This window comes from Ornithodoros turicata, chromosome 2, assembly GCF_037126465.1.
Source record: "Ornithodoros turicata isolate Travis chromosome 2, ASM3712646v1, whole genome shotgun sequence".
Classification (NCBI taxonomy): domain Eukaryota; kingdom Metazoa; phylum Arthropoda; class Arachnida; order Ixodida; family Argasidae; genus Ornithodoros; species Ornithodoros turicata.
This window is the reverse complement of record NC_088202.1, coordinates 14,345,047-14,407,025: the sequence shown is the minus strand read 5'-3', so window position 1 is coordinate 14,407,025 and position 61,979 is coordinate 14,345,047. Positions and strand designations below refer to the sequence as shown.

General features: G+C 45.5%; 1 protein-coding gene and 1 long non-coding RNA gene across 2 annotated transcripts; both read left to right on the top strand.

The window, feature by feature from the left end:
• Nucleotides 1-14,452: 14,452 nt before the first annotated feature.
• LOC135383132 (uncharacterized) lies at nucleotides 14,453-61,688 on the top strand. Its single transcript, XM_064612737.1, has 4 exons — nucleotides 14,453-14,708; nucleotides 44,323-44,433; nucleotides 56,596-56,780; nucleotides 61,525-61,688. The coding sequence occupies exons 1-4, from the start codon at nucleotides 14,600-14,602 to the stop codon at nucleotides 61,624-61,626; spliced, it is 507 nt and encodes a 168-aa protein (XP_064468807.1). The 5' UTR covers nucleotides 14,453-14,599; the 3' UTR covers nucleotides 61,627-61,688.
• On the top strand, nucleotides 30,911-32,877 carry LOC135383131 (uncharacterized). The gene is made up of 4 exons (XR_010419682.1): nucleotides 30,911-30,938; nucleotides 31,069-31,164; nucleotides 31,288-31,406; nucleotides 32,390-32,877. It is a non-coding gene; the product is annotated as an uncharacterized LOC135383131 (long non-coding RNA).
• Nucleotides 61,689-61,979: the final 291 nt, after the last annotated feature.

Below are 61,979 nucleotides of genomic sequence, written 5' to 3'. Positions count from 1 at the left end.
AGAACAAATGCCATTGACCGCATGACTCTAGGTGGTGTAGTTTTTTATTATAATTCAATGACACGTTTTCTGGGACACCCTGTATACAATGTGTCCCAGCTAACTGCGAACAGTTTTAGAAATACATATGTATATATCACTTTTTTTCGAGATTAAATCAATTGCAATATAGCATGTGCTGAAGGTTACTCCTTAGAAGTGCACCGGCAAACTCCCAAGGTAATGTTCCAGTTAACTTTTCATAATTATCTTTTTAAATGTAAACGCTACGAAGTTGTCCCAATGAGAACATCTGGTCCCTTTGGTCACCTGATACCATAGCCGTTTTCAGAAGAATAATCCGTTGTAAAGATCGACCGAAAAAAATCGTGAAGGAACACAATTTTTTCTTTATTTTGTTTATTGGGCATTTCCAGAGACGCGTCTTCCATTCACTCGCACTGTGAGAGGGTGAAGGCGCACAGTGCCGCTTCATGCGCCGAAGATCAGCTTTAACTGGCGGAAACAAAACTAAAACAAATGTATCGGGTAACGCTATCGGAACTGTCCCTATCTCGAGTTGCATTTTTGTTTTTTATATCTTTTTTCCAGCACGCAAGAGGCGACAGTGTGCTTTTTCACCCTGCCACATCGGGGGTGAAGGAAAGACGCGTCCCCGAAGATGAGTAATGAACAAAACAAGGAAAAAAAAGGTGCTCTTTCACGAATTTTTCGCGGATGATCTATCGAATCGATTTTTGTTCTGAAAACCGCAGCGTTATCAGGGGACCGAAGGGACCAAATGTTCTCATTGGGACAACCTTGTAGCTTTTATAATTAAAAAGTTAATTAATGAAAGTTCGTTAGGACATTGCTTAGGAGTTTGCTTCAGGGCCCTTCTATAGTTGCTGTCCTGTAGTTGTGCCCTTCTGCCCTTTGCTTCAGTGCTTCAGTGCCCTTGGTTAGGAGTGCCCTACGCTCGGACCGGCCGCTTCTCTCCTTCGTCGTGAGTTTTCCCGCTTCTCGGTCAGTTGTCGTTGCCGCGTCCCTTCCTCTTCTTCCGGCGTCCGCACGATCCTTGGGCGACCCATCTTCTGGTGCAAAGCGACGGGCACCGGCAGCGATTATTAAATGCAATTGCATTTCTTGAACGCGCTTTTGGGGCGTCGGTGCGCGTATCGCATCGCGCTGCTGACTCTCGTTTGTTTACTTTTCGCGGCTCCGGTTCAGTAGGGAGGTTTAGAAGTTCGGGATGATTACAAGAGATTGAGCAGATTGGAAGACCTTTGCGATAACGGTTCCAAAAATATGGTACGACAACTAAACACGTCATTCCTTTAAAGTCGGCGCCATCACGTTGCTGATGTTAGATTCGAAAGCTTTCTTTTTCGTTTTTGTTTTGTTTCTGTCGTCGACGTGCGAAAACTCCCTAATATGTGATTTCTTTTAGTTCCGTGTTATCGCCTCGAAGCAACCGTACAGACGTTGACAGATGACGAGGAGTAAAGCAGGAAGGCGTGGGGGACAGCGGGTTTGGTGTGCGTCCTGGGCTGACTTCAGGTGGGACTGTGCCGTCTTTCGTCTGGGAGGGATTAGAAGGAATACAAGACTGGATTACAAACAGATTGGAACGTCTTTACGATAAGAGTTCAGTAAACAAGGTACGTCAAGCACCGGATTGCTTTACAGTGGCTGACATCACGTTGCTGGTCTTGGCTTTAAAAGCTTTTTGTTTTGCCTCCGTGCAACGCTTCCGATGTGTTCAAACTACCTAATCTGTGCTTCCTTTTGATTACCCCTTGGCCACTTGCTCTTTCCACACCTGCGCGCGCACTTGTCACATTGTTTTCCCAGAGCGCAGAGGCGAAGAGGATTTTGGCACCCAGACACGACGATTCCTGGAACCTTCTCGTTAACAGGTGCCGCTGTAAGAGAAATTGTTGCTAGCATATGAGTTTCCTTCGCACGTACAAAATGAGCATATATCTAATATTCTCCACGAAACGCTGCCCGTAGAGGCTGAACTCTTTGTTATTGAGGGGGGGGGGGGTAATGGCAGGATCGGCTCGTCGTTGTTGGTCACACAGAAGTGGGACGACGCACAGAAGCTTTGAGGGTACCACTAGCCCATCGCGCGGGACGCGTGGTCGTAACCGACCTGTAGGCCGATGTTTCTTTCGCGTGGCACCACGCCTGCGGAATGCAGAACATCACCAGGATGCCATGGTGGACATCCAAGGAAATATATTGCTGTGTTTTTGGGTGTGTCAATAACGAATGAAATTCCCGCAAGCTGTTCCACGTTTTCACTTCCGTTCGCTTGTGAAAATAGTGCACTCTTTAGTCATAGGTCGTAATGATTATTCTCAGATGTCATGATAGGAACCTCTGAACACCCACACAGTGCGCAACGTCCGCTTCCAGAAAAGGTGTGGTAGGGGAATGGGGGTTTTAACTCTTGCCCCCCCCCCCCCTGAAAGTGCTTTGCCCCGCTTGGAAAAAATTCTGGGAACGCCCATAATATACACTGTATTATGAGTCGGTCTACCGTATGGATTGAGCCTGTTGGACGTATCGCATTAAAAATCTGCCTACACAGCTGACACGGCCCCCGCGACATCACGACACGCCTTCGAAAGCTCATGAAGAAGTACACTGCTTGGGTGTGAACTTCGGAATGCCAGCAGAGATTTCATTCGCAGAGTGCACGACACAGGGGTGATCTCGTACTCAAGTTCTACGATCCCAGCAAGCCAGTGATACTGTAGATACAAGCAAGCATGGAGTCGGCAGGGTTGTCCTACAATGGGGACACACTGTGGCCTCCTTGCTAGACCATTAACACCAACACAATTACACGTTCCACGACTACATGCTTCCACGACTACATGTTTGTACAACCGCAAGTGGTTGTTTATTTCGACCATCCTCCTTTAGATGCTATTTTCAAGAAACATCAGCATCAGTGTCTAATACGCCTCCAACCCATGCGGCTGATATTGCAAAAATACGCGTTGGATGTCCTATATAAGCCGGGAACCTAGTCGCACATAGCGGACGCTCTGTCGCGCTCCCTGAACAAGGCCCAGTTAGAAGAGACATGTGAAGTGAACACATTGCAAAGCCTACCAAAAGTGTGACACGACTTCAGAGGTTCCAGAATGCAACTCCGGAAGACCAGGAGCTCAAACACATCAGACGGCATGCATAAAAAAACGGGTTAAGAATTGGGCGATTTGGTGCTTCATACAACGATAAAACCTCCAGGGACCCAGAAGCCCTACAGATAGAAAAATCTGGGGATCGCTGCATTAGCGCACTGCCGGTGGCGTTGTCCGAAAAAATAGAGCGGTTCTCGGAAAAAAGAGGTCAAAAGAAGTCAACATGGTATCGCACCTGCAGTCCTTGCAATTTTTGGAAGCAAGTACACGTTTCACGTGGCCTTGGCTGATAGGCACCATTGTAGAGGGCATTGTTCGGAGGCATCTATTTATTTTGGCAGGAAAGCCAGAAAGGGTGGCTTGCTATTCCTTGCTAAATAGTTCCTTTGTGGGTAGTTAAGTTCCTGGGGTAGTTCGTGTCGGGCGATGTGGAGTTAGAGGGCAGAGGTCTTCCGCCGTCGCATAATTGACGTCACAGGCTGCTGAGGAGACTGGTACCCCGCAGGCAGCGGAGAGGCGTTGTGGTTGCACCACCGCTGCGTGTGCCAAGTAATGTTGCAAGAGAGATGTTAAAGTATCCAAGGCTGGTCAAGCAACATTTGAGCGTGTCGCCGAAGGTCTTGAAACGTCTGCAGTTGAGAAGAAGGTGTCAAATGTCTGCCTCAACGTTGTAGTAGGACATAGGGGTGTGGCTTCAAGGTTCATTTTGAACAGCAGTGACAGAGTGCAGGCCACGTTGAGGCGGAGCCGAAGAATGACAACAGATTCTTCGCTCCAGGCGTCGTTTGGCCTCTACAGGGTGTTTCACAAAAATCCCTCGGTTGAGCGCATGGTTTTCCGCCGCTTGAACTGGTACCTGGAAAGCACGCGCTTTTTTCCTGAGGTGATGGCAGGCTTTCGTCAGGGACGTTCAGCAATTGACAACGTACTCGATCTCGTCGCTGAAGTCCAACAAGCAAAGGCTGAAGGCAACCTCACCGGTGCAGTTTTTCTCGACGTAGAGAAAGCTTATGACACCGTGTTGCACAGCACCATCGTCGCGATGCTACAAGAGGCGGAAATAGGAGGTTGCGCCGCCTCATGGATCCAGGACATTCTAGCTGACCGACGCATCTTCGTGCGCACAATTTTATTTTATTTATTTATTTATTTATAAAATACTACAAACCCTGAAAGGGTCCAAGTAGGAGGGGCACAGAAAGTCCAAAATAATTTCCAACAAGACACATATGTCACATCATGTAACTGCGTTTAAGCCTTTCACAAATGCCGTGACAGAGCGGTGTGAGACCTGAGCAGATGACAGAGAATTCCATTCTTCGACGGTTCGAGGAAAAAACGAATATTTAAAGCAGTCAGTCCTGCACTGGAATGGTTTGAGTGTGCGCTGATGGCTTAGCCGTGTTGATCTGGGTGCGTGTGGAGTGATATAGTCCTGATGATTGATTCGAAATTGACCATTGAGTAAATGAAAAAGAAACTGGAGCCTATGAGTCTTTCTACGCTCTTCCAGCGGTATTAAGCCACTCCGTGCATAAAGAGGAGTAACTGAGGTGAGACGATGGTACGACTTAAAAATAAAACGTAACGCTCTCCTTTGTACGGATTCAAGAAGTCGAATATTCGCAATGGTGTACGGGTCCCAAACAATATCGCTATATTCCAGAATAGGACGGACTAATGTTTTGAATGGCGTTAACTTAGTATGAGCTGTGCATTCACGGAAATGACGTTTTAAGAACCATAATTTCTTGTTAGCCTTCTTTGTTATGTACTGGATGTGCTTATTCCAGCGCAGGTCTGATGTAAGAAAAACGCCCAGGTATTTGTATTCGGAGACCCTTGAGAGATTCACTGAGTTAATACAATAATTGAAGGTGAGCGGTTTCCTTTTCCGAGTGACACTCATGACCACACACTTATTTATGTTAAGAGGTAACTGCCATGTCTCACACCAGTCAGCCATTTTCTGCAAACAATTATTTAAACATGCATAGTCATCACCGCCATTGATCTCCTTATGCAATACACAGTCATCGGCAAAAAAGTTCATTTTAACATCGATACCCATACCAACATCATTTATAAAAATTAAAAACAACAAAGGACCCAAGACCGAGCCCTGGGGAACACCGGATGTAACTGGTACGAAGGACGAGTCGGCGTTATTCGCATGGACAAATTGTTTTCTATTGTCAAGGTAGTTGGAAAGCCAGGTAAAGAGTTCATCGTTTACAATTTCCTTCAATTTTAATAATAATTTACTGTGAGAGACTCTGTCGAATGCTTTAGCGAAATCCAGAAAAATGGAAGGTGACACCGCTTTCTATCCAGTCCGTCGTGGTGTCCCACAGGGAAGTGTATTGAGCCCTCTCCTCTTTAATGTTATAATGGCTTCGCTTCCCGCCCAGCTTCGTGATCATACGGGCATCACTTTGTACGCAGACGACATCTGCATATGGACCTCTGCCACCCGTCGAGACACCGTCCAACGCCGGTTACAATGCGCCTTGGATTCTATTGTAGAATACTTTGCCGACCGAGGCTTATCGGTCTCTCCTGCCAAGACCGTTGCCATGGCTTTCACCCGACGGTCATTCCAAAGGTATCCATTGTTCGTCAGTGGGACACCGCTGGACTTTGTGCCTCATTGCAAGTACCTTGGCGTGACATTAGACAGAGGCATGACGTGGTCCCGGCACGTGAAAACAATAGCCGCCAAGACCAGTGGTTTCGTAAATGCTCTACGTTGCATTGCTGGATCGTCGTGGGGCCCTTCATGCGCTGACCTCCGTCACGTGCACACAGCGTTGATTCTGGGCACATTGCGGTACAGCCTGCCTATTCTACACGGCCTCAGCATATCCGGAGAGCGTGAGCTTCTCAATATACAGGCCCGAAGCCTCCGCGTCTGTTTGGGAGTTCCTAGAACGACAGAGACCTATTCTGTCCTGGCAGAGGCCCGCGAAACAACAGCAGGCGTCCTACGAGACGTGGAAACACTCCGGATATATGCGCGGTACCTCACACAGCATCCTTACCATCATCTTCGGCTCATTGATATTGACTGTCCGGACTCCAGCATTGGTATTGCTGTTGACCGCCTGAAAGTGCACCTCCCCACCACGCCATCAGTGCTTTCCTATGCCCCGCCGATGTGGACTCTTCGCAGGCCTCCTGTATGTGATCACATTCCTGGTCTTCTGAAGAAAAACTCTGTACCTCCCGTTGTTGCTCACCAACTTACACTGGAGCACCTTAACTCAGCGTACTCTCAACGACTCCCTGTGTACACTGACGGATCAGTGTCTCAAGGCGGATCTACTGCAGCCTTTTATATGCCAAATGAAAATCTTGAAGTGGCGCACAAGCTCCCCTACGAAACGTCATCTACAGAGTCCGAGCTCTTCGCCATACTGACCGCGTTGAACCACATAGCGGTATCACCGCCTGGCGCTTGGGTTGTGTTCACGGACAGTAAGGTGGCGCTAGAAGTTCTAGCAAATTATTGTTCCAGAACAATCGGCGGCCTAGACACCATGATAGTCGCAATATACAACCGACCTCTATCCTTTGGTCATAGCCTGTGTTTCCAATGGGTACCCAGTCACACCGGCCTGCACGGAAACACCCGCGCAGACGCCTTAGCGCGTCGGGCACATGGGGACGGACCTCCAATAACTGTCTCCTACCACTTTCAGCCTCATCGTGTCGGTTACAGACACAGCGATTCCGTCATAACGGCACTCGGCAGTTTCAAGAGAACGCTGTGCGACTGAACGACCATCTCCGGTCTATCGACCCGTCGATGGATTTCGTTGCCACACACCACTGCTCGCGTCAAGAAACGTCCATTCTACACCGACTACGCCTTAAAGGGACGGTCTCGTACACCCTGGCCCATCCACAAAGCGTACCACTCGATTCCTCATTGCTGAAAACGTAATACTGTGAATTCGCTCGTCCAGAATCGTCACGGTTATTAAATAAACGAATTAAGTTGATAAGAACAGAGCCAGCACATTGCGATTTCTGTTGGCAACAGCGATATCCGCTACGATGGCAGACCGCTTATTGGATGAAAAAATCGTCTGCTCTCGCGCCTTTTTGCAGCGGTGAGAGCAGACGACTTCCAAAAGGTGCTCGAAGATCACGGCGACGGCAATAAATTTGCTGCATGTGGTCTGGCCAAACGAAAGACGCGTATTGTAAAATGTGGCCGAACAACAATGTCAATACGTCTCGCATCTTCATTTCGAGCGGGAGTTTACGTGGATGACTCCACCTAATAAAGGCAGTTGACGCTTTGTCTCGTATCGTTCGGTATTTTGAGCACTTCTAGTTCGTCTTACCTGCGAAAAGAACATTCCGTATGGAAGTGGTGGAAACGTAACCCGGGTGTATAACAACTCTTTTGTAAACGACAATGTGATGAAAGTGGATATCGAAAAGCACCTGTTGGGAGTCACATATACTCGAAGCATCTTCAACGAAAGGTCTGATTGTCACACGCGTGCGCGTACTCCGCACGTTTCGTTCACGATGCATATGAGGTAAGAGACGTTCTGCGAGCACGATATTTATGGGACGGCGCCGGACGCAGCTCAAACTAAAAGATGTCGACCGTCACGCAGTCAACTGTTAGCGGCAACGGTGTCCAAAGAACTGGATACGCGCAGTATTGAAATGTAGGTATTACTCTGTTGATAATAGCCAAAAGTGATGTGTACAGAAATTGTCGGCACCGCACGAAACGGCAGTCCCGCGTACCTTGGTAGTATTGCGAGAAGGAAGTGCTTGATCCAGCAGGCTACATCAGTTTGTTTTGCATATAGCCTCTCTAAGGTATTATCCCTACCGGAGCAGCATATCGCCAAACTATGCTCAATAATGTTGTCTTGTATCCCTTCAGTAGCTGACACTAACTGATGAGAGTGGCACTCCTTCCTGTGCCAGAATCAACACCTATTAATGGGTCACAAATATAACAACTCCAATTCGCAGGCTTCACAGCTCTATTTAATTTTTCCCTGCACATTGCTGATGTGAGAAAAGTATTGCATAATATAAATATGTAAGTTATATCCACAAATCAGTGTTGGGATCATTTGATGTTCATCCAGCAAAAGACAAGACAACGTTGTTGAAAGGACAGGACGACAGGTTGCTCAGAGCTTGCTGCTTGAACATCATTATGACTACCCGATACCAACAACCCAATTTTAACACAATTGGTCAGTGCTGTGGACGTACATTACAATAAGGGACAATAAAACATGACTACATAAACACTCAACTTCCACAACCTTTACATTCAACGTGCTGGACATGTTAGTCTGCAACCCCTGATATCGAATCAAAATGTGAGCCAGTATGGGCTCATGAACACACCGGTGTAACATGAGCAATAATAAGCCAGACGACATGTAAACATGTTGCAAACCGCTGTTCCATCTTACAAATTTGTCATGGACGTCTAGGTATTTTTGATATTTTTGAAAGCTTTAAACATTTCCACATCTTTTATATTCAACGTGCTGGACATCTATCTTAGTGTGGAACCTCTGGCACAATCAAAATCTGAGCCAGTATGGGCTCATGAACACGCCGGTGTAGCACGAGCAAAAATAAGACTGACGACATGTAAACATGTTGCAAACCGCTGTTCCATCTTACAAATTTGTCATCGACATCTAGGTATTTTTGATATTTTTGAAAGTTTTCAACATTTCCACATCTTTTATATTCAACGTGCCGGACATCTTAGTGTGCAACCCCTGACACAATCAAAATCTGAGCCAGAATGGGCTCATGAACACACCGGTGTAGCATGAGCAAAAATAAGACTGACGACATGTAAACATGTTGCAAACCGCTGATCCATCTTACAAATTTGTCACGCACGTCTAGGTATTTTTGATATTTTTGAAAGTTTTAAACATTTGCACATCTTTTATATTCAACGTGCTGGACATCTTAGTGTGCAACCCCTGACACAATCAAAATCTGAGCCAGTATAGGCTCATGAACACACCGGTGTAGCATGAGCAAAAATAAGACTGACGACATGTAAACATGTTGCAAACCGCTGTTCCATCTTACAAATTTGTCATGGACATCTAGGTATTTTTGATATTTTTGAAAGTTTTAAACATTTCCACATCTTTTATATTCAACGTGCTGGACATCTTAGTGTGCAACCCCTGACACAATCAAAATCTGAGCCAGTATAGGCTCATGAACACACCAGTGTAGCATGAGCAAAAATAAGACTGACGACAGGTAAACATGTTGCAAACCGCTGTTCCATCTTACAAATTTGTCATGGACATCTAGGTATTTTTGATATTTTTGAAAGTTTTAAACATTTCCACATCTTTTATATTCAACGTGCTGGACATCTTAGTGTGCAACCCCTGACACAATCAAAATCTGAGCCAGTATGGGCTCATGAACACACCGGTGTAGCATGAGCAAAAATAAGACTGACGACATGTAAACATGTTGCAAACCGCTGTTCCATCTTACAAATTTGTCATGGACATCTAGGTATTTTTGATATTTTTGAAAGTTTTAAACATTTCCACATCTTTTATATTCAACGTGCTGGACATCTTAGTGTGCAACCCCTGACACAATCAAAATCTGAGCCAGTATAGGCTCATGAACACACCAGTGTAGCATGAGCAAAAATAAGACTGACGACAAGTAAACATGTTGCAAACCGCTGTTCCATCTTACAAATTTGTCATGGACATCTAGGTATTTTTGATATTTTTGAAAGTTTTAAACATTTCCACATCTTTTATATTCAACGTGCTGGACATCTTAGTGTGCAACCCCTGACACAATCAAAATCTGAGCCAGTATGGGCTCATGAACACACTGCCATAACATTAGCAAAAATACGGCTGTTCCATCTTGCACATTCGTAATGCACGTCTAGGTATTTTTGCTATGAAATATTATAATCATCAATGATGATAAGGGCTTATTGGATGCAAAAGCATGGTCTTTGATGCAGATATGTTGGATGGTCCTGAAAAGGGCTTTTTTTTCATAGGCCAGGGGCAATTGAAGACGTTGACGTAGATCAGCTTATCCTTGATTTTGTCATTTGCTCCAGGTGTAATGACATGAATGGAAAGCCTTCACTTATCACGTTGACAACCTCCTGCCGCTTGCGGGAATGGATAGAGAGAGCAGCTTTCTTCAGCAGTCTATCCAAGTTCGGATACATGACGAAATGCCCAAATCTGAAATTTTGCATAACGTACCATGAAACACACATTTTTATATGCAAATAAAAAGCTGCGCAACAAAAACAAACCTTACAACACCTTTCAGGAGAATACAACACTATGTGTACGTGACGGATCGAAACAGGTTCCGGATTGTGCGCATAACACATGCTGGTATTGGCGAGCAGTGGCTACACATACACCTGCAATGTTTGTACAATTTAGAATGGTGTCACGATCAGGCGGAACATATATACGCAAAAAAGTGCGCTTTTATGGATGAGTCTTACCGCTCAATCGATTCCGGATCATCCACTACTTTCACTGGCTAACCACGTTGTTGTGGCAAAGGGTCAGTAGCTAAAGGTTCATCGACATCCCCGGTTCTTCAATCGATCGGCGCCGATGAACTCATCTTCACCGCTTAGTGACAGGGACCCGTCACTATCGCTAAATTTGCTATCAGACATTACGACGTCGCGCGTGACAACTTCCAAGCGCAAAGCGCATACACCCCCGACTGTATTGTGCATTGCGCTTCGGTCACCCAATGGGCGACCTGCCACCATAAATACCATAACCACGTCACATGTGACGTTGCATGAGAGGGAGTTGAATCCAGCTGCGACTTCCGTCGTCTGCTGTCACGGCATATTCCTTCAAATTTCTCGAAAACCACTTCGTTGTTCTGGTTGAAACTTCGCGACTGTGTTTCTGTAGCACTCTTGAATATAATTTCAGCTAAGTTTCGGAATCACTCGATCTGTACGAGACCGTCCCTTTAATGCCGCCAGGACACCTCTACTTCTCTGTAAAATGGGTCTTCTCCAGTCGCCCCAACGCCCCACTTGCGCTGTTCAAGCTGATGTGCCACACCTTCTCCTCGACTGTCACAGATTCGACATCCCTCGAGCCACGCTGAGACGAAGCCTACTCGAGCTGCGGTGCACGGACTTTTCTCTGGCCACTCTGCTCGGCCCAGTACGAGATCACACACAGCGGTCTGTAACCAAAGCAGTTCTGACTTTCTTGAGAGATTCAGGTCTGATGAACAGCCTGTGAACTCAGACGTGCAATCTTATTCTTCTGTGCCCCACTCTCACCCTCAACGCATTAACCTTATGCTTTCCTTTTAAAGTCATCTTCTGTGATTCATCTCATCATTCTTTCACCGTTTGTTAGTCATCTTTTTTTTGCCATCTTTGTCTTTAATCTACCTCATCCTTCTTTCATCATTTGTTAGTTTTTCGGTATTTCCTAATTCTTTTTCTTTATTTCTTAATTTTCTTGATTTATTTATTTCTTATTCCTTCCTATTTCTTTCTTTCTTTAATTCTTATCTTTTCTTTTTATTTATTTATTATTATTTCTTATTTCTGGAATAGCAAGCCGACGTCCCGTTTGGCTGACCTTTCCCCGGTTTTTTTCCTTTCGTCTAATAAATATGTCCCCCCCCCCCCTCGGCTGAATAATCCGTGAACAGGTGGCGCCATCGAAGAAATTTCTGTTTGGTAAATATCCTTGGGACATCGGCCATGAACTGAGTAGTGAGCGTCTCATTTGCACCCGCTCACTAGTTAAATAAACATGGTATCTTTTAAATGCTACTTCGTGGGCGTACAAACCCTCTGTTTTACGCATCCGGACATTCAGCGTGAAATATTCAATGAAAAAAAAAACGCATCGACACTTAATGCTTTTTCCGAGTAAAAAATTGGTTTCGGTTTACATTTTTTTTTGCGCGGAGCAGTGCACCAATGCACTCTTTGCATCAGCTATCCGGCTGTAAATTCCGTTTTCATCCGCTAGTTGACACACGGAGGTGACGGAAGATAAGGAGCAGCAGTAAGACCGCAGGAGACGCTTTGGTGTTCCTTCTCCTTCTCTATACTCATAAAAATGAACTTCACCACATAGCACGATCCTAGCCAACCATAATCCCGAAGGACACCGTTATCTTCGTGGATTTGTTGAAAATGGGAGGCGTACGCCTTTTTAGTACCAATTATGCCAAACATAAGGACAAAAAAAAAGAAAAGAAAAATGAAAATGATCTTCCTCCCGTTTTCAACAAATCAGGCGGGAACGTTGTCATTCGGGATGATGGTTGGCTACACTCTTAAAAATGAACTTCACCACATAGCACTCTCCTAGCCAACCATCATCCCGAATGACAACGTTCTCGCCCCTGATTTGTTGAAAACGGGAGGAGGAGCCAATTTGGTGCCGTGCATAATGGCACAAAATAGGCTCCTCCTCCCGTTTTCAGCAAATCAGGGGCGAGAACTTTGTCATTCGGGATGATGGTTGGCTAGGAGCGTGCTATGTGGTGAAGTTCATTTCTAAGAGTGTAGGTGCGTGCCGTGTGGTGTAGTTATTTTTTAAGAGTGTACCTCCCCTAGTTCACAGCGCTCGCGGCGCATTCGTCATCATCCATGATAAGAGCACGCTCTCTCACCTATGGAACGACAGAACCGCCTGCGCTGTTTACCAGTCGCCTGAGAAGAAATACGAAAGGGTCTTTTGCGGCTGTTCGTAATCTTCCGTCGCCCACGTGCGTGAACCAGGCGGTTGAGCACGAAATTGACAGCCGGATAGCTGGTCCAAAGAGAGCATTGGTGCACTGCTTCTCGCAACAAATATGTAAACCGAAACCACTTAATTACTCGGAAAAATCACTAAGTGTCGACGCGTTTATTTTTCTTGACTCTTCTTATTTTTCTTTCTTCTTCGCTGAAGGTCCCAATGCGTAAAACAGCACTCTTAAAAATGAACTTCACCACATAGCACGCTCCTAGCCAACCATAATCTCGAATGATATCGTTATCTGCCCTGATTTGTTGAAAACAAGAGGCGTACGCCTTTTTTTGTGACAATTATGACGTACGCCTCCCGTTTTCAGCAAATCAGGGCAGATAACGATATCATTCGAGATTATGGTTGGCTAGGAGCGTGCTATGCGGTGAAATTCATTTCTAAGAGTGAGAGGTTCCGTAAGCGTGCGAAGTAAAATTTAAAAGATACCATGTTTATTTAATTAGTGAGCGTATGCAAATGAGTCACTCACTAATCAGTTCATGGCCGATGTCCCAAGGATCTTTACCAAAAAGAAATTTCTTCGACGGCGCCATCTGCTCACGAATTATTCAGCCGGGGAATTTTTGTGAAACACCCTGTATATAAAGACAACAGTATCGTGAAATAAAATTTGTCAGTCAGTCAATGGAATGTGTCGTGCAGTCCTTCACCCTCCCCGGCACTGAGGACTTTATCGTTTTTAAGTATGTATACAATCATGGTGAGAAGACGTCGGACGCAGAAAAGAGACGTCGAACCGTCAGCAGTTCCTTATTGACATTACCGGGACGAAATGCAGAAAAGACAGGTTAGTACGGCGACCGAACAGACTAATAGTCTCAAAGACACTTCGCCGAGATATTCTGCGACTTCCACGTGCTTCTCACTGTGGTATAAAGAAGATGCAGCTGGGGACCCCAGACGCTGTTTACTGGATTCTCTGGTGATGTTTCCAGCCATCTCCTCAATGAGGCCTCGTTTATGCCGTTTAGCGCCATGTCGGCTGAGTTGCGAATTTTCTCCTTGTTCGTTCCCGCTATGCGGAGGCAGATGTCGTCAGCATATATTGTCAGTTGTTGAGCATATGGTGTAAGCCGTATTCGTTTATCGAATCCAGCCACGATAAAGCTGAACAGCGTAGGGGAAAAGTACACTGCTCACGGTGGAAATACTTTTTGTAACTAATGTGGCCGTAACGAACACGTCGAACGTTCTGTCAGACAGAAAGTCGAAAAGGTTACGGAGGAGACGCCCAGTGATCCTGGCTTCAATTGGCGCCGCTAAACAGGCCGAGTGCTTTACATACATATTGTATTTTATGTATCAGTACATATTGCGAATTCAAGCACCTTATAAGACTGACCTTCCTTCGGGTTTTAATTACATTGACTCAGTTAGCAATTATATAAAATTCTCCCTGAAAACCGAAGCTGGAAATGTCAACACCTGCGCATGGATAATTGTTTCATTGTTCGAAGAACATATGCCGCAGAAGTGGACATAACAGCAAGTAGAGTTGTTCATATTCTCGAACGCAGGGTTATCATTTCGAAATCGCATTTAGGACGCTCGTAGCCAAGTTTCGGACTGCAATTTTCGAACCTGCAGGCAAGCGAAAGTTCTGACGTACACTCACTCGAAATGTGGAAAATTTTGTTCGGCATGTACGTGTTGCTCTCAGCACATGAAGCCTTTTCTGTGAGGACTAGGAACCCGCATCCTACGCAGGTAGTTTCGTTGAACAAATGCGGTAAGGTTGAATTTCCATGTCCTAATACACGAAAGTGTTCGCTCCGATTGTGTGTTTTATAGGCCCGACAATCTTTTTGACAGTCTGTCGTAGAAATTGCACAAACACCAGTGTTGTATCCGCTACCAAAACGGAGCAACGTAATCCCGCTACTCCACACAAAGGTAGCGCAATGCTAATGTTGCTACGGAAAAGTACACGGCACCCGCTACCAAATACAAGTAACGCAGATACTATGTTGTAACTTTTCCGCTACCGCACTCTTCTGTACTCTCTTAAAAATGAACTTCACCGCATAGAACGCTCCTAGCCAACCGTCATCTCGAACGATATCGTTATCTGGCCTGATGTGTTGAAAACGGGAGGCGTACGCCTTTTTTGTGACACTTATGCTGTTCACGATTGTCAAAAAAAAGCGTACACCTCCCGTTTTCAACAAATCAGGGGGCTTAATCACTTCCATCGTTCGCGAGCCAACGAGGGGCGAAGCTCTCGTTAACACGGACACGTGACACGTTTCACGGGACGCGCTTTTTTCGTTAACGGGACAAAGGCGTAATCTCTTGCTCGCGTAATGATTGACGGTGTCGTCTGCCTAACGAATGTGTTCACGTGCTCACAGGCTTCATCGCCTACATGGCTCATGATCTAACGAGGCGCGAGGCACTCGGGAGCTCGAGCACGTGGTGTATGACGCGCTCTTTTCGTTAAAGTGACAGGGGCTAATCTCTTGGTCCAGTTACGACCAAATTAGATCGTTTGCCTAACGAGTGGGTCTACCCACTCGTTAGAATGTGAAACATCTTCATTTGGAGATTTGCAGAAACCGAATTTCTGCAGAAACGAACATGTATTACTCCACGACTGTGTACAAAATGACATGCTCCCCCTTTCATCGTATTTACACCGGTGGTTACATGAGGGCTGTGAGATATTCTCGAGAAGATGCAGATGAAGACGAGAAAGAAGACGAAGAAGTGACAACGACAAGCCATAGACAAACCATAGACAAACCATGCGAGCTATCCAAACAAAATTAAACAACCCCATTGGTCGACAAGATTACAGCCTCGTTGGCAGCTGTAGTTTGTTCAGGGCGGTGACATCACAACACGTAACTGCTCGTTACGAGCACGATAGCCTCAACGAAGAAGCTAAACGAGGAGCAGGGATTGTGCCACAGCAGGGCGTCGATAAGTTTCTTCGTTTCGTTATTCGTAACGACACGCTGACGTTGAAACTGCCCAAGAAAGGTGGCGGAGTGATTCTTCGCTCGGGCGATCACACAAGCAGCTAACTGTGCCCCATGGACGTGATGGCGTCAGGATGCCTTTCAACTGGACGAGACGGATTCTGTAAAGTTCTTCCGTCCGCCAAGAAACGCTCTCCGCATCGTTTGTGATGACTTGTGACCGTGTACTTCACTCCGTCTTGATAGCTACGGATGTTGCGATGAACAACAAAGGCGAAATGGATGCATATAGTAGTGTTCGAATTGTTCTCTTTAATAGTACATTGCGGACATAGTGTTGATGTAGCAATGAAAGGAAGAGCAAAGGATTCTGTGGATTTTCTGAGGTCGATTGTCTTGAATAGCTTCATAACATTCTCTTGCTTTGCGCTGCTAAGATTGAATTAAAACAGTTCACTGACGTTCTGTTCAAGCTCACTAGAAAACTGTTGTACTGCAAATTTATTTTATTTTAGGCGTCAGGATGCCTTTCAACTGGACCAGATAGATTTTGTGAAGTTGTTCCGTCCGGGAAGAAATGCTGTTCGCACTGTTTATGAAGCCTGACTGTAAGGCTGCGCGTTGTACTTCCATGCTTGAAGACAAAGTTACGTAAATCTAATGAAATAAGTGTACACGTTGAGGAGAACGGGCAGCCTCCTCCTGTTTCTTCTTTTGATACTTCTGATACCACTACGTCTTTCCTTTCTTGTCTCGGACTCCCACGTGAACTAGAACTCAGCACACACTAGTTCTCGTATCATACTTAAAGGACGATAGAAATAAAATTTGCCAATTGCGGAAAGGCATTGAAACTATATCTATAACATAACCCTAAGTCCAGAACCACCATTATTTTATTCGTACACCGTACGGATTGGTATATTTTGAGCGATTACGAACCCATCCTACAGCGCGCACGAAAAGCTCGCCCGCCGAGCGAGCGGGCAGTCGTAAAGCATCTCGGGATCAGCTGAGCCACCCATGACGTAATTTGTCTCCGACGCTGGCGGTCAGGAGGAAGGAATCCTGTTTGATTTGGTCGTTCGGTCGGAAATCGCGCTGGAAATGTCAGACACGAACAGTTCGTCATCATCATGGGAATCTGAGAACGAATTATCAGGTGATCTAGGCGTTCGCCCATACGTTTTTGATCCACGGCTGGATTCGGACGACGAATCTCCGGCCGAGGATGACTACGCCAATGCACCCGATGCACGCCGCGCAGAGGAATTTGACTGGTAAGTTTGCATATCTAAATGCTTTGAAATGTGCGGCTCCTGTGATTTTCAATATATCGCTATTATAATTTTGTGACTCTTTAGGTTTACATGTACGTACGCGTTATACCATGTGGGGATGGACGCTTCGTAGCGAGATGGCTCAGAATTGTGACCTGTACATGTATTTCTTACGTCACATACAGGAGCGATGTTTGTGCGTCATAACTGCAATGAAGACTTGTGAATACAGACACCGCTAACTCTCTGCGCAATCGCTTCATCCATATAATTATTTGTTTCGACGATATTGTTTTATTCTTGCATCAAGAATAGCGAATTCAAATTACTGGAATACTGTAACTTTCGCCTTTCGTTGTCCTTTCGTTGACAGGTGTTCCTGTGGCAATTGCAGGCTAATGGAGACTGCAATATCCTGCGTCTGCTGCAAAAAGCAATGTAGGGCTGATGACATAATGCAAGAAGCTGGTTTGCAAAATTGGAATGCATCACAGAACACAGACTTTTCCGAAAGCACTGCCTCGACATAGACACGCTGAACTTGGAAGAAATTAAGCTCCGGAACACAGACCGTGGCTGCCTCTAAAACTGTAGAGGAAATAAGTAAGCAAATGACAGCTAGAACGTGCATATGGAAACAATCTCTGTTTCATTCATTCATTTACAGCGTGAAGAGGCACATTGCATACAGACAGTTCATCTTCTGGGTGTATCACAGGCTTGGAAAGGGAAACAGGGCTGTAGTTCCTAGCTGCGCAGTACTAAAAATTCGACAAGCATTCCCATCAGAGGATGGTGTGTACACTGGCTTCAGGCATGCGCAGTAATGCAAGAAGGAAAAGGGATAGCTTGTACAGTATGTTACTTTATGAGGGTGTCTACCAACCTGGAAAACAGGGAACTGTGAGGGAATTTTGATGAGACTGGAAAAGTCAGGGTATTGTCAGGGAATTTGCCAAACCGGGAGTTGAAGTCAAGGAAAATCGCAGACAAACACTGTCACGATGCACAGTGATTCGCAGGTACTTCCGACTGGTCGAGCGGCTACACCACAGCAACGTTGCTGCAAGAAGCAGTGTGCCAATGCAACAAGTTCAGAGGCAGAAAAGTAGGGCAGTCTTACTAATTCCTCAGTAAATGATCTGTAGGGATCTGTATCGAAACTTTGCAGCAGGCACCAAGTTTCCATTTGTTTTGGACAGTGAATTCGCATGAAATAGTCAGTGAAAACCTGGAAAGGTAAGGCAATCTGTAGGCTACAGTTTGGTAGACACTCTGCTTATCCCTGATAGTATCATACGTTTTTCAAGGCATACAGTGGAGAGACTCAGCATTGCCATGTGCGGAGTATGTAACTATGTGTTAAAGCGTGCCGCATGTGATTCTACCAGAGCTTCAATGTTTACATTGTGATCATAGGCATATGACAGGGGGGGTGGAGCACTTCGGCTGTTTGATGCTTTTGCCTCAGTGTATGTCTTGAAGCTGGATGCGTTTTCAAGAACTTCTTCAAGGAGAGTGTGAAGATACCCTGCCAAAAAAGAATGACATATGTATCAGCAATTAATAAACATTCTTATTGTATTTAACTGTGAGTCGTGCACCTTACCAAAACTGCATTCCTCTTTGATTGGGAAAACAGCAGGTTCTTTTCTTGAGCGGGGAAACTTGAGGACATAGCGAAGCTTTCCTTCAGAGGTTGTGGCTTGTTGCCGCTTGCTATTCTCATTATAGTGCATTGCGGCAAGGTAGGTTCTACAAAAAAAATTATCTGTCATAAAGCAATGAGCACTTATGCCTTCATAACTGTACACACCTTGTTTTCATACAAGCGTGAGTAAAGTGTGTTGACTTTGGCGCGAAGTGGTTTAGTGTACTTTGGAAGCATTCCACGGCATATGTCTGTTCCACGCTCGACAGCTGAGGGATGTCCCTTAGCAGGCTCTTTGACTGCACAATGTCTCGCAGTTTCTTGTGTGCCACAGAATCTATGCAGGTGTAAACAGGAGTAAATGTAGACATATACATGACGCTCTACTGAGGCATTCCATTCACAACATGACTGACCTTGAGGAAGCCATTTTATCCTTCGCATATCACCATGTGCACACTGTGGGAAGAGCGGGTCGTCATGGTCATGCATATTTGAGATGTCTCGCGGAAGTGATGTCCACTTAGGCAAAATTTGCCTTCGGTCTTGGGCACTTGACTTGGCACACCAGTACAGATGATTTATAGTGGCTTTTACCCACTCTTGCAGATCCTTTGCATCCTTCATTTTTGAGGCAGCAACCAGCTTTTTCTTTATACCTGAATGCATAAAGGAGCACATTACATGATATTCTGTGTTCAGCAAAAGCGTAGAGCATACTCTTTGCGACATGCCACACATCATACAAGTGCTCAATGTCTGGATTCTCCTTCTTCATATAACGCTGGATCTGTAAATGCCTGTCGGTAACAAGCTTGGCAACTGTCACATCATGTTCCCGAAGAAACTGCAGTCCTCTTCTCAGGCCTTCTAACTCCATTGCGTGACTGTTTGCAACCTCGTTGCTCTAGCACGTACGGAAGAACTGTATACTTAGGGAACTCAACATGTTATGCATGAATGTTGATCTCAAAATAGTTATACCTACCTGTACAGTCTCAATGTGTAACACCTTCATCTTGGAGGCATGAAGCATGGTGTAAGTACCGTACTTCGCAGAGTGGCCAGGCGAGTCTGCTCTTCCATCCCCAGCTACTGTGACTTTTCTTCCTTGAACTGCATCAATCATAGCAGTCTGCTGGTGCAGCCAGACCTGCAAACACAGAAACAGAACTACTGTCACAAATATACAATGACACTGCATGTCCCTGACATTACCTTTTCTACTGCAGGCAGCAGGAACGTACTCTGAATATTGAAAAATGTCCTATAGCTAAAACATACTATCCCAATTGAGGTGAGCAACCTCAGTGCCTTCTTAATGTTTGCTCCCGTGAAAAGGATGCCTGCACTTAGCAAAATATTCCCTAAGGCGTTCCTGTTCACTCGTGGTTGGCTGTACCAAGTGTGTTTATGCCGATCCTTGCAGGCAGTTACCACCTTTAAAAGTGTGCCGTCGCATTTCTTTTCAACCATTGAACATTGACGACTGCATGTTTGGCATTTTGATAGAAGTCCATGTAGTGCTGTTTCAAAAATGATGAACTTCCGCTCAGATATTCTGTCCAGAGGGCAGTTCAAATCAAAGCTGTTCTGTTGCAGGATTGACCTAGAAAGAGAGATTGTGCGAATGTCAGTATATAGCAAGACTCTACACGGTGCGTTCAACACAGTGCCTCTCGAACACTAACAAAATCGGGAGGAATGGGTTCCACGAATGAACACTTGTTTGCTGCCTCCTATTAAAAGAAAAGTAGGACCATCCTAATACCCTCAAGAACGTGACTTTCGGGCAAGACTAACAATTTGTCATTTGTTTACAAAACGGGGCAGGTCTATTGTTGAGGATGGAAGCTCCATAGCTAGAGCTAAAATCACGTCTCATTTATAGTTTTAGTTTCGTCTACCTCCTAAGTCATAACTTTCTCCAAAGAACTGATAAAGAAAATCCAGAAACCGACACTGAAGATTTTTGTTTAAGTTTAATTGATACAAGCTTTCGCATGGAGGTCCACGCTTCTTTAGGTACAAAGTGAAGTGGTGACACGCATTAGTATGTATAGTATGAACACATACACAACTAAACACAATGCTGTACAAATGTGTACAATTCCTACAATTGTCCTACAATTTTGTACAGTATTGTATTTAGTCGTGTATGTGTCTATACAATATATACTTATGCGTGTCACCACTTCACTTTGTACCTGAAGAAGCGTGGACCTCCACGCGAAAGCTTGTATCAATTAAACTTAAACAAAAATTTTCAGTGTCGGTTTCTGGATTTTGTTTATGTGATCTGCAGGACTTGACTCTCCTCTTCGTATACGCTTGAAAGAACTAAGTGACACTCTCTTGTCAAATGCACCGCATATATGATGAAATGGCATACTCATTAATGCTGCTTTATGATTGCTCATATGACGTATCTGCTGTTTTCCGTGAAGCATGCTCTTCGTCATCCGATTCCTCATCAGTCTGGACAGGGGTTGAGTGCCATGGGTGATATGGGGTCAAATTACCCACTGTTTGCGTTGCTCGGGAGAGTGTTGAAGGGGGCTTAGGGCTTAGGTTTACCTGGATGGCTGCAAATAAAAAGTAATTTCACATGTACTCTAAATTTACAGTAACAGTAGCTATGGAAGAGCTGTACTGATGACTTTGCATACCCCGGTGTCTGTAAATGCCCGTTGTCTGAGTATAAGCACTTTGTGATGCCCTGACTTGTGTAGGCCCAGGCACAGTACACTCTGTTACAGCTCGGTCGCTGCTGGTTGTGGTATGGAACTCCACGGCCCCATCAGGTGAAGAGTTGCTGCATCAGCTACATCTCAGCTATCAGCTATCAGCTACATATGTGATGCACAATGCAGGAACCAAACGAAAACATGTTTACGGAAACAAAAAAGTATGGGATACCTCTTACGCACCTGTCTGAGATGCTCCTCGTCGTGTGTTTGGGATGTCTGCCCGTCTTGAAAATCCAGGTGGCCACATTGCAATGGTACAGAGGATATCTGAAGAGAATAGTACCAATATATGTCAGGACAGGTGAACAATTAGAGAACATTATTTCTACACTTTAGATGATGAGATAAGGTAGTGTTTAGCATAGATCAAAAGCTATGAAGCAGTAACAAAATATTGTGGAACACGTGAGCAAACATAACATACCTGTGGTTGTGTGTCACTTGTGAGAAGCAGTGGAATCTCTGAACTCGTACCACATTCACTGTCCTGTGAATTTTACAACACATGCAATCACATTGGTTCGATTATCTTGTCAATCAATTAAATGAGTTATTTTTCAATTAGCTTAGTCTGACTTTTGTACGTCTGCGGCCCACATGGGAACTATACATCGTCGGTTCGTTGGACGATGGAACTGTTTTCCAGCCGTTCATCAGCAGCTGTGGCAGGTTGTGGAACAATACCGCGCTGCGGCGGTGACGGGGGAGCCTAGCGCAAGCCGGCAAAGACATCAGTGAGAAATACTCGTCCACAATGTAGATTAAACAGCGCTTTCTACACGGCTGCTTGTAGGTATAAAAATTTAAGAACACGCACCGACGCACTTTTGTCATGAGATGTTGCATCAAGCGCGGCATGTTCTGCCGGCCCATGCTTGCCAGAAGAAACTGAAGCCCCTCCACTGCTTACTCCTTCTGTAGCCAGCAGCAGGTCTATGACCTAGGTAAAAATCAACAATGTAGTCAGGTTTCTTCGTTGTATTATAACATCTCACATACCTCTTTCCGCGCCCGCTTCTCGTATGCCCCGCTGGGCCTCTCCGCCTTGCGCTTCCTTGAAAGCACCGAAGGAATTGCTCCGTCTTTCAAGCGGCTGTATTTCGTGGGCCATCCCACACTTTGCAGTACCGTAGGCTTTGTCTCGAGATCATCATCGACGAAATGTTCTGCGCACAGCTTCTCATACTTGGACGGTCGCCAACCATAGGTCGGCGAATTCAATCATGATGGCCATCACCGACATCATTCACCATCACATCACTCAGAATGATGTGATGTTGAGTGATGGGCAATGATGTTATGTGATGTTGAGTGATGTTGAATGATGGGCAATGATGTGATGTGATGTTGAGTTTGATGTTGAATGATGGGCTATGATGTGATGTGATGTTGAGTTTGATGTTGAATGATGGGTAATGATGTGATGTGAATTTGAATTTTATGTTGAATTATGAGCAATTATGTGATGGTGACATTAATGTTGAGTGACGGGCAATGATTTCATGCTGAGTTTGATGTTGACTTATGTGTGAAGATGAGATGTTGAATTTGAAGACCCTGCGATGGGTTTCTCAAGTTGAAATCGGCGTTTTAGGGTGTGGGGTTGACATTAGTCGTGGGTGGGGAGGGGGGGGCGTGCATACAACTGCCTATAGAAGTATGCGTTGACTAGACAGGAATATGGTGCCCCGTTTTCAGTGTACATGTTCTCGTGTACTGTGATAATATGAGCTTACCGATAGTGGCGGGAAGGCTCCAATTGTATGCGTGACCTTGCTTCTGGGGGGTGGGAGGGGGAGGGGTGTTTGCTGTTCAGCGTTGTGTTAAGGCTTTGGAGTCGAGATCTCGGTAGTTTGGGCGGAGCTGCACTTGGATGAATGACAAGGAGCAGGGGAGGTGGGCTGACCTTGGCGCGCTCGCGCTATAAATTTTGCGTCGCCTCGCCTCAGAGCAGGTATGGTGTTGTGGGGATGGCTCGGTGGGCTGTTATATCGGATATATCAGGGGGTGGGAGGGGAAGGGCTTGCCGTTCAGCGTTGTATTTGGAGTTGGGGACTCTGTGGCGCTGCACATGGATGGCATCCGTAAGGGACAGAAAATGAGGGTTAGCCTTGGCGCTCTCGCGCTGTTTGATTTGCATCGCTTCAGAGCAGGTGCGTTGTGTGGGTTGGCTCCAGAGCATAAAGAAGCGGCGCGGGTATTATGGGACGGGTATCGTGCAGTATGAACTCTGGGTAAGTCACTGTCACGTGAACAAAATGACAGCATCGATTGCCTGACGTTGTTTTGGGCAAATGCAGAATAATGCACTTCCGCGTTATGATTTTTCGTTCACACTGCCCAGAAATTACGCTTCCAAATAGCATGACAGTTTTATATTACTTTTTGCAAAAGCAGAATGCAAGCATAAATGAAAAAACTGTCGAGGGCAATGTGGCATATGAAACTGAGATGCATAATTTTGGTTTATAATCACGCGTACACTGCATCAGTACAGCCGGCAACCCAATATATTATGCTAAATAGCTTCGGGACGCAGCCCCGATTTTTCATTGCACACAGTTTTGTTTTTGTGTTTTTGTTATCCGAACTTGTGTGTTGTTTCTGAGTACGACGTTCAGCATTGCCTTCTGTCAGTAACAGCGTAACAGATTTATTACAAAAAAGGAAACAAAGTGACGACAGTGATGGTCCGCACGTATATGGTCGGTGAACTGTATTTGGCACTGCAAGGAAGACACTGCAAGAGAGACGAGTCACATAAAAGAAAATACCTGTAGAATGATTCAGCCTCACGTACAGTGTGCTCTCACGCCTGGACATTTATACACTTAATCGTGGCAATGGAATGGGTATATAGACGGTTCGAACTGCCGAAACCGTTGTTCGGCTCCGGCCTGACCTTTCGAGCACCGTGGAGTTCTTGATACACTCCGGTTCTGGATTAGGATCACTGATTACTACGACGGTCCCAAAGGAATTGCGTATGGGTGCGCGGGTTTCTTCCAGGTTTGACATAGAGCGTGACAAACTTGATATTGATGTTGTCCGGCCCACGTCGTATAGGCGATATCAAGCAAAACCAAAACGGGAAAGCGGTTTATCTGGCATGCTGAGCGACACCTATTTCAATCATCTCTACCGCTCCAAATCACGTTGCCCTCTGACGACTGACGTGAGGTAAGCACTGTACTCCACGTGTTCCCGGTCGCCGCGGTTTCAGTTCATTTGCATACTAAAATTCGGGGATGAATAGCGCACGTGCGTGTTTCAGGATTTGTTAAACGTGAAATGGCTTGCAACTAGGATAGTCCTTCAATCTGCAATCTCGCTTTTGCCCGAAATCCCCTAATTAAAAGGTTAATAAATGAAGGTAACTAGTCACTTGGAGTTGCACGCTTTCGTCCAGAGGATGTCCGCCTGGCTGTAGAACTCCACTGGAAAAACGACAACTTTGCTGCTCTCACAGTTTTTTAATAAAAATTCTGTATAGGCTAAAAATAAACATCCTGTATAACCACCTGATTATTACGCGAGTCCTGATTATTATAGAGCGAAAACAAAACATGCATTTGCATGAAAATCCGCACTCTTATTAGATATTTGCACTGCACTAATTTAGAAGCCGCAGTTCAAACAGCAGCACATCAAAACCCCACGACTAGGAAAATAAAGAAAATAAAAAATGGAGATCTCAACGCACGCAGAAAAACGGGGGACCACCGAGTACCGACGAGCAGTTTCATCCCCTCCCCCTCCTCCTCCCACACACAACCACCAGCTTCCACGTACGTAGCAGAAGACGGAAATGCTCTATGCTCTATGCCCCAGCCCAGCGGAAATGTCCCAGCTCTATGAGCAGCAGCGCAGCGCCAAGAAAGTTGATACCATAAAGCCACCGGAGGCCTAGGCCAAGACCTGACATACCACCGCCATGCCGCTCGCCAATCCTCACCCTACGCACTTCGTATTTGCATTCACGTTTTCAGTACAGCCCTATCATCGCCACCCCGCCCCGCGAAGGCTCGCTTCGTGCAGTGGGCGGGCGCCCCGCCAAGCCCCGCCCGCGACACCACAAACAACACAACACCTGTTTAATTTACGAACGTCACTGTAAACAGCCGCTACCCAAAAGATGGCATCTGCCCTTGAGCCGCCGGGACGCACAGTCGCCGAAGCCAAGTCGTCGCCCCGAAACGCAAGCATGCGCAGCATACAAGGCCCTCGGTCTCATAACCGGTCCCTGGAGTTCAGATTCAAAGTCCATCATACACAATGAAGCTGAACTCAGAATGAGTTCGGAAGTTGAATTCTGACCTGTGATATGATGGGCTGTGGTGTAAAATGATGAGTAATGATGTTATGGGCTGTGATGTCAAATGATGAGTAATGACGTGATGGGCTGTGATGTTGAATGATGGGTAATGATGTGATGAGTTGTGATGTTGATGTTGAATGATGGGTAATGATGTGATGAGCTGTGATGTTGATGCTGAATGATGGGTAATGATGTGATGAGCTGTGATGTTGATGTTGAATGATGGGTAATGATGTGATGAGCTGTGATGTTGATGTTGAATGATGGGTTATGATGTGGTGGGCTGTGATGGTGATGTGATGTTATGGGCTGTGGGCAAGACCGGACATGATGTGATGTTGAATGAATATTTCGAAAAATGCCGACCTATGTCGCCAACTAGGCCTGGATGGATTTGCAGCAAGACTCCAAATTCTTCGAAGTTTTTCGTCCTTCGGGAACAGATATCCCGACCTCTCGCTGCCGAAAGGTAGCCTACAGCAAGCTGCCGCACACACTCTCGGCATTCTACCACTTAGTAGCGACTACAAACCGCCTAAATTGCATCGAACGACGTCAGCGGAGTTTACACCAAAACCCAAAACAAAGAATCGCTCAAGCAAGCACGAGGGAGCTAACTTGCGTCATTTCCGCCTCGTTTTCCGGTAAAAGCATGCGCTTGCAGCGACGCTCACCAGGCGATCAGATCGTCTGCTATTACTATTTTGTGCGCCGTTTATATCACAACCTGAGTGATTACATGAGAATGCTAGGTAGTTATCGTGTTTATTTCGTCCACGCAGCAAAATGCAGTAGCTAGTTCTTTATCACAATTTCGTTTCTGTCGTCCTTTAAGACCATTCTCACCCTACACCACCGTCAGGGTAGGAAAATGATTTACAATTTTCTGCGTATAGCTCGACGATTATCCTTACAGTGATGTACATGTTTGTTAATTATTTTCACACGACTAGCGAGCCATATATTGAGACGGGAAGAAAAAGAAGATGACGAACGAGCCTGGGAACGAACTCTGGAACGCAATGAGCATGTATGAGAGCACGAGAATGCGAGCTATCGGAACAAATGAAACAGTCCTATTGGTCAGAGAAGATGCAGCCTCGCAGCCAGCCTGCAAGCCCTTTCACCATCACCACCACCACCACCTGCTTTTCGTTCAGGGCTGTGACATCACAACACCTGAGCACTCGCAACGTGCAAAATAACCACAAAGAAGAAGCTTCACGAGGAGCACAGATTGCGACCACGCAAAGCGTCGATAAAGTTGCTCGTTTCGTTAGCCTAAACGACTCGTTCAGCTGTCTCGTGCCGTAAAGTTGAACGTGTGAAACGATTAAGCCCAGATAACTTAAGGGCAGATAACGATATCATTTGAGATAATGATTGGCAAGGGCGTGCTATGCGGTGACGTTCATTTTTAAGACTGTAGCCAGCACCTTACCCTAGGCATCTCGTTGTCGAATGTGTCTAAAAACGGTACAATATTTATATTATTTCACATTGATCTTCATTTTGAGATGATGCGCACGAGGACCTACTTTAATGCACATAGTGTATACAGGGTGTCCCAGAAAACGGGGTTTCGTTTATCCTTCATTTCGAAAATAATAATACAGGGAAGCTCCTCGAGGTTATCCTGAACTCGGCGCAGCTACGCGTATTATGAGCGCACAGCGAAGTTGGTTATCAGCACCTGTTTTCAGTACATCACGTTTGTGAACTGAACACGCGATATCCCTGATCAGCAAGATTGCTCAAATGTCTGAATAACATAAAAAAAAGTCTCTCGTCACAATTAGTAGCTATTGATGTTGTTGTGACGTAAAAACCGATTCACATTAGAGCGTTTACGGCTGCATAAGGCGTCTAAGGTGTACCCTCGTTCCAATCTGAAGGACGTTGCGTTGGCAGCCGCCAATTACATGTTTTGATGGCTGTTACCATTATGCGAAGGAAAAAAACTTCATATGTGAGGCAGATACTGATATCACCTCACAAAACGCCAAAAACCACAGAAGTTACATGACGGCAACGACCACGTACGTTTGTTTTGCCAAGGATCCACTCTTCCCAAACTCATGATATATTGATGTGGCGTGCCACGGAGGGTGGGTTATGATGGGGCTACATCGCCAATAATCCTGGCGGTTACCGTGGTATAGGGAGCATCCCAATGATTGAGACTACTACCCGACTATTGAGACTATGAAGACGGTTGAATGAGGCTTATCACGCCCCTAACTCAATGCCCAATGCCCATGCACCTCCAGTCATCATAAAATTCAAAGATAGAAAAACGAGAGATGCATGGCTTGGACAGCGAAGTAAACTGAAACTGAATTCTCAAACTGTGCGCAACGAACAAATCTTCCTATGTGAAAATCTCACGCCTCAAAGTAGGAAGCTTCTGTGGCAAGCTCGGATGTCGGCAAAAGAGAAAGCATACCAATTCGTTTGGGTGCGAAACGGGCGCATCTTTATTCGACGCGCAGACGGAACAAAGGCTATTCAGATAACACATACTGAAGACCTCACGACGCTGTAGAGCGAAGCGGTACATCGTCCAATACTTCTTTGAGTTTGCTGTAATGTCTTACCTTTCATTAGATGACTTATCTAACGCTGTTTTTTCTGATCCTTTTTCGATGCATCTTAATGTTCGCAGCCTTCCCAGACATTTAGACGACGTAAAAGCATTTATTTCTGGTTTAAAAAGTAACTTAAAAATTTTCGCAATGTCTGAAACATGGACTAAGAAAGCTCATGAACCATTCCTCGACATTGAAGGATTCAGCGCTGAGTTTTGTCATCGAGACGACTCTTATGGTGGCGTAGCGCTGTGCGTTAAAAGTAACGTTAGTTACAGTGTTCGACGAGATTTATGTATTAACACACCTATGGTTGAATCTCTATTTGTGGAAACTACCACTTGTCCCACTGCTCTTTGCTGTTACCCCCACCGCCCACTGATTTTCGGCGTCGTTTATAGGTCACCAAGTCGCGATTTCAATTCGTTTCTAAGTGCATTTGAAGAGTTGTTGCATATATTGTCATTTTCTAAGTTCAATTGTGTAATCGTTGGTGATTTCAATGTCGATTTGCTGAAGAAAGATTATGTGTCTACCTCTTATGTTGAAGTACTTAGTTCGTGTGGGTTCAATCAATTAATTTAAACTGTAACCCGCTTTCATTGTTCTGATGACAGTAGGGGTTCTTTACTTGACCATGTGATCACTAATTTAAATGAGTCGAAGTTGGCCTATGGTTCTGCAGCCTGCGACATATCTTATCACGAAGTAATTTATCTTGGCGGTCGTCCACTTGCACGTCTCACAGAATTACTTCCACCCCATACGTTTACGGACTACAATGCTGTTGAAGCTTGCCTGTCACAAGTAACTTGGTGCTTTGACAGCTTTAGTACCGCCCAGGATAAATTTACTTATTTTCTTGCTACGCTTTCTAATATCCTTCAAGTGTGTTCTCGTCCAGTCTTCCGCAGTAGGCGCGCAACGGTTAGGCAGCCTTGGATTTCAAATGCAATCATGAAAAGCATTAAGCACAAGAATAATCTGTACAAGAAAACCCGGCTGAACCCCACGAATCGCGATCTCCGCGCCAGGTACACGAGATATAATAACATCCTAAGAGACATCCTTCGGCTTGCAAAGCGTAAATATGTCTCGTCCAGGCTGGAAAGCTCCTCTGGAGATCCCAAGGCTATTTGGCGTACCATAAATAGCGTCCTGTCAAGGAATACAGAGAAAGCGGCAACTGGTGCGTGCCTACTCGCGCAGGATGGAGTTAAAACCAGCAGTCCAAAAGATATTGCAAACATATTTAATCATTACTTTTGCAACGTTGCTAGTGGTCTTAGTCCTCAGACCGATCCCCCTGCAGACGTCCCTCTTCCTATCTGTAACCCCACATCCTTCTTCTTGACACCTACAAGTTGTTATGGAGTGATGTCTATTATTGATGGTCTAAAGCCACTAACATCGTCTGGACACGATGGCATATCTTCCACATTTCTCAAAAGGTTTCGTAACACCCTTTCTCAACCGCTAGCAGAATTGTTTAACGAATTTTTTCTGCACGGTATTTTTCCCGAAGAACTGAAGATAGCTAAAGTGTCACCCATTTATAAAAAAGGGAATCGATGTGACACTTCCAATTATCGTCCTATTTCCTTGCTTCCGACTGTTAGTAAGGTGCTGGAGAAGATAATTCTGCAACGCTTGGAGAGTTTTTTTGATTCAAATCAGTTGCTAAGTTCATCCCAGTATGGATTCCGGAAAAAGAAATCAACCACGCTTGCGTTAAAGGTCAGATATGCCGATTTTGAAGTGCCGCAGAACTGAGCGATACTCGCGCTGTGTGTTCATTACCTAACACTGAATATGTGTGCGAAATATCTTGCTCCAACTGTTCGTAGTTTTTTAGAAAACAGTTTTTTTAGTTCCCACGCCCGGCCGTCAGACCGTCGGCAAACCCTGCGCACGGGCGCACCGACGTCACTGCTCTCGGTTTATCTGTCTTTGGCTTGGCATGCACTCTTGGCTTGGCCGCTTGGCTTCTTTCGTTTGGTACTCTGTGCATCGTACATAAGCTGTTATGTTATTGCTAAGCCGGAAACAAAGCATGTGAATATTTTTTTTTTGGCAAGGCGTCGTTTGGAAAGTGCACTTCCTTGTTCTGACCTTGCCTTTTATGGGCTGGAGCGATATGCCACGGCGAAGTTGTCGAAGATGCGACGGTGCTACGTGCTACGCTGTTAGAACAATTCATCGGAGCATTCAAGTGTTACCTTTTATAAGCTGCTAAAAGACCAAGCAGTGCGAAGCTCTTGGCTGACAGTGGTGCCTGCTAATTTCCACTGCAAGGATTTCGTCAACGAATGTTATCATAGGTTATACGCGCGACTCCAGAGGCAATTTGGAATATCGGCACGAAATCGTCGGATGAAAATCTGAGGTGCCCGACGCACAACATTTTGAACGTGCCACGAAGGATCAAGGCAAAAAACGAGAGCAAAAAAGGTAAGTCGAGGTTCAGATACAAAAAATAGCAAGCCTAATGAATCGTGCAGCTGTCCTACTGCGCTTACTCTGATATAACCACGATTAACAACACAATAGTATTGATAATCTAACTTCTGAATTGTCACAGGTGCACGCTGAAGGCGGAAATGAAGCATGATCTGGCTTGCATCTGGTGCATGAAGAAATTGCTGGCACGTTAGTTGCAGTCTACCTCCACCAACAGGTACGACAGTGTGATGTTATAATTTGAGTATTCACCTAAGTTCAACTTTTCATGTGCACTCGCATGCAAGCATCTTGACACCACTTTTAAATCTGCCCTCAAAGTTACAACCTGTGCTTTCAGGGTGGAAAACAAAGGTCGCCATTCCGATTAGCTGCTATCTCCCAGTTCAAGCACTTTTGCTGTCTGGACACTGGTTCCTGTGGATGGGCTGTTACAAGCTTCACTGTCTGATATAGAAGGTACGTTACATTAGTTCAGTTAATTTGTCTTTTGCACATTTTCGTTACTGTTAGTTGGATTACTGTTGGACATACAATCCTTTGACACACAGAAGCTGATGTCGCCTCTGATAACGTTTTAGAATTTTCAGTGTCATCAACGTCCATTGAGGAAGGTGCCTTTACTATCTGTGAACCTTTAATTGAAGAATAGTCCAGAATTCATGTTAACATTGTCTACTCTTATTAATTCACTGTCTGTGTTCTGAGAGCTTAGAAAAATCGAAACTATTTATTTGTCACAACTTCACACTGGATGTGGTACTGGCTCGACATGTAAGCTAAAATACCTGGATTCTACAATAATTGTGTTGAACTTGGTGCATTACCGTGGGCAATGCCACATTCACTACATTTTTAGTGGGTCTGGTGCACAAATACTGTGTGCATACTGCATACATACATACTGTTTGATAGGCAAAAATACCTGAGGAGTGCTGTGTAGTCTTTTTACCTAAAGTCCATACCCTTACTGCAAAGTCACAGTACGTAGAACAGCAATGTGCAGGTATGCTGCGATAGAGATTCATAACAGAAAGAAAACTGTTGAGAGCATCTAAATTTTAATGAGACGGGACGTTCGTGCACAAGGCTGCTCTTGTTAATGTCTAACATGAAGTTACAAAATCCCGGAATATATAAAACATGTTGTAATGTAGAGAGCGAGGGTTGCTACAGACATAAAAATAATTACACAATCATATATAATAAAATAAAAAGGGGATACAACTCCCCCCTCAACTCAACTCGACAACTCAATAACTCTACTTATTCTCTACCTTACAACATGTCATATATTCAGGAATTTTGTAACTTGATGTTAGACCTCAAGAAGTACAGCCTTCTGTGCGAAAGTCTTCTTTCTGTTGTGCACAATCATTATACAGTAAATACGACTATCCATTTCTTGTCATTAAATGCTTTTTCTTTCTTTTTTTCTGCAGTGATGAGCATCCATAAGGACACATGGCAGAAAGAGAGTCTCTTTGAGATGACAAACCCTCATCACCTCATGAGGATACAATGGTTGACGAATGGTTCTCAAGTACATCGAAACTTCAACAAATAATTCATGAAAAAGCCAGTCAGTGCTAGCACCAGGAATTGAACGTGGACCGTCCTGCTACCAGTCAGAGATGTTACATTTCAGGTGCTCATTGACTTTTGGTGAATTACTTGTTGACTTTGTCCCAAGGTGGAGCTCGCCACAGCTCATTTGTCTATCTGTTAATGTTGTGGCGTGTGTTGCGTTTTTCTCTTTGTGTGTTCCAGACTCAGAACGGTAAATTTGGATCAGGTCAGGTACGTTTCATTTAGACATGGCAAACATAAAGTGGTGTTTCTCAACACAACTTAGCAGTGGCCTTCATGCATTACTGCCACGGCCATTAAGCGTGAATGGAAGGCTGCACATTATGCATGATGTAAAACCCCAAGACAAGGAACATGAAGGGACAAACACAAACACGTCCCTTTTTGTTCCCTAGTCACGGGGTTTTACATATGCATCATCTTCACCAGCTCACTTGCTTCCTAGCCATTTTTTCTGCCACATTATGTTCACTTTACTTCTATCGTGTGCTATGTAATCTTGTTCAAGTTCTGTCAAACGACGTGTAATGCTATAAAAACATTCAGTACACTGTTTATGTGGGTTGAATGGTAGCGCATAAATGCAGAAAGGGAACTGTCATGTTATGGAAAGTGTTTACGTATTGTACATTTAACTACTAATTTTATTGGTTAGCTTTCGCCGGCATATGATGTCAAGCCATGTTATATTAATTTGGAACATGTTCTTCTTAGTAGCCAGAGCAGCTGACACACATTGAGAACATAGCCCGTGTGTGTTTGTCTTTTCCACCGCAGCCCTTGGGTTTCCTCCCTGATGGCTACACATGTCAGGGATAGGTTTCAGAACCGGTAGTTCCCGCCAATTGTGAATTACTTTTCAGGGGATCATCACGCTGGCAGATGAAACATATCGTTTAAATTATTTGCAGGACAGGAATTGCGTAGCTTCACACAAATACTACTACTACGACGTAAGAGTGGTTTCAAATCTAGTTTTTTTGCATTCCTGACATTATCGCACGAGATGTAGTATCCACTATGATCCTTTATATGAGGGGTATGTACAGTGCAATCAACAGATGCTATTTACAAATCTGTGTTTTCTACTGTGTTGAAATGGGGTAGTTTGTATCTGAGAGATATAGTGAAACACAGGCAGCCAAGGACAGACTTTTGATGCCCTCGAGAAACATGGCAACACATTGCAGGGATTCTGGATGCTGCATAAATTTCCAGAACACACAGCTCAAGGCAGCGGTTAAATAACAAGTGGTTAGAGAAATACAAGACAGTTGCATGTGTAAGCAGTCTGCTGTTGGATTTGCTTCTGTCTGAGATACGTTATCTCAAAGGGAACGCACGGACACACTCCGAATGATACTAGGGCTGCCTGTGAAATAGAATGAGGAGAGGGGAAGATATATAACCCTTTTTTCTTGTCTGTTATTCTATTGGTTAACTTGTCATTTGCTTAGCAGCATATATGTGTATATTCCAGAGTCTGCTAATAAATATATCAGTTGAGAGCTAGCAGTCGCATTGCAGATGTCTCATCCTGTCCTTGGCTGCTTGTGTTTCACTATGGCCATGCTTGCTATTGCAAAAACAGAAAACAAAAAAAGACAATAGAAAAACACGAAAAGAGCGACCTAAAATGCTGCCTGTGCTAGTGCTCACATGGAGGGAATGCAATGAGGTAGCATGTTCCATTCATGAACTGTGCATAGTAGTACATATCACAACGACAACCAATTATTCAGATTTTTTTTTGAAGTACTTTGTTTTTTTAGCTTTGTTTGCACAGTCTATTATTGGAGCTTTATGTGACTCCCCTCTTGAGCTACTTTAAGATTGCTGATGCTGTACAGTTTGTTAATTTTGAAACTGTACTGTGCTGAGGTACAAAAACAGAATTGTCATATCTGCATTTGAGCACATAGGAATAATTTGTAAGTACTTTCCTTGTTGACATTAATATTTGCACCAGGTCACAACATTGTTGATTGATGGAAAATGTAAATAAATATATTTATTTGCTTGCCAAACAATGCACAAATGTCTTCTTTTCTAGTGAGATATTCCCTGTTGACCAGAAATAAATGTGGAAAAGTTAAAGGGGCAAAATAATGGTAGAGTCTAGCATTGCTTTTTGCCACTTCACATATATTCACTGTTGTTCGTGTGCACATGTAGGAACAGGAAGGTAGAGCATGCGCATAAAAAATTTCGTATGCAGCCACACATATGGTTCAGAAGATTAATTAGATGATGTCCAAGCATATATAATTGTGCTTGTGCAATGGGTATGCTAATGGATTGCTTCCATGAAGCCTTTTCATTTATTTTTTATAAATTCTTTTTATAAATGTTATTTTTATTTTATATAAATTTCATATTACATATTGTATACTTATATTTTTATAAATTAAAAACTCAAATTACACGGCCCCTGTAAGTGTGCCCTTTTTAAATGGTTTGGTAACGTGTCTGAAACTGTAAAGGTAAGAGGCCATCGAGAATGCTGCAGACAAGGTTGCAACTTACATATTGCTTATGATGTCCTACATACAAAGTGATTTGTACAATAATTCCTGAGCACGGAATTAATTCCGACGATGGCCAGTGATGTCACCCGGGACGACAAGTCACATAATTGCCTCTAACACTTTTACACCCCATGGGCTGAGTTGTGAATTGAAAGAGCACTCTACAGAAGGATAAGGTGCACCTGATTTCTAGTATATATGCTATGCTCTAACTCTTCAGACACCACATTTCTAAAAACACAATTTCTAAGTGGCAATATGTGCTCTGGTACTTCTTTTGCGTCTGCATAGTGTGCAACCACATGGCTGCTGGAGCTTTCGTGTGCATGTTTTTGTGCGACGGTGTTCATTACAAACAATATCCAGATGTTAGACATAAAATGCAGTAGTTTGTAGCGTGCCACACAACGCAGCGTGGGGGTGTGATTCAAAGATTGCTTCTGGAAAATGCACAGAATCCCACAAAAAGTTTAAAATGTGATTTGTATTTCGTTTTACGTCTCTCGTCGTTACATACCATCGTCGACGCTGTTGCGCATCGATAAATCGTACGTAAAACTTGTCCCATAGTAGTATGCGGTTTCTCAAATACACAGCACAATTTTTTCCTGCAGGAATAAAACGCTGTCGGCATTTTCTTGCTAACACGGCTGTCGAAACGTCAGTCTCTACAATGGGCAAGTGATGTAAAGGCGCTAACGCAGACGAGACTTGATACAAATTGTACATGCTCACAAAACACAAACGACGAATTCCAGTCACAACATCGCACAGAGGTTGGTTCGCGAATGAGTTCGCAGCTGCTGCACTGTTTACTTATCGCGGAACGGTGGAACCCGGCTGTCCGCCATCTTCAAGCACAGATACGTGAAGCCGCGAGAAGCCGTAGCTGAAATCCACTGGCAAGTACGAAGGCGCGTACACGTCACAATGCCCGTTCGGGTGCATCTACGTCATAAAAATGGCTGCGCCCATGTGTGTTTCGGAATGAATTATCTATTTTTTTGACATGGTACTGTACCGAACTGAGAGAATGAAGGTGCATTTTGGGGAGAGCTGGATGTGGGCTTTCAGAATATCACAACCGTTTCGACTATTTGGGATATCGGCATAGCTGACCTTTAATTCATGCGACGGAAAAAATTAGAATGAATATCGAAGAAAAAATATTGTCTCTGGGCATTTTCGTTGATCTAACCAAGGCTTTCGATTTGATTAACCATAAAATTTTACTTCAGAAGCTAGACAGATACGGCATTAGAGGCACCCCTTTAAAATTAATAGAAAGCTTTTTGATCCATCGGAAACAGTATGTCATTCAGTCTGGCTGCAGTTCCGAACTCGGAACGCTTTCTATGGGTGTCCCCCAGGGTTCAATATTAGGTCCCTTCTTATTCCTCGTCTACATAAATGACCTGCCTGGCTTTCTTTCAACTACTTGTTTCCTTTACGCAGACGACACCACTATTTTTGTTGAATCTAAAAACCTCACAACACTATTTTGTAAAGCGAGCTCTGTTCTCGATAAGTTTAACTTGTGGCTATCACATAACAAACTTGTTGCTAACTTTCAAAAAACGTCGTATATGGTATTCCGACCGTCTCAAAAGAGCCTGGATTTCATTAAAGGACAACGGAAATGAAATTTGTCCATTTCAAAAAAGGGACCGAACAAGGTGTAAATATTATGTAAAATTATGGTGCCACTAGTATTTTGCAAGTACGCTGTACGGATGGGCATATTTTTGACGATTACGAGCGCGCTGGGCCGCCCACCCGACACGATCGCCCATGGAGCGCGCCAAGCATTGCGGGAAAATCTGAGGAGCGCGTGACGTCAAATATCTCTCGCGCTCCATGTGCGGCTGCCCCGTAAACGGCACAAACACGGCGAATTCTGAATAACGCCTGAAGATGTTCGATACGGAGATCTCGTGAAAGTCTGAAGGCGATATATCCTATGAGAGATGGGTTCGTACATGCTTCTTCGTCTCCGTTCTTTCCCCGGGAATTAGACGTACGCCGAAACGCCAAATGAAAGTCAGGAACTCCAACAGGAGAGCCAACATGCGTCACTTCCGTGGTCTGCTACGGCGGCGCAGCGACGCTCACCAGGGGCTCAGAGTGCTCCACGGCCGAATGTTATATCGCGATTGTGGCGGCATTTCAACTAATATACGCAAATCTAAGTCGAATTCCGGATTGTTTTGGTACACATCGCAATATGAGGCAAATAGCTTTGCAGCCTATTTTCGCTTCCGTCGTCCTTTAATTTGCAGCTTTCCTTATGAGGGAATATCCTTTCTCGTGTTTCTGTCACGCGGTTTCTGGGCGTCTTTTTGCAGGAAAACTTATCCTGGCACCATCATATTAACCATGTGCGGAGTAAAATCTCCAGTGGATTGTATGCTCTAAGCAAACTCAGGAACCTAGTCCCAACTAACATACTTTTAACCATATACTACGGCCTGATTCATTCCCATATCAACTACGGCCTTGAAGTCTACGGCCTCACGTATAACTCTAAACTGAGCCCACGGCTTTTTGCCCAGAAGCGTGCGCTACGAATTATCCTTTCTGTCGGCCGTCTGGAGTCGGTGTCGTTCGCTTTTTCTCTTTTATCTGTACTTAATATTTTCGATCTCCGTGATTATAAAGTTGCCCTTCTTATGCATAACTTTTTCTACAGGTCTTTTGACAGACAACAACTTAACTTTCAAAATTTCGTTCCACCATATTCCCTACGGAACGTGTCGTATTCACTTCAATGTTCGGCCTTTCGCTCTAATTTCGGTCATTTATCCCTTTCTTCTTTTGGAACTAGGTTGTGGAATGAACTCCCACATAACCTAAGGTCAACAACTAGTTTTCTCGCTTTCAAGCGCTCTTGCAAATTACACTTTCAACAGCGGCATTAATATCTTTATTTAGTTCAATATCATGTCCATTTCTTCATGTCCATTACTTCATTGTAGCAACGTACACCGTTTGTGCATATTATATGTATTGATGTGTATCATCTTGTATATTTCCTTGTTACATTATGTGTGGACTACTACCTTTGCATTACCTCTCCCTCATAAGATGTATTTGAATAATATGTTTTCTTGCGGGACCGTTTAACAGGGTTTCCCCCTCACGGTCCCTTATCTCAAGTGTGTTCCTGATTTTGTGTAGCACTAATAAACAAATAAACAAACTCCTGTGCCACCACCATCTCTCCCCCCCTTCTTTCACGCTTCCCTTGTCTTCGCAACACACTGACCGCGCCTTTCCCCTACATCTCCCCGCTCCCCCCTCCGGGTGGTCTATTTATATTTGACACGGTCGTATATTAATATTGGAACCGTGCGACCGATGATTAAACAGAAGCCTCGAAAATTACTCCAGTGATCGTATATTTTGTCGGGCTGCACACACACACAAATAGAGATACGATGATGAGATGGGGCTGATGCCGGCCAGCAGGCTGGGCGCTGCCCCAGTGCCACTCGTACGTGATGAGAGATGATGAGGGATATGATAAGGGGTCCGGTAATCAAAGCAGGGTGGAGAGGCCTGTTGATGACAAGAAGTCCCAAATGTGACGCAGACCTTGGCGTGTATGAGCTGGACTGGACCATGGGCCCAGCACCTTGCCTATGGTAAATGGGCGATGAACGATCGCATGCAGTTCGTGCTGCAAGATCGCACGTTCCCGCTGGTAGTCCGGGCAGTCCATATGTAGGTGGTAAAGGTCTGCACGCACACTGCATGCTGCACAAAGGTCCGAGGGCGTACGGCCAAGACGCTGCCTCATAACTGGTGTAAATGTAACATTCAGCCGCATGCGGTGAAGCAGGGATGCGTAGTGTCGCGGAAGGCGATGAGGAAGCGACAGTGAAAGAGAAGGATCCACTGCGTGGAGCAGAGAGTAGGGTGTAATGTCATGCAGCCACTGTGATCTTGTCTTGTCTGCAGAGAGAGCACGGACGAGGGCCTGGCGATCACCTTTGGGCAAGATGATAGAGTGGGCTGAAGCTATATGATGACCCCGCAGGGCCGCCCGGTCAGCCTCTTCATTGCCGGGTACGCCGACATGACCAGGTACCCACTGTAATACTATGCAGTGGCCCAGGTCCAGCAGCTCCTTGTAAGTTTCAAGCACAATGCAAGTCAGCAACAATGGACATGAGAGGACCTCGAATGCCCATTGTTGCGAGGCATTGGATAGCAGCTTTCGAGTCTGTGTAGAAGACCCATGGCCGAGTTGAACGCTGCAGGATGTTGCGCATGGCAAAGAGCAAAGCATGTAGCTCAGCACATGCTAACGACGTCAGATGCGAGAGACGGAAGATGCCAATCTTCGGACGGAATAATATAGGCGCATGCAGAGCTGGATTTTGTGGACGAGCCATCCGTAAAAACAGGAGTAAAGCCTGCATACAGCTCGCTCATCATATCCAGTGTGAGCGCCTTGGACACAACTGCAGCGACATCATCCTTTCTCTGCAGCCCGGGAACGGATAGTCAAGGAGATGGCAGAGGGAGGGTCCAAGGTGGAGTTGAACGCGCCTGGGGTTCAACTTGAAAACGTGGCAGGTGAGGCTTTAGCTGTTGATTGCAGGACCTGAACTTGTTATTCCTGCGACGGGAAAGCTTCAGCAGTAAAGGGTGCTGCCGGTGATGAGCCAACAAACGGAGATAGTGACGGCTCGTCTCATTAAAGCGCTGGATAGCAAGCGGAGTCTCTCTCGCTTCTGCCATGACTAAACAAGTATCCGTTGTTCTTGGCACGCCCAGGCACACACGAAGGCTACGTGCCAAAAAACACTGAAGCTTGGACTCGGAGGATGGCGAAATCCCGTGTAATACTGGAAGGCTGTATAGGAGCGGACCACGCACCAAGGCTCGATGAATGGCCAAAACAGATCGCGCAATCGTAGCCCCACCTAAGGCCAGCAATGTGTCGCATTAGGGCGATCCCTTTGGAGAGTTTCGCCTCTAGGCCCGCTATATGTCTTCTCCATGAGAGTCGGGAGTCCAGTGTTACACCCAAGAAGTTACATGAGGTGGAGTACTGGAGCTGTTGTCCAGCCACAGAAAGACGATATGGAAGCATGTTCCTTCGCGTGAAGGCGATGACGTCTGTCTTCTCCCACGAGATATCTAAGCCTGCCGTCAACAGGTATTGGTGTATGGAGTTAAGGGTTGACTGCAGCCGCCGCTGAATGGCGGGGCGAGATTTTTGTCGGGCTGCATATATGCTTTGTTCTTCCGAAAACATGATGTAGCGAATAGCAATCAACAAGGAACAGCTCGCCATTGCTGGCAGCCGCTCGTAACATACGGTTTTTCTACTAACGAATAAGGGATCTCTCAGGCACAAACGTCACACTAAGGGGGTGTGGTCTACGGTTCGAGCACTCGAACAGAGGAGGCACAGTAAGCGGGTTTCGCCGCTGCGAAAATAGTGTCGCTGCTGGCATTTCCGCCAAATTCTCGCTACCTGCTTTTCAATGGCTCTGGTTCCCAACGTGACTATTCGCGATCATGATTGGCTGAGGCTCATTTAACCGGTGGATTCGCCCTCGTTCATTTCCTCCGAGGCGCCGATGGCACCGAACCCGTCAGGCCGTTGCGCAGCTGGCGCCTATCTGGGCAGACGGTAATTTCGTTTCGTGGATTTCCAAGATGTTGGAGCCATAGACGAACACCTTAATGAAAGGTAAGCAGACAAACACTGATGAAACGTGATGCATGTCAGTTATCAGATGGTTAATACAGCCGCCTAACAGTGTGCAAAACTGAGGTACGCCTTGTCCCGTATTACATCACTTTCTACTGGTCATCAGTCATGACCTGGTTGATGTGCTATTCTCTATCGCGTTACTAGTTGCGTTTTGTTCTCCTATTTGAATATGTTCGATGTTTAATACACTAGTTTGCATGAAAAGGAAAACGGCATGTATCGCGTGCGCCTGGCTCCCCGAATGGTGTGCAACGATAGCATGTCTTACATAGCGTACTCAGCCAATCAACGTTGCTTGTGCTCTGCTTTACCATATCGTTAACAGGTTCTTTTTTTTTTTTCATTCAGGCATTGACAGCTGTTCGTGGCCCTGCGATCCACAAGCATGTAGCCCCTGTCAGCTGAAAATTCTACAGTTGTGCTAGGATGAAACGAATGGCTCCTGCGCTTCATTACGTGTGTGTAATAATATCTACTTTCTCCAAACCGAATAGGTCTCCTTAAAGATTGTATAATATAACAGTCACACCTTCTGTTGTTCTGCAGTATTTATTTATTTATTCTGCAGTATTCTGTAATAATCGTTTAGATTTACTTCCATCCAAAGGTTGCTCCTTGTTTATCGTGTCAATAAATTTGTACATGTGCATTCCTTCGACTTCTGGATTTTCATTTTCTGCTTCCCGATAATATTAGCAGATGGCCTGGCGAAACTCCGGGAACAGAGGGGGGGAGGGGGGAATCCGAGTGAGAGGGTATAGAAGAGAGCACGCTCTTCGCGATCCGCTCCGGATGATCATGTGGCCAAGGGGGCAGTGGTTTTCGTGGCAAAACTGTGGAAGCTACAGCTGCACTCCACTGCACTAGAACCTCTCGCCGTGGCAGCGAGTTTGTAAGTGAAATTGCGTCGAAGCAAAAAAAAAAAAAAAAAAAAACTCCTTTGCTGAAATATTTTACTGGGATGCTTTTCATACGCTGCTTTACAATATGGCAGCAGTTTTTGACTATGTTAGCGCCGCGAAGCTACTATGGCTATGAACACTTACAGATGTGGACAAATGGAGAGAGAACAGCAGGCAAGAGTGGGGGAACAGCGGGGTTATGCTTCGTGCGCCGACTTCGTGTGGAAAGTCTTCAGAAAACCCAAGGAAAACCTGTGACTGCAGAGCCGGTGGTAGGATTCGAACCCGTCACCTCCCAGTCCTCAGCACGACCTTCGCGACCACCAACAAGCGGGTCGTTTAACCCACTCGGCCACGTCGATGGTCCCTCCTTTTAATGTGCATCATCTCAAGGTCAAGCTCGATGTGAAACGACAAACGATATACCTAGCTAAGCAATGGCACACTTTAGGCTGCATAAACATCTTTATATAAATTCCGCAATGAGATGCTTACGGTAATGTGTGGCCTAGAGAAGGATGCGGTAGTGGAACAGAGGCGACATGGTATTTGCGTTACCTTTGGTAGCGGTAGCGGTATCAGGTTATTATTATTATTATTATTTTCAAATTTATAGGGATGGTAGTATTGCGCTACTTTTGTGTGTGTGTGTGTGTGTATTAGCTGATAGCGGTATTCCGTTATATCGTTTTGGTAGCAGGTACAATACTGGTTTGTGTCGTTTCCTTGTTGATCTCGCTGGGTGGAAGGAAATATGATCGAGAGCGCACACAAAACAAGGTCATGTACGAGGGTTCTCGGAATTGGTAGATGAAGAATTAATAAATAACAATTACGAACAAATAAACGAACAATGAAAGCATCAGAAACAGGGACCAAAGAAATCACGTTCATAATCACAGTGAACCCACAAACGTTGCATCTGTAAAAGAAAATGTAAAAGCAGAAGCGTCTGTAGAACTTTGAAGTGTTTTACATCAGACGCGGGACGTTCGCCACGTTAGAAGGTATGCTGTCCGTTGCGCCTCATACTAATTAAATCATACTAATTTGGAGTACTTTGCACAATGATTTGTCGGAGATGTATCACAGTAATAGGGGAACACATTTCTATAAAGGGATATGTGCTATCACAATGACGGAAACAAGCAGAAGTGAGCGGTCTCACCTATGCCAACTGGCGTTTGTAAAAAGCCATGAAGAGACTAATCTGCGTAGCATCAATGCGTCGATGCGTCGTGTTACGGCCTCATGCCTACAAAGTAACTCAATAACGTCGTAGTAATAACAGGGGTAGATGTATATGTAAGGTGTGTCAGCCTACGTGAGTGGAGACAAGCTGCACGTGCAGCAGGGTAGGACTGCGCATAATTTCGGTCAGCTATGGTTCTTTTGATGTGAGCAAGAAATCTCCGATACACTGTGTTAGAATCAATGCTGACCACTCCCACATCACTACAGTCCTCAGCTTCGGTCGAACCCGCGATCTTGTACTCAGCGTGTCAACACCTTACCGACTGAGCTTCCCAGGTTGGCAAAACTCTATAATGGGAAAAGCCTGAGTCTGGGGCACAACTAGAGCGACAGGACGCAAACACCCAAACTCGGGCTTTTCTCATGATAGAGTTTGTCCACCAGCTGCCGCCATATCAGATTAGTGTCACTAGTCAACACTATATACTGCTAGTCTCCACCTGACCTTCGTCTATGTCATACACTCAGTTGCGAAGCAAGAGACAGAGACATGTCAGCAAACGTAATATGGTGATGGTGATGTGGTAAAGAAAGAATAAATAAATAATAGGCATGTGAGTCGTGACAAATCTTAGTAAATATTAATAATCGTAGCATACCTGCTTACCCAACGTTGTATAATATTTAGTGTGTCCCAGCTAATAAACGCCAATATTTTTATGGTGTAAATAATTAATTGGTACATAGGCCCCCAAAGTGAGTAGTTCAAAAGTTTGTTAATTACTCTTGTCTAATTAATTAGACAAGAGTAATTAACAATTTGTTAAAATATTCGTTTTGGGGGGCCTATAAGCCAATTTAGAAGTCGTAGATCACCTGGAGAAATATCTAAGAGTGTTTCCAACAAGGTACTCTTTCTGTGGTTTCTCTATCCGGCCGTAGAAGAGAGCCACCGAGGTCGTAGAAGAGAGAAGAGAGAAATGCGGCGCGCGTAATGATACACAAACGCTAACAACATTCAGTTGACGTCATTCGCACAGAGCACTCTGCGTCTGTTTAATATTGGTGCACATTAGTTAGGACACCCTATACATACTGGCCCAAAGACTGTGTAGTGGTCCGCTTTTTTCTTTGAAGCGGGGGCTGTTAGGCCACTGACAGCCTGCGAATAAGTGCGCTTTCAGGGCCCGCTATCGTTTCGCCTCACCCGTCCTGGTTGCTCTCTAAATGATCGCCTTACCTTGGCTTACACTAGACAACGCGCAACTATTCCACTTCTCTGACACGTTTGTACCCAAAGGTACCACACGAAGAAGCAAGTCTACGTGGTATCGATAACTTCTCCCGTTCCCTAGTAACTGTTAACCTCTCAATGCGCTGTTTGTAAAAAATAAAAGGAAAAATAACTGTCCTTACCTTTATCGTTCCAGGATGGCATCAGGAGTTTACCAATTTTTCTGTGGAGCCGTGTAGCCAAAATGCATGTGTACTAGTGCCTGGAGGTTATTACAAATTCAATTTTGATGCACACCTCGAAAACAGTAAGTACGTTTGCCTTTTCTCTATTTGGGCTCCTTAAAGCGACAGTCGCATCCGGAAACGGGTCTATCAAACTGATACCATAATGTTCGGTACGTTCATTGGTCTATTTGACTGATTTTCATGACTTGGAACTACTTAGATATTAGATAAGCAAATTTTAAAGATCACAGCCGCCTCCGCAGCCGCGGTGGCTCCAGCGGGACCGGCACCAACGTGTCGTATTTATCTAAGCGAACCAGAGGGCTGCGCTGAATGGGAGCAGTCGACTGTGTTGTTATTGTCTCCAAGTTTGTCTGCTCTGCTATCGACACTTGTGAATAATATGGGAAATTCGCTGACATATCTTTCACTTGTGGAAGCTCCGCAGTGATCATCTCAGGCGGTGCACGTTGTTAAGTGTCCTGGTTGTATGAAGACGGCCACAGCTATCCCAGAGGTGTTTCATGAGCCGAGGGACGGCGAGACGAAGCGAAAGTGGGAAGATGCAATTTCCTGTGCAAACCCTCACCTACGAGAAAAACGACACGTCCGTTCTTCGTATTTTTCGGACGACGTCTACAGGTCCACTGACATTAAGAGAATGCGCGTAGGAATTCCAGTAAAAAAAAAGAAACCGTTTGAGTTGACGCCGTGCCGATATCCACTGAACAAAGGCAAGTACTCAGCATGCCATTGCCCGAGGTAAGTGAGATTTCTTTTGCAGCCTCAATGAGCTATACTCGTAATTATTTGAAGATATACTGCCACGACGCTTTCACGGAATTCGTGTGTGCCAGTTAGGGTGTACGGCCCGTCGTAAAACAATAAAATGAGCAGGGGCTCAGCCACAAACCATGCGAGAAAGATAGATAGCTGTTCCAACCTGCGTACTCAGTAGTACTGCATGACGCTTTTGCAGTTAAGATTTGCGTGAAACGTAAAATGTTGTATGGAGCGCACTTGGAGCACACCCACTGGTTCAAATCGTTGCAGAATAAGTTGATTAATTTCAGCTGGGGGCATTTGATCTTATTTATCGAATAAAGTCAGTTAATCAGATTAGAGGTAACTTTTTCCCACAATAAAAAGTGCTTCAAATTGAATGGGGTTTCATGTATGGCACAGAGCATAAATAGTACTACCTTATTAGCATGAAATCATACTTCTTGTTCAGAGCAATATTGGATTATCACTGCCTAAAACAGTAGACTGCAAAAGGCAACATCTCCGCTGTAGAATGTGACTCATCGAAATAGTATTATAGTGTCGTTTGATCATGAATTGATGCAACATTACGATACAGTTACACTTTGCAGAAACCCACAACTGTTTGCAACATGCCTTGCAGGTACTCATGCCCGCTTCCTGATGCCAAGTAGGGCAAGCCTCCCACCTTCTAGCACCCTCCTTCTAACATAGTGTATGTCGTTCTTGGGTATGCAGAGACGAGCACAGCTGAAAGTGTGCAACTGGCGTCCTTTGGCGATATCAGCTGTTCCACACCAGCACCTCGAGATCATGATATAACAGCTGAGTCAACGGGGTATGGTGAAGCATATGCTGTAGAAGCATAATTATTTGGCGGTACTACTGCTGATGTTTGAAGGGAATTGCCTCAGGACGAGAGCCGCTGATACTTCGAACAGAGACTGTTCTTCTGGGCACTGTCGCGCCATACTAAATTTATACTTATACTTGTATGGTATTTTTGAGCACCTTTTTAAGGGTACAATTCCAATAACCACATATTCAGACAATTCCACTATCATGACTTACTATATAACTGTTTGCCAATATTATTGCCTAACTCTTTGTTCAACTTTCGCCTTTCCCGCCAACGACTTTCTCCTCCTTTCGTAACTGTAACGCGAAACCACCTTCCGGCGCGCACTCACTCCCCAAGTGTTTGTTTTGTATATATTTATTTGAATAAAGTGTAGCCTCCGCAGTGGTACCGGATCATGCTCTGGACCTATATAAGCAGCGTCCTGGGCCACTGCCGGGGGTCGTTTGTTGGATCTCGGGAAACTGTCTCGGCCTCTTGTCACTCTGCCTCTCTAGCACCGCTTCCCGTTGTGTGAGGACTTGTATCTTCACTCGGCTGTGGAAGTCGCGAAAGAGGTAAACTCCCCTTCCGGCTGTGGATGCTTAGGGTTTCCCGCCTGTGTCGTGTGGAGCCAGTAGGGTTCGGAGCAGACTAGTGCCCATTAGAGCATCCCTAACCGCGACAAAAGTGGTGGAGGTGCGGGGCAAATCCCTAATCTACCATGAGAGCGACTCCCCAAAACGTGATCAGTGTTCACGCTTTAACGGCGAGTCAGAAACGTAACCGCCGTCGCCGCCTTTTGCAAGCAACACGCCCAAAACCCGCACAACCGGTTTGTCTCCCGTCCAAAACATACGAAGAAGAACACCAGAACAAAATAGATCATCATTTCAACCGCCTATTCGAACTCGCAGAAGAACTAATCAAAACTCATGCCCAGCAAGAAAAGTAAACAAGCGCCCCATATAATGGCAACCCCATCAGCACGACCGGCCGTGGGAGCACCCACCTTTACAGGAGGTCCCGATGAGAGCGTATCCGAGTGGCTGACCTGGTACGAACACGTTGCGGGGATCAACGGGTGGGATCACGAAGCAAAAGTTAAGTGCGTATACCTCGCATTCGACGGCGACGCACGGAAGTGGTATACCACCAAGATGCTAACGGGAGCACAGCTCACCTGGGAACAGTGGAAACACGAACTCACGCAGAACTTCGGTGGGCGGCAAACGACGGAATTATTCCACTTACACCTGTGCGGCCGCACACACCGTCCACTGGAGACACCGGAGCAGTATTTCTACGACGTGCTTCAGTTCTGTGCTCGGGTGGACCCACAAATGACTGAGGCGTGCAAACTGCGGCACCTCATGAAGGGACTGCGCCCAGAAGATAGGCAGAAAATGCTCCTCGTCAATCCATCGACGTGCGCCGATTTTCTGCACACTTTGCAACGCATCAGCCAAGCAAACATCATGTCTCTCTCAGCGATGCATTTTTCACAGGGGTTGCAGCAGCTCGGCCTCGCTCAAGCGGCAGTCAACGCAGGGTCGTCGCCACCATCCACCGTTCCCCATCCCACACTGCTCCACAGCGCCTTCGTGGAATCCGCACCAAGCGGCTCAAACCATCAACGCCCGCAACCACAAGATGACCTTGGGGCATCCCTGCGCTCCCTCGAAAAGCGACTGGCTGCCATGGAGGTCCATCTTCGTCGCACCCAAGCGCGGTGGCCTCCGACAGGAAGAGGGCGAAGCGACGATGGCAGGCCCGTGTGTGACTATTGTCACAGACGGGGTCACATTTACCGACAATGCCATAAAAGAATGCGAGACGAACAACTGAGCTCGGCTCAGCGAGACCTACCCCCACGCAACTTGCCCGCGGCGGGAAACGGGAACGGCCAGATGTAAGGGGCACGTCTGGCCGCCCTACCGCAACGCTTTCGAAAAATGAACTGTTGAAGCTACCTGTGAATGTACAAGGACACGTTGCAAACTTTATAGTGGACACAGGGTCAGCAGTGAACATTATATCTTCCAATTTTTTATCATCGTTATCTTTTGTGACTGTACAGCCAGCACCGCATGTGTTCATCAAGACAGTCAGTGGTGATTTGGCACAACCAGCAGGACAATGTGTTTTGAATGTGGAATTTTCGAACAGTTTAATTCTTCCCATGTCTTTTATTGTTTTGAAGGACTTCCAGTATGACGTTCTGGTGGGAATACCGTTTTGTAGGGACGCTAATGTTGTTATTGACTTTTATAATCGCGAGCTGCATATTAACCAAGAAACCTTTTCTACTAACCTCAGTGAGCGTAATGCAAATTGCGTAAATAAAGTGACGCTTGTATATAATGTTTCCCAAGTGCGAATCGAATCGGGAACGGAAGTGGTTCTGCAAGTAAAGGTTCAAAATGATGGGCTGCAACTTGTCGAGTCGTACCCTAAACTGTCCAATCAGTAGCACGTACTATCACGAATGTGCAACAGCAAAAGGGATTCGCTCGCGTTGCAAATTCAACCTCCTCGCCCATCATCATTCACGCCCATAGCAAAATTGGATTGGCCACCTCCATATTGAATACCCAGCTCTGCGTAGTGGCACCCCAAGGAGGAACGCCAAAACACGACGGAGACATTCGGTTTGAACCCCACGTATCAGCCCAGGATCAAGCCGCGCTACACAGCCTGCTTTCCAAATTCTCCCACCTGTTCACAAGAAAGGACAACCCTATTCGTCGGACGCATTTGGCGGAGCACGCGATAGACACCGGTAATGCGGCGCCCATAAAGCAGCATCCCTATCGTTGCTCTCCTTACGAACGAGAAGTAATCAGGGCTCAGGTGGATGAAATGCTGGCGGACGGTGTCATCCGGGAATCGAACAGCCCGTGGGCTTCTCCGGTGGTCCTAGTGCGAAAACCAAACGGGACGTGGCGTTTGTGCGTCGACTTCCGGAAAGTCAATGCCGTTACGAAGAGGGACGTACACCCGTTGCCGCGTATAGATGACATCCCCGACGTTCTACAAGGCGCCAAGTACTTTACAACCCTAGACTTGAAGTCCGGCTATTGGCAGGTCGGTATCCGAGAAGAAGACAAGGAAAAGACAGATTTCGCTTGTAATGCAGGACTCTTCGAATTTAATGCGGTCCCATTCGGACTGTGCAACGCGCCGGCCACTTTTCAGAGAATGATTAACAAGGCACTTGGTGGTCTCCTTTGGAGAGTGTGCTTGGCGTACCTGGACGACATTGTCATCTTCTCCAACACGATGGAAGCCCATTTGACGGATCTCGAACAGGTGTTCCGGGCCCTGGATAATGCTAACCTGCGCCTAAAATTAGACAAGTGCAAATTCGCGGAGAAGGAGATCAGATACCTCGGACACGTACTCGACGGGGAACATATTGGACCGGATCCGACCAAGATTGCAGCTAACCAGGAGATACCATCGCCAAAAACCAAGAAACAGGTCCAAAGCTTCCTAGGGATCGCCAACTACTATCGGCGATTCATCAAAGACTTTGCACGTATTGCCCGACCCCTCACAAACCTCACGAAGAAGGGTGTGCCATTTGCGTGGACAGCCGAGTGCAAAACAGCTATGGCAAACCTTAAGCAACGCCTTGTCTCTCAACCTGTGCTCTGCCACTTCGACCCAACAAAGCCGACGGAAATTCACCCGGACGCCTGCGACTATGGTATTGGCGCTGTCCTCGTGCAGAGGGACGGTACCGAAGAACGTGTGATAGCCTATGCCAGCCGTCCCCTTAATCGAGCTGAGAGCAACTACAGCACTACGGAAAAGGAGTGCCTTGCTGTTGTGTATGCCTGCCGCCAATTTCGACCATACATATTCGGCAGTTCGTTTACAGCTGTGACCGACCAGTCCAGCCTCACCTGGCTGATGAATGTGAAAAATTCCAACGGACGACTCATCCGTTGGTCCCTGCTCCTTCAAGAATTCAATATCACGCTCCGCCATCGAGCAGGTCGAAAGAATAACAACGCCGATGCCTTATCCCGCCTTCCTTATGATCCAGCACCAGAAAGTGATGAATCTGTCCTACCGCTTCTGGTCACGGATCAAGGGAACATTACGGAGCAGCAGAGAGGAGATCCATTCTTGGCCAGAATAGTTCGACATTTGGAAAAGCCCGGATGACCCGGTTGATCGGAGGGTAAAAAGAACAGCCAGGGCATTCCGGATGGTCGACGGTGTACTCTACCGTAGAGCAAAGAATGAAGAAGAAACAAGGTTCGTGCTCGTTGTTCCAGGGTGCCTATGTCCCGAAATACTTCGAGCTTGCCATGATGATATAACGGCAGCGCATTTGGGTATCAAGCTCACCTGGGAAAAGGTACGAAGCAGATTTTTCTGGCCGAAGATGTTTTCCGACGTTACGAAGTACGTCATGGGATGCAAGGACTGCCAGACACGGAAGGCTCCTCCTCTCAAGCCAGCTGGGTTCTTACAACCCATTCCTCCTGTTTCACGCCCCTTTCAGCAGGTTGGAATGGATTTCCTGGGCCCCTTTACGAAGTCTAGGAACGCTAACCGTTACATCCTTGTGATGACGGATTACCACTCTAAGTTTGCAGAAGCCGTTGCTACGCCGGCAGCCACTGCATCTGAGGCGGCAAAGGTGTTCATCGAGAACATCGTGCTGAGACATGGCGCCCCGGATAAATTAATCACGGACCGTGGGCAGCACTTCGTGGCTACGATGATGAAAGGAATACTTGCGCTGCTGAAGACAAATCACGCGACCAGGACGGCCTACCATCCGCAAACAAATGGACTCTGTGAAAGATTGAACAAGACGCTTGTCGATATGATAAGCATGTATGTGTCGTCCAACCATCAGGACTGGGATGAGTTTCTTCCCTATGTGTTGTTCGCCTATAACTCGTTACAGCAGGAGACGACAGGACACACGCCATTCTTCTTCCTGCACGGATACGAGCCTGCATTTCCTATTGACGTGGCCCTGCAGAACCGTTACAATGAGCCTTCCTCTCAAGATCCTGAAATCATACAACAGCGGCTCCAGCTTGCACGGGAAATCGTCGCTGAAAGAGAGAGAAACGCACAAGAGAAGAACAAGGAGCGCTACGACCAACGTAGACGGGGCCACAACTTCCAGCCTGGAGACTTTGTCTATGTTTGGTCACCGCCGAGGTCAAAGAAACGGACAACAAAGCTCCTTCATTGCTATCATGGTCCATTCCGCCTCGTCCGGCAAACAGCCGAGAACGACTGGGAAATTGAGAACAGAACCGGTAGGAGAACTGACATTGTTAATGTTTCTCGTCTGAAGCCGTATTACCCGACGTGGGAATTACGGGAAGAATCAGAAGGCAATGAAGCTCCGGAGGGAAACGAAGGTTCCAACCACGGCAATGTAAGTGGCAGTGAGGATGAATCGGGTGATGACGAGTTCTTCAGCGCTAACGACGCGTCGGACGACGAAGCGGATTCCCGACATGCGACTAGCCTTCCGCAAGGCGCCCAATTGGGAACTCAGGTTGCCGACCTCGACGTCACGCGCGACGCACTGAGCGCCCAGACTTTTTATATTATTGAGTATTGGACATGAGTTATATTGTCGTGTTTGAAGTGTACCTGTTGTTTGATTGTTATTATTACCTGTGCAGAATGCTTACTGTGTAGAATATTGATTTGTACTCAAGCTGCCTGAGAGTGGGGACACTCTTTCTTTGTACGGGGAAGATGTCGCGCCATACTAAATTTATACTTATACTTGTATGGTATTTTTGAGCACCTTTTTAAGAGTACAATTCCAATAACCATATATTCAGACAATTCCACTATCATGACTTACTATATAACTGTTTGCCAATATTATTGCCTAACTCTTTGTTCAACTTTCGCCTTTCCCGCCAACGACTTTCTCCTCCTTTCGTAACTGTAACGCGAAACCACCTTCCGGCGCGCACTCACTCCCCAAGTGTTTGTTTTGTATATATTTATTTGAATAAAGTGTAGCCTCCGCCGTGGTACCGGACCATGCCCTGGACCTATATAAGTAGCGTCCTGGGCCACTGCCGGGGGTCGTTTGTTGGATCTCTGGAAACTGTCTCGGCCTCTTGTCACTCTGCCTCTCTAGCACTGCTTCCCGCCTTGTGTGAGGACTTGTATCTTTCCTTGGCTGTGGAAGTCGCGAAAGAGGTAAACTCCCCTTCCGGCTGTGGATGCTTAGGGTTTCCCGCCTGTGTCGTGTGGAGCCAGTAGGGTTCGGAGCAGACTAGTTCCCAATAGAGCATTCCTAACCGCGACAGCACCATGCCAATGATCCGGACGGTGCCTAGGAGAAATATCAGCGGTTCTCGTGTTGAGGCGATTCCCTTTATACCACGACCTACTAGATTACAACGACCATGTCACAATTCGCAAACCCTATGAGGAGCCTGTCCGCACGATCCCCCAGGGGCGCTATTGACGCGCCTTGGCGGACTGACGCCACGATTGGACCATGGAAATTTGAATTCTGAACCCAGAAGCGTATGTACGACTACCGTAGCAGACGACAGCGATAGCTCCTATGAAAACGCGTAGAATGATGATGATAATCAACCTCAGAATGAAACATCTGTGGAAGTCCACCGCTTGTACAGAGATACTAAGGTAAGCTGAAGTACAAAGTATTGTAGAAGTTGAGGAAGCAATAACTGGAACGATCAGAAGCGCCACCGCTGCCTTCCAAAAATGCGGCGCATGGAAGGGGCGCGCCTGACATGGTCGTTATAATCTAGTAGGTCGTGCTTTATACTTTGTTATACTGGTTCGCGGGATTTCTACCAGTCTACGCACTGCTGATATTGTGTTATTTTGGAAACGGGGAAGCTCAGATCCTGAGGGTCAGTCGGGCTGCACGAAGGGAGATTAATTTGCTTTTGTCATGCTATACATGTCACATTGCTGTGGCATGTATAGCATGACAAAAGCAAATTAATCTCCCTTGGTGCAGCACGACTGACCCTCAGGATCTGAGCTTGCCCCTTCCGGAAACAACAGAGAGCTCAGGTTCTGAAAACCAAGTTTAAGTCCTGTGCTGGCAGATCTCATATCTGAATACACCTTGTCTAGTGAGGAGTACAAAAACAGTTACAGTCACAGCATCGAGAAATCTCGTTTGCATGTGGCGTAGGACATACTTTCCACAGTATGCCCATAAGCTATACAGATGCTCATATATATCTTAGATTCAATCCAGAAGAGTGCTTGTACCTCATGGCTGAGTTGAGACATGTACTGTTGGAGATAAGGAGGTGCAATAGTAAAATTTGGAGTTTTCTCACACAAAAATAAGATGCAATTGGCAATAGTGAAATAGACACAATTACATTATCTAGCGCAGCGATTCAGCGTAACCTCTGCGTCCAACCCTCCTATCTGCCGTGCAGTAATATTTTGAGAGCTAATGAACTAGATTTTGTTTCCTTCTTAAGTCGAATAAGGCTATAGAACCCTTGTCGAAGGGCCTTGCGCCTACAGCAATACTCACGTCATAATAACAACAAGAGGCATATGGCTGAAAACAACAACTGCCTGCAGTTGCGGTATCCAGAGCACATGGTCAAGCCAGCCCTAGGTAGAAAATATAGGTCACTGAGAAGCACCCTTCTGTGCTCAGCCATTCTCTTTTAGGGCATGAATGTTGCAAAGGCGCTTCGCATGTTTGACATATGAAGTATCTACCCTGACGAAATCGCAGTATTTATGGGCACAAAAGGAGCATTTCTTATTTCTTGCTGTGAATGACGTGAGTACATTAATGTGGTACAACTTTGGACAGTATAAATCTCATGCTCGTAAGTGTTTCCATTTCCTATGTGTAATGAAGACTTGAGCACAGTGAGAGATGAAACTTTGACGCTGTCTTATGTGTCTTTCGTTGAGATGTCTTCATATTCTGCACAGGAATTCTAATTCCCCCATCATATTTGTTCTCAAGTCCTTCCATGCCCTTTAAATACCGTGGTAATGATGAGGACGGTGCACACAAGAACAACAGTCAAAATATTGGTAGCTGTCCTCCCGAGGCTCTTTGCTTCACATTTCCTAACCAATTTGCTGGATTTTTTACCAGTTTACATTTATGGACAAAGATGTCTGAAGTGGCATCAAAGATAAATTTTTTTCTACTTGTTATTGCGGAACTTAAATTCTTTATTATTATACTTATTATATACTATACTACTTTACAGTATACTATAAATTATTACTTAAAAACTACTTGTTATTGCGGACATATTTTGTGTGAGTTAGTTGCTGTTTCATTTACATCTCACTTGTACTGGTGTTGCATTTCAGGGATGTGTTAGGTTGACCCTCCCCTGTGCGCGTGCACCTTGGACCTCCTGGCTAGGCTGCAAGCCCTTGATACTTTAACCCATCCCACAAGCAAATGGGAATACAGGGCCCTGCACCTGAATGCATCACTGTGAAGTTGAACATGATGGAGAACTCACAGAGACAAGTACAACAAACACACATATCGTTCAACTAGTATCTGGTTTATTTGGACAAACACCCCTAGTCCAAATAAATCTGTTACTAGTTGAACACTCTCTTTGTTTGTTGTCCTTGTCCCTGTCCATTCTCCAATAAGTCCAAACAGACATGCTCTATTGTTGCACTGTAAAGTTCTCAAGATCAAGCAAAATTTCGGTCATGCTTATCCTTTTATTGTGCAGTTCAATGTACACCTGCACCACATTACAGAGCTGAAACAAGACATGGACAGCAAGAATGAGACAGCTCCCAATGTTATGCTGCATGACATGAGTTATAACTGGACTGATCACAAAGACTTACTTGCAGCTTGTTAGTTTACAACACGGGATTGCTGTGGAGCGAAATGATGCAAAGAATAGCAATTTGTGTGAAAGAAACCTGCAGAAAATGGAATAAGTGTGCGAACACATGTACGCTCACATATTTTCAATGTCCTACGAATACAGGCAATCATCTTCAACCACCAAGAGACAGGGACACAAATATGCACAAGAAAAGTATCTACTTCACTATAGCAAGTGCGTGACAGAATACAACGAAGACATTTCATTTACTTGAAGAAAAAATTAGAATACAGGCACAAGACCTGGAAAATCTGGAAAGCTCTCCTGGAAAAACTGTGAGCAGCTCCTGTAGTAATCTTCTACTTAGTTGCTAGTAAAGCAGATTGTCTTGTTGTGCGTGTTCGTGTCCCTGTCTCTTCCTGTTGGAGGATGCTCGCTCAGTACAAACTACTCCACTTCGCAAGTTTGCTCCGAATACAGGCAAGTAGCAAAACCCATAGCGTTAACAATATACTGGATTGTAAAAAGAATTGGTGTCCATAGTAAGGTAAGTTATAACATGTAAATGGAATATGTTATCCTTCTGAATCTGTTAGTACCCTCATATGGCGATTGGACCAGCAACAGCACATCCGGGTAGCCCCAGATCCAGCTGGTGAACCGTAGACACCTGTGAGAAAAAAAAATTCTTAAATCTGCTGTGTCAATTAAAAAGGGCAAATGCACTAATATACCTTGTGCCATGAAAGACAGCCAAGCTAAACTCTACACAGGATATAAACATGAAGCAACATACATAGAAAGTATGCCACCAAAGTATGTTTGGTGTGTGTGTGTGTGTGCCCCTTCTTAGTGTTTCTCCTGTACAGTTAGCACTCTTACCATTTTGAGCATCGTAGTCCAACATTCCCAACAAGATGTTTCACGTAATATAATAAGCAAGATGGGACTTGTTCCAGCGAGATGCTTTTCCGAATTCAGGCGATAAAACGTGGGGTGCTAGTTGTGGAGAAACATGCATTTCATGTGAAGTACAGCACAAAGGGAAGAGATAGACGCAAGATTTGATACGGAATTTGTAGTTTCTTTCACTTTTCGACACCGCTTTGACGCGGCACTGGTATACTGTACGATTACATCAGCGATGGCTGCGTGATTCCTAGGTATCTACATAGCTATCGCTTGAAAGTGGTAACCAATGCCCCTTAAAGAAATTGAAAAACCATGTTACTGTACCTGTTGTCTGTCGGAGCAGGAAGTTGCAGCCGGTAGCATAGGTCGGGCAAAGAAGAGGATGCTCCGTAATGCACTAGAACAATGTGCTAGTGCAGAGCGTCGCTACCGGGCCCACTGCACGGCAACACAATACACGTTCGGCTCCTCTGATTGCAAAACCCGCAGAGGCAGCTGTTGTTTTTTAAGTGGGTGTCTGTCAAGCTCTGAATCAAGAAGCTGCTCGTAACTGACGAACGGCGTATGATCGTCGCGACCATTTTCGTCTCGGTATCTCTAGTATACAGTGTCGTTGCAACGGATACGTAGAATAAGGATAATTGTCCTCTATTACTGCATCACTGCTGTCCTCGCGAGGAAATCTCTGGATAGCGACGACAGGTAACATTCGCTCGCGTCGGACATGTTGATGTCCAAATGCCTTGCAGAGCTCACAGACGACAGCGGATCAAAAGCGTCCCGGTCCAGATTCTGGAGGCCGCGCCCTGATTGGTTCTGAGATAAATACGTGCGGACGTTAGTACAGAAACTTCCTCGGGACTCACCCCACATTTTTTGTCCACTTTCAGGTAATGTTGGGGATCAAATCGCCGTCTTTGGGTATATTGACGGCGCTTATGAATATGACCAGTGGAGAATGCAGCACTTCAACTTCAACTGTTCCTACAGCGAAGGTCGCTTTCCATGCACCCTTGGCTCAAATAAGAATGTCAAAGGGTTTGCTCACGTGAAGATTGACGACGGATTTGTAAACGTAGGCAACTTTGTTCTTGTTATTGAACCAAATTAATGGTATGCTATACCGCTATGATTTGCTTTGGAAAGCTTTGCTTTCGCTATGACATTGCAGCACAAATACTGCACGCTATCTGCTACATGCTACCTGTGTCATCATGTTCACAGTAAATGAAGCTTATACGCTGCGCAAGTCCGCGAAGACAATGTGCACGACGTCACTGTGACGTTTCTAGGACACTACTGATTGGCCGCAGGAACCGTATGTGCGCGCTTCATGAAGGTAAACAAATGAGCATTCGATGCACAGGGTGCCTCCGGGAGGGCTAGAACAGCTCTGATTTCGTTGGGGATGATCTTCGTTTATTGACGAATAACAAACGGAAGTTCAACGCAACATGCTTCATGAAGTTTGAACTATTCGGCCCTTGTATAAGATCGTTCGTGTGACCACCCTGAAAACATTTTCCTATTGTGTTCAGATTAAGGTCTCCCGGGGAAGACACCTATTTAGCGCGAACTGCGAGAGCCCTCATAGAAGTGGCAAATGTAGTGACATGGCAGCTACAATGCTCAAAACTATCGTGAACAACGGGACGAAGGCAACCGTGCCTCCACACGCGTAAGAACTTGCATCTTACAATGTGAGGCAACAGGAGCCTGGTACTGTGGCAGTGGCACCCGAACGTACAAGGATGAGACTCGTCCCCGGTAAACTCTGAGGCTCCACTGTTATTAGGCATTAGAACTTGTATGGGGCCACACAAACAGCACATTAAAGTGTGACTTGCCCGGGAGCTCTTCGTTTCCACCACGAAGGCAGAGCCTTGGTAGTGGTTCAAGTTTGAGCTGTTTCTGTAGCCACCATAAAACACAGCACAACACACAAGTAGACAAACACTCCCCTATCCGTAGAATGCCGTTTGGCTCCACCAGCAGCAGCAGCAACAGTAAATCGCGTTCTCCCGCCGTCGACGGAGTCGTGTGTGCTTCGGAAATAAATAAGTCACACTACACTCCAATGCGGCGAAGTACAGTCATAAATACAGCAGGTATTTAGCAATGTATCCCCTTAACAAAACGGAAAACATACGAAACCCATGGTGGGTTCCCTACTGTTTACTTTCCTGTCGCTCACACGTGGAGTCGACATGGGCCTTCGCGAATGGGAGCGCGGCACGCCACTGCGCACGTCACGTCATTTTAGGCCGTCGCCGTCTTCTGCTGCGCAGAAACCTACTTGCGGATTGTATTGTGATTGCTCGTCGTTGGGAGGCTCGGTATCCATCGCCGGCCTCTGCCCGCACTTGTAAAGACTAGACGCTAGTAATAACTGGAGCACGTCACATAAAACTTGCACAGGAGTGGCACGTTTCGGCGCTCAAAATTTCAGAGCTGTGCTCGTCGAAGCACTCACACGCGTTTCATACGTACTAAGTATGACATGCACAGCGGCCAGACCATTTGGCCATACTTGACCTGCTTGCCGAGTCTTCGACTCGAACCGGATAACCATAGTGTAACCCGCACGTACATTAAAAAAATATGCAGCTCTTTAATTTATGGGCAAGAGAAAGGGGGGGGGGGCGTGTTGAAAGGTTTTTATTTTTATTTTCTTTTCCAGGACATAATGTTAATTCAAATTCATGCTCGGGAGTAGCGAAGTGTCAACGTACCAACGGTCTCGGCTTTCGGCACGAAAACGGCACGAATGTTGCATAGAATCCAGCGAAAAAGTTTCACTACGTAAAGCGTGTCTAGTGTATCAATGTACCCCGTGTTGACGCATACGTGTTGAGTGGACACAGGAGAAGCTAACCTAGTGACAGCAACTGAGCTGGAGCCTTGTTTCTTTCGTGTTGCATTCAATAGGCCCAAATCAGAGTATAGGAATTCGACGAGCTTACTAAGTCTGCGGATATTGATAGTTAGTTAAATTTGCGAAAGTTGGCATCTCAGGTATCGACGTGCAGGAACAGAACATTACGGGAATTGCCTCAGGTTTTCACCTTGGACAAATGAGGGCGACTAGTTGTGAATGTACGTGGAACTGATGTTCAGCAGCTAAAACTGTATGTTAAAAATCATAGAATGCTGCTATAAACTACGTACTGCTTGCGACATACTTGTTTGATATCTCCAGCCCGCGTAAAAGCGGGTTACCTAACCAAGTTGCTGTGCTACCGTCGCCTTCGCCTCACTTCCGTTCCCCTGGTGGCGGCGGTGCAGCGCAGCGCCACCAGACGGGAGAGATGGCGACCCGATAACCGCGCGTCGTCTGCTAGCTCCAAGTGCGTTGACGGGGCAGCGCTTTCCTGGGAATGCGGAGTGTGGATGCGTGGACCAATGAATGGTCAGAACAATCGAGAGTGTGTTGATAAGATTATCAACACTTTCTCGATTGTTCCTAAGGTGTTCTTCCGCCATCTACGCTTCCCTGCCCAGGCGAATGAACGCAGTGAATGAGAGTGGAGGGGCACCAACGCGTTACTGAGGTCCCGTGTTCCACAGCGTTTCTTTGCCTCATTTTGTATAAATTTATTATTTCTTTTTTAAATCCTGGCCAGCAAGCGAGGCTGTTGCTTCACATAACACCAGTAAATAAAATGAGGTAATCCCTCGCTTGTGCCAGCTTCACGGAGCAACCGTGGTCCCTTGCATTGCTGTGACACCTTTCACAAAAAGTCCTGACGACCGCAGGATCTACTCAAATGTGGCCTAATCCTGGTGTACTTATGTTTCAAAAACAGTAAACAGGAACAAAAGGAAACAGGTTACAATTCTCATTCTACTCCGTATTCCGAGGAAAGCGCTGCCCCGTCGACGCATTTGGAGCTAGCAGACGACGCGCGGTTATCGGATCGCCATCTCTCCCGTCTGGTAGCTCTGTGCTGCACCGCCGCCACCAGGGGAACGGAAGTGAGGCGAAGGCGACGGTAGCACAGCAACTTGGTTAGGTAACCCGCTTTTACGGGGGCTGGAGATATCAAACAAGTATGTCGCAAGCAGTACATTTAGTCACTTCGAATCCGTGAATGTTATTTGTTGCAAATTACAATGCCGACATTTTTCCCTCAACGCCGCCAATTGTTCGCAGGATCTGTATGCATATTTTGTATGCATAGTTCATTCGTTTTCCTTGCATATTTTTCCTCGCCCTTCTTATGACTAACAGTTGATACTCTCCATTTTCTGTCCAATTCGAAGCCAATACTGCCTGAGTAATTTTCTTTCTTTTTTTATCAGCGGAAGATGAACCAGTACTGCGTCCAACAACAACCAATTTCGAATTCAAAGTGTTGGCAAGCGTTACAACAACAATTAAAATTGCACGCAATGGCTACTGAGTACCGGGCCATTCACTCAGCAGCACAATCAGTGGAATCACCCTGACGCTTGTTCTTAGTCTTCTTATTCGATATAACGGCGGCAGACCTCTTATCCTGGTGTGTAGTTTTTGAACTGTTGACTGACTGACTTGCTCTTCTTCTTATCCAGAGCAACTATGACTTCACTTCTGCCTGCATAAGGAACAAAAATGTAGTGTATGCATGAAGGAGTCCATGGAATTGATTAATGGTTTGAGAAACCATACTGTCATGCAATGTAATATTTTCATTCAAGCGTTCTATTGACAACTTCTGGACAGTGGAAAACATTGTTTACACGAGCTGGCTGCCTTTCCTCCTAGCAAAGTACTTAGCCGTGACTCACCTCCCCCTTCCCTTTTTTTTTCGTCTGGTCGCCATCATCGTCATCACCTGCACGTTCACACGTGGGCCACAGTTCCAACCTGCTCTAGCCCATGAAACACTTGTGCCCCAAACACATATTTATGGGACGTTTTATGTTATATCTTACACCCAAACGCCTTGCCTTATCATCAGCTGCCAGTCATCCCTCTGCCCACCGCAAGAGGCAGTTCTAACTTTCTGGAATTGTTTATTAATGTGTTGCATTTGGAGTGTCAAAATGGAAAAAGCTGTGTGTATGTGTGTGTGTGTGATGTAGAAGCCTCACCGAGACAGAAGTATAAGAGGACATGTGAAGATGATATGAGAGGGTAAATGGAGGTAAATGATTTGAAACTGAAGTAGTCGAAGGTAATTAAAAGTAATAAGTAAGAGTAATTGAAGGCGATTAAAGGCAATTAAAGCAAGACAGTTGAGTTTAAAGGTAATGAATGTAAGATATATGCAAGAATGAAATATGCTAAATGATAAAGATAAGATATATGCTAAATGAAATTAAGGATTACCGAAGGTAACCGCAAGTTATTGGAGGTAATTAAATGTAAGTAAAGGCAATTAACGTCAATTAAAGGCCAACTGAGGGTAGTTAAAGCAGTTAATGTAATTAAATGCAATTAAATGAAATTCAAGACTACCTGAGGTAACCTGCGGTTCCCTTCGGTAATTAAACGGTAATTACAGGGTAATTGAAAGTAATTAAGGCTAATTAAATGTTACTTAAACGAACTTGCACATACTAATCGAAAGTGTCGAGCCGGAAGTCAAGTATAAACCGGAGGTGGACAACCGGAAGTCAGGTTAGACCCAAAATGGAGGACCGGAAGTCGAGTTAGACCGAAAATGAATACCGGAAGTCAGTATAGACGGTGAGTGGACAACTGGAAGTTGGGTTTAGACCGGAAGTGGATACCCGGAAGTCAAGTATAGACGGGAAAATGCGCTTAATGCTAACGCATTTTCCTCCTACTTACCGCTAAATCGCTATGTTATGCTAATTTTTTTATGTTTCAGGGCACAGTGAGGTTTCGGTTTGGAATATACAACATCACCACCTGTGGCGACACTACCTTCCTCATGAAAGAACGGAAATTCAAACCTGGAACGTCAGTTTAGTGCTCCGAAATTCTGTAAAATATGTTGTCATTGTCCCTGATAATAAAACGCGCTTTATTCATTTTTTTCTTCTCTGTCATCGCTGATAAGCATCACGGTGACGCAGAACTAAACCTATGTCTATGTCTGACGAAACATTTGAAGAAATACACTCTAAAAACTATTGCCACGATTGATAGGGTTATCGCTTCTGTGTCTTTGCTTACGCCTTTCTGTGTCAATTATCATGTATCCAAATTCACACAAGGGGGCATACACCCCCTCTCTCATCGAATGATAAGTGATAACCCTATCATTCGTGGAAATGGTTGGCGCAGAGCGTGCTAAGCGGTTAAGTTAAGCTTTTAGAGCCC

Coding starts and splice junctions, on each gene's coding strand:
- LOC135383132 (XM_064612737.1), top strand. CDS start 14,600: ATGTGGAAAATTTTGTTCGGCATGTACGTGTTGCTCTCAGCACATGAA. Junction 14,709..44,322: donor AGTTTCGTTGAACAAATGCG/GTAAGGTTGAAT, acceptor TTATCGTTCCAG/GATGGCATCAGGAGTTTACC. Junction 44,434..56,595: donor TGATGCACACCTCGAAAACA/GTAAGTACGTTT, acceptor GTCCACTTTCAG/GTAATGTTGGGGATCAAATC.